A 60,948-nucleotide genomic window follows, 5' to 3' on the forward strand; every position below is an offset into this window, starting at 1 on the left:
ACAGTTCTTTAAAGTAGTATTGCCAAAAGGTAAAAATGCTCACAGTCCAATTAAAGGAGAGACTTTTTAAGACCATTTAAATTCTCTTTCATGTCGTCTTGCTTCAGTCCCCAACATCGAACTTTTCCCACAAAGAATTTACGAAACGGAACGGCTTAAAGGCACTGTCCTCAATCTTCTGCTATCCCGCAGAGATTAACACGAGAACAGTCAACGAATTCCTTCCGAATAAGGATTAGACAAGGTTGAACCTGTTTCACCATCGAAAATCGATTCTCCTCGATCTTTAACTCCCGAACTCCGATCTTCACTCTCCACTGATCCTCAACTAGCAGTATTGTAAAGAAACTGCTGGCAATGACCTTTTAAACTTTAGGCATTAGATAAAGACTTCATCCTTCAACTAAACTGCGTCATCACATTAAATCACGCAGTGGCATGAAGTCAACCTGGCAAATCCAGCCACGAACTGCCCCTCCTCACAGGGTGGGGTCTTCCTTTTATAACCTGTAAAAAAAAACCTGTCACATGATCTCTACTGGCGGGAAAATGACATCACTCCACCATCACAAGACCATTACTTCAACCCCAGTCACGTGACAAGGGTACCACTGTCATGTGTCAGGAGTACGTAACAGGTGTTTGCATTGGAATGCATTCTATATTGATTTGGAGTTTATTGCTAAGCAGGGAGGAATGTAGTGTATTCAATATTTCAGTAATATTTGAGTAATATGGTAAATATGTTGTTTGTTTAAGCATTCTTTGCTTACATATTTCATGAGGGTTATATGAATGAAGTACGAGAATGGCATATATCATTACGCTACCGCACCATATGTGACCTCCTTACTAAAGAAAAACTAAAATACTGAGAAACCATTTCCTGGTTCCTATTTTTTCTAGTCTATTTTTTAGTCTCTGGAGTTACAAAACATAAGAGCAGCGTCTCCACTTCCTGAGGACACTGAGGTGAGCACCCCCACTCCCGCCCACTATCTTAACTATTTTTCAAGGAGCACCATTAAGAGTGTCCTGTCCAGCTGCGTCACCGTCAGGTTCAGGAATTGCAAGATATCCGACCACAATCCCTACAAAGGATCACTAGGGTCTCTCTTCCACCTATCAGAGATTTTTATCAGAAGCTCTGTGTACGCAGTGCCCTTAACATTGCTAATGATCCCTCCCATCTGTACAACAATCTCTTTGGCCCCTACCATCAGGCAGAGGTACCACAGCATTAGGAGAAGAACTGTTGGGATAGGAAACAGAATGCAAGACTACTGATCTCCCTGACACCAGCCAGGTCTCATCACATGTGAGTGGGCAGTAGCATTATATGGTTACTTGTCAAGTTGTGTCGTATAAGCACCTTATTATTTGTTAGTTTATTTGTGCTAATATTACTTGATGTGTTACGTGGGTGTTATATGTGCTGCGTTGTGGACCTTGGTCCGGAGGAACATTATGTTGTTTGGCAGTATATATGTGTACAGTTGAATGACAATAAACTGAACTCAAACTTGAACTAGAAACTTCACATGGCAGCTGAGGTACTTAAATATGAATATTTAAATCTGGAATAAAAAGCTTGTATAGGAAAGCTGACCATGAATCAACTGAACTGTCACAAAAAACCCACAAGACTTAATAAAATCCTTCAGAGAAGGAAGGCTTACAGTCCCTATCCAGCCTAGCCTATACACATTTAAGTCCAACCAATTTAATTGAGTCCTGATGCCCTTATGGAACAACCATGAATGGAAAATAAATGTTGACCTTGCCAGTGGCAACCATGAGAAAATAAAACACATTTCCTTCTTTGTATTCAATCATCTGAATAATAAGTCTGCAACATATATTATTTCAATCCTGCACAATGAATAGCTTTCTATAATATTTCCAATTTAAATTTTTACCCCAAATCTGAATGGATCTTCAATAACTGAACCATTACCATGTGTTATTCTGGCCTTAATTCCCTGCCTAAATGAATGGTTAGTGGATTAACCTCCACCTTCTTCCCTCTCATGAGATATGTGTGTGTCTGAAGCTGCATAAATCACCCACTCATAGGTTTCCTGATAACTTATCTCTGTTGTACTAAAATGAAAAAGCACTGGTCAACACCATTAAGTGTAAATGGTGAACAGATTTATTACATAATCTGTGCGTTCACTTTTCTTGATTCTAAATTATATCTTCCTGTATTGCTGCTCAGAGAGTGTGCTGATATGTCAGAAAAAAATTGCAAATCAATAACAATATAAAAAAATGAATTCTTTCCATGACAATAGGACAGTTTTTTTCAGAAATCCTCAAAAATGAGGCATAAAATGCTCCAAACCATCATTTTCTTGTTATTTTCTTACATAGATGGCAAATCAAAGTCTAGTGTGCATATTCTCCCAATTTATCCCCATCTAACACACACAGGAGGACTGAAACACCAAACCCCGATTTGCTAAAGTGCAAGATGTACACTTGTCCTTCTGCACATCCGCCATTTTTTGCCTTCCTGGTCCCACATTATGTGTATTCCATCTTTTCATATAACCCATTGCTTTGACCATCTGCTCCAGGGCTCAGCATTCCATTTAAAATCTTACATGCTTGTGAGACTTCCAGAGATATTTCCCTACTGACCACTTAAGTGCAATCAAGCCATAACACCGGCTAGTTTTAAAAGGTGCGTCACTGGAAGGACAGTCAAATAACTTCTGAACATTCCCAACTCTGAGGCCTTAGTAACCCTCAACTGGCCCCATTGGACATGCCATGTCACTCACACGCTCGACATCAGCCTCTGAAAACAGATCTTCCATTCCAAGTTCTATCCTTGCCATCACATGCAACCCCCAGCACACTGTGGTTGTGTGTGCCGTCCAGAAAAATTATTCTGCCAACTTTTCAGTGGTTCAGAAAAACCCTTCCAAACCATGACCGCCACCTCTAAAAACTGGGGCTTCATAAGGCATTGTGAGCAACATTCAAAGTTCAAAGTAAATTTATTATCAAAGTGCATTTATAATCACCATATACAAGCCAGAAGTTCACTTTCTTGCAGACAGTCGCAGTTAATACAAGAAACACAGAAGAATCAATGAGGTCTGCATCCAATAGACAAACAGCCAATGTGCAAAACAACCCAGAAATAATAATAAATAAATACACTTGACCTCTCATCTAGGAAAGGATTAGCTGGCATTGGAGACGGTCCAGAGGAGGTTCACAAGAATGATCTTGGGAACAAAAGGGTTAATGTATGAGGACCATTTGATGGCTCTTGGCCTGTACTCATTGGGGTTTAGAAAAATGAGGGGTGGTCTCATTGAAACCTATCAAATATTGAAAGACTTAGAGTAGATGTGGAGAACGTGTTTCAATAGAGGTGGGTGTCTAGCACCAGAGGGCCCAGCCTCAGATTAAAAGGATGTTCCTTTAGTACAGAGGTAAGAAGGAATTTCATGAGCAAGAGGGCAGTGAATTTGTGTTATTCATTGCCACAGGCAGCTGTGGAGGGCAAGTAATTGAGTATATTCAAAGTGGAGGTTGATAGGCTCTTGATTACCAAGGAAATCATAAGTTATGGAGAGCAGGCAGGAAAATGGGGTTGAGAAGCAAAGCAGACTCAATGGGATAAACGGCCCATTTCTGCTCCTATGTCTTTTGATGTTAAAGTGGACAGAGGACAGGAAACAAGGACTGACTCCTGGGAAACCTGCCTCATTACTCAAGTAGAGAAGAAGCATTCAGGATGGCACTTCCAGTCCATGCATTGGAAACACACACTGTATGGACAGTAGGAAGGTTCCAGCTCACAAACTACCTACCCCATCAGAGACCCCCTTTGAAATCTACCACAGAATCTGCTCTTCCCAATTGTCCTCATCAGCCATACCAGATCCCAAAAGAGTAGAAATAAGTCATCCACAGTGCAGTTGGGCTGTCTAAGAGAAAAAGATTGGAATGTTAATATTTCTCTAACATTAAGACGTCATTACACTGGGATTTTAACTCAAAAGATAAAAACTGGAGGGCATTTTTATTCAGTTCTTGGGCAAATTGCTGATGGTAAATCATGGCAGCAACAGAGGTGGCCCTGAAAGATGCCTCAGGAAGGTAGCGTCCATCATCAAGGACCCCACCAGCCAGCTCATGACCTCTTCTCATTGTTACCATCGGGAAGGAGGTACAGGAGCCTTAAGGCACACGCTCAGCGTTTCAGCAACAGTTTCTTCCCCTCGGCCGTCCAATTTCTAAATGCAATAACCCCATGAACACTACCTCACTACTTTTTTAATTTGATTTCTGGTTTTACACTACTTACTTTAACTATTTAATATTCATATATATATATATACTTCCTGTAAATCAGTATTTTTTCTATAATTATCATGTATTACATTGTACGGCTGCCAAATAGTTAACAAATTTCACAACATAGGCCAGTGATTGTAATCCCGATTCTGATTCTGAAATCTTCAGCCACCTAATTTAAAACAATTTTCTGCACGTGTACTAGGAATTGTGAAGTGGAAATCATACTGCTAAAAATAAACTGCTAAAGATGATTTCTTATAATTCATTCGAGAGGTGTGGGTTTAGCCAGGCCGAGCCAGCTTTTAATTGTCCATCCCTGTCCACCCTTGGTGGGGAACGACTTCTTGAACCACTCCAGTCCTTGACGTGTATATCCACAATGAGTTCCAGGATTTGGACCCAGTGAAAGAAAGGTGAAACCTTCCCATCAGACAAACAAATGTCTGACTGACTTCTTCCCACCCAGCATGGGAGCCCTGGTAACCCACAGTTGGCTCCATTGTGAAAACAGACCCTCCATTCTGAGCTCTGTCATGGAAAGAGATTAGTGGCAGACAGAGGAAAAGATTAAAGGATAAACTCAAAGCCTCCTTGAAATAAGAGTACCATCCCCACTGACTGGATGGCATGTGACTGGGAGGGCAACTTCCTGCTGCTGTTGACCCCTTGCTCTCATTGCCCTCACCCCTCAAGCTGCTGGAAGTCATGGAGTTGGAAAATGCTGTCTGGATAATCTTGCTGAGTTGCTGTGGTGCAAACTATAGATGGCACAAAATGCTGCTGCTACTGCATGTAGGTGGCAGAATGAGGGAATGGTTGTGGATGGGGGTGCCTATCGTTCAGACTGCTGTACGGAGTCGAGGTTCGTGAAGCTGCACCTTTTCAGGCAACTGGGGACTTTTCCATCCTGCTCCTGGTTTGAACCTTGTAGCTTCTGGACAGGCTTTGAGGAGTGAGAAGGTGAGTTACTAGCTCTGTCCTGCTCTCATAGCCAAGTTGTGTATATGACTAGTCCGGTTCAGCTTCTGGTCAGGATATTGATAGTGGACAACTCGGGGATGATAATGTCATTGAATATTAGGGGGTGATAGCTGGATTTTCTCTTGTTGTGTAGCATCATTGTCCAGCACTTCTGTGGCATTAATAGTAGTTGCCCAAGCCTGCATTTTGTCAGTACTGAAACTCTAAAGTCAGAAGTGGAGAAGTAGCCTTACTTTATAAATCAGCTGGAGCTGAAAAGCAATTCACTTAAAATCTCATACTGTCTAACATGTACACTATTGAATATGGCTAGGATCCCAGGTGCATCGCAGTCAGCTTCCTCTCAGTTGTAAGTAATGCAGATCCTGAAGGAAGCTATGCTCCTTTGTGTTCAGGGATGGCAAATTTACATATTTTAACATAAGCATTTTGCTGCTTTGTTTAATTTGTATACAGGTAAAATCAGCTCTCCTAGAGTCAAAGGGAATGTTACTATTGCAGAAGGTTATGGCCTTAGAAAAGGGGAAATAACTAGCAATCTTTGACATTCAGAATTAAATTGTTTCGTTCAATCCCTCTCCAGCCAAAACAAAAACACTGCCTGACAACAGGCGGCAGTAAATTTCCCGTCAAAAATAAATCTACTTCATGTTGTTACTGGCCAGCATAATTATTGTCATTTACCTCCTACAAAGAATAGATTTTTTTCTCACATTTGATTCCACAAAATAAAGATGTCAGTCTACTTTCCTAGCTCGGAAAAAAATATTGGTTTACAGGTCTCCTATTTAAATAAGAGGACTTAAGTGACTGTACTCTGGCTGCAATACATCAGGATGATATAAAGCTATCATATAGTTTTTTCTTGCTTTCCAAATCTTGCAGATTGGTTTAAAAGAGATAAAAATATAGAATCATGTTATCTATGCAAAGGATTATGTCTGAGTATGACTGGGAGACTAAACACTGCCTTAGGGCAATGCCCAATAAAAACAATGAGTTGAGGCTTCTGCATAAGGAGCTGTTAAATCATGAAGTATTCCAGCTAAACAATGGCCTGCCCATTTCTGCAAGCTTTCAATCAGTCATTATCCTGAACTGAGACCTAGTCCTTGAACAATGATTTAACCAATTCAGAAAGGCTGCACAAGAAATTGAATCCAAGCAACCTTTACTAATAGCCTTAAATGTATTTCAACAATTATGGCTATCCAGCTGATTAATTTCACATTAGAGCTGAACTAACTCCAATCTTCCCCTCCCCCACATCAACTGGATTTGAACTCATGCTGGAATTCTAACGAGAACCACTCCAACAAGTTAATGAACCGCCCACCAGACATGCTTTAATATCTGAGTCTCTATTAAATACTATTCGTCCATTTCCTATCTGGAAAGCAAATGCACTAATCCAACCACAAAAAAACTCAATATTGAGAAATTGATGCACTCAATGATAAGACCGATTATAGCCTAAAAGAAGAAAGAATTACTGAAAGTTTGTTTCTCAGTCCCAGAGAAGTTTGATAGTTTATAATAGTGTCACTTACATCCAGTTCAGGAAAAAAATTCAAACAGTAAAACCATAATTAGGTGTATAAAATGACACTAGGCATTGATCGTGTGGATAGTCAGAGGCTTTTTCCCAGGGCTGAAATGGCTAGCATGAGAGGGCACAGTTTTAAGGTGCTTGAAAGTAGGTCCAGAGGAGATGTCAGGGGTATGCAGAGAGTGGTGAATGTGTGGAATGGGCTGCTGGCGATGGAGGTGGAGGCAGATACAATAGGGTCTTTAAGAGACTCTTGGATAGGTACATTGAGCTTAGAAAAATAGAGGGCTAAGGGTAACCCTAGGTAATTTCTAAAGTAAGTACATGTTTGGCACGGCATTTTCGGTCGAAGGGCCTGTATTGTTCTGTAGGTTTTCTATGTTTCTATAATTTAAATTGAATCAGATCTAATACAAAAATGCATTGTAATCAAAATTAATTGCAAATCCATTTTTAAAATGTTTGCAATTTAAACAATCAACGTTATAAAATAATTATTTGAAAGAGAATCCTACATAAAACATTACACTCATCAGTCACTTTATTAGGGACCTCCTGTACCTAATAAAGTGGTCATTTAGTGTAAGTTTGTGGCCAACTGCTGCTGTAACTCACCCACTTCAGGGTTCAATGTGTTGTGCCTTCAGAGATGCTCATCTGTTGTAACACATGGTTATTTGAGTTACTGTCGTCTTCTGGTCAGCTTGATCTAGTCTGACCATTCTTCTCTGACCTCTCTCATTAACAAGGCATTTTCAACCACAGAACTACCACCCACTGGAATTTTTTTCTGGTTTTTTGCACCATTCGCTGTATTCTGTAGAGAGGCTTTTGTGGGTGAAAATCCCAGGAGATCAGCATTTCCTGAGATACTCAAACCACCCTGTCATTCTACAGTGAAAGTCACTTAGCTCACATTTTGTCCGCATCCAAATGTTTGATTTGAACAGCAACTGAACCTCTTGACCATGCTTGCAGGCTTTTGTGCATTGAGTTGCTGCCACATGATTGGCTGATTACATACTGTATGAGCATGCAAGTGTACCTAATAAAGTGGCCACTGAATGTATGTGATTGTGATACACAAAAGCAAAATGTGCTTTATCCATTTATTGAGTAGAAAACCATCCATCAATTAATCTTGAGGTGCAAAGTGGATATTTTTCCAGTAAAATAGTTAGCGGATTTAATATATCAAGAGATAATTGTTAATGCATTGATTTGGGGAATCAGCCAAGGGTGTGATCAAGATCTCCAGTAAATAATAGCCAAACACAATCCAGTGTGCAACAAATTTCCCCACACCAAAGAGCAGAGGACAAAAATGAATATCAATTAGTGGTGAGAACTCCACCCAACTTTGTCATTTTGATTTGAATGATATGGATCATAATCATTGTTTTTACATCACTGCAAGCCAGAAAATGAATCCAGACGTTCCTTGTCTTTCTGATTGGATGCAATCTCTAGAGCGTTGTCACCCACCGCTATCAAAGAAAACCATTGTCATAATCTAATTAAGGAGCTGTTTTCAAAGGAAAGTAAGGCAATAATGTGACAGAAAAGTGATATCCTTTTGATAAAAAGGCCCAAAAACTGCATATTAGCATTTCTATTGAAAGCACCATGTTGAAATGAATTAACCACATCATGTGTGAGGGATAAAGCCTCATTCACACACTAGAAAAATAATAGCAACATTAAAGATGATTTGATAATATTCTATCAAGAGACAATTTAATGTAATTGGAACTGAGAGGTGTGCTTTAGATATCACTGTGGATGAGATCAATCTTCCCCTGTTGAGAAATGACACTGGAAAAACAAATTCCAATGATCACATGGTCCAGTTCACCAATGACACAACAGTGGTGGGGATCATCACCAACAACAATGAGACGGCTTACAGAGAGAAGGCAGAAAAGCTCAAAGCCCAGTGCCAGGCAAATAACCTCTCCCTAAATATCAACAAGACAAAGGAGTTGGTTATTGGCTTCTGAAGAAATCACACCACTGACACTCACCTTTATATAGGCCTTCCTTCTGCCACTGTGCAATTTAGGTACTGTGCAGGATTAGGGCTCTCATTAACATGTTAGGATTCTCCCTACTGCATATCTGTAGAAGGTTGTGAGTTTAGATGTGCATCAGCGGCACAGCAGAGGAAAATGCGAGCAGTTTCAAACTCCTGGGAGTGCACATCTCACACAACTTCTCATGGTCTCAGAATACATTCTACACAATCAGAAATGCTCACCAACACCTCTATTCTCTGAGGAGGCTGAAGAGAGCTGGACTATTCACATATATACTCACGATCTTCTACAGATGCTCTGTAGAGAGCATCGTAACATGTTGCATCACCGCACATTATAGAAACTGCACTGTAGTGGACAGGAAGGCTTTACAATGGGTAGACAAAACTGCCCAATGCATCACCAGCACCAGCCTATCTGCCATCAAGGACATATATACAGAAAGAAGCCATGGAAAGACCAGTAACATCATGAAGGATCCCATCCACCCTGTTCACAGGCTGTTTGTCCCATCCCATCACGGAGGAATCTACATAACATTCCTGTCAGGACCACCAAACTCAAAAACAATGACTTTCCCCAAGCAGTGATGCTGATCAGCAGCTCCACCCACTAACCCAACCCTCCACAACCTTCACCTCCACCCCTGCCCCACCACCACCACCACTACTTTATTATTCCTGTCAGTCACCTTACGTACAGACAATCCTGTACTTGGCATCAGTTTATGGACATACAATCAATCTATGTATATAAGCTATCTTATGTATTTATATTTATTGTGCTTTTTTGTGCTGCATAGGATCTGGAGTAACAATCATTGTCTTCTCCTTTACAGTTGTGTAATGAAAATGACATTAAACAATCTTGAATCTTAATGTGTTTAAACCCTAAAGGCATTTAAACATTGAAAGATCTATCATATTTGCCTTAAATTCCTTAGCATTGTTCTTTAACAAACATCAAGCTCTTTAAAGTGAAATATGTATGATCTCAATTAAAAAATAGATAAATAAATTTCATATTAGAACATCAATGCATGAAACAATATTATAAAACGTAATTTCTAACCAAAGTTTAGAAAGCATATTTGTATCATTTAAAACAAATATATCATGCAATATTCCATGTTTGGAAAGTAACTTATTTCTTCCGCCTGTCTGTTTAGCTTACTGTGATTTGAGTTTGTTTCCTAGATTTAAAGTTGCATCAGGGGATTAGCCAGTAAAATTGCAGTGAATGTAGTTCGTTTAAGTAAGATTTCATTTTTATTTTCTCCAAAAGAATATTCAAGGCTAGGTGGATTGTATTATAATTAAAGTCAAAAATTCCTTTTTTCCTGCTGACTGTATTGTAGTTTAATGAAGTTAGATTACATTCCTCATTCAGATAAAGCTGTATGTCCTTTACATCTGACTGATTTACCTGAGTTGACAGTTTAAATTCAATTTTAGGATCCGCATTATAATTGTTGAACTGTAAGAAGTAATTGCTAATCAGTCCAACATGGGAGTGAAAAAGGACAAGGCACCATGCTTCCCTTATCTTAGGTGCACAATAAGAGCTTTAATTTCAATTGGATCACCAGAGAATTCTGAATAATTTCTATGTTACAACTTATTCTTAGTACTTGTAAAACTCATTTTAGTAATACGGATTAAGAATATGGAAAGAAACCCAAAATTATAGAACAAACCTTAAAATGCAAATTAGCAATATGCATTGTAATTAAATATATCAAAACACAACTGTGAACCTCGCAGCAGAAGTTCACCTCCTTATAACAGGAGTAAATTTTGATAATGGAAAGACAGATGTAATAATAAAGAAAGGAACAACTTCAGCTAGCACTGAGAGGACAAAGCCTTGAATTTTCTTGAAGATTCTGTTTGATGCTCACAGTATTGAGTTTGGAAAATTCCTCTGAGAGCCAGCTCTCTCCAGGGAGGTCCTATCCCACTCCTTCCTCTCAATGTATCAACAATCCTCCTCCCCTGCCCAGTCCTTATTAAACTTTTACAAGGCTGGTGCCAAAAGGCAGAGCTAGCATGGTTTCTCTACAGAAGGAATTATGTAGGCTCTTGCTGCTTAATCTGGATACAGACTATCACAGGAATCAAATTTTGTACCAAATGAGGGACAGTGGGGTATCCACTACATCACTGAAGGAATTGGGATGAGTTATTTCTCAGCAAAAGGAAGGCACCACATTTTCTAACTACCTGAGAAAGGCATTTAAAGTCCAGCTGAGCCTACCTTGAGAGATTCTGACAGCCACAAGGGCATTACAATCATCAGCCTGACAATTAACACGCAGGATATTTGTCCATCTCATACCAGCATCAATATATCATACAAGGCGTTAAAATGAAGCATTACAACCCCCAGTGAGTGGAGTTGGTATAATTTACTTCTAAATAAGGTATAGCATTTGAGAAAGATAGAATATTCCTGAGCCAGAAATGTGCACTCTCTTACCCCGTTTTGCAATTGTTTAGAGTTATTTGAAAACCCCTGAGGCTTCATTTACTGACAAAAGAAAATCTGCAGATGCTGGAAATCCAGACAACACACATTCAGCAGGCCAGGCAGCATCTATGGAAAGGAGTAAGCAATCAATGTTTCAGGCCGAGACCCTTCATCAGGACTCTAGAAAAAAAAGATGAGGAGTCAGAGTAAGAAGACTATCCATCTATCCAGTCCTGATGAAGAGTCTCAGCTGAAAAGGTCAATTGTACTCTTCTGCATACATGCTGCCTGGCCTGTTGAGCTCCTCCAGTATTTTGTGTGTGTTGCTTTGGCTTCATTTGCTTTCTGTCAAGTGTTACATTCCTAAAGCTTTCTGCGATTTGAAGTCTTGATCTCGGCATTTGAACACAAGACACTAATTGTAGCAGAGAGCGGTTAAAGTTGAAACATATTTTCCCTTTCTCCAGTGACCTTAACAAATGAGTACAGGTCCTTGTCAGCATATGAACAGCTCACTGACATGAATCCCAGACTGAAGAGAAATGCTTGTGGACCTGTGGACTGGCTGCTGAGGAGCTGCATTGTCGTCACATTTCCAACTTGTGAACTGTTTGAGTTGCAAAACGTTCTCTGCAATGGAACCCTGTCATATCTAGGAAGAGTCTATTCTTAAAACAGAAAATAACATATTCTACCTGCCTCAGCCAGTAAAAGAGACATATACCTGCCAAGCACCTCCTTCTTCATCCTAACCAGGACTTCATTAACCCTTGAAAACCAAAGTTCCCTAAACCTTTTAGCCTTGCCTTTTATTCTAACAGGAACATGTAAACTCTGTAATTCCCCCCAGGCTCGACAAGAAGCTAAGTGACCTCGGCCTTCATCCTGCCTTGTGTAGTTGGATCCTGGACTTCTTGTCAGATCGCCTGCAGGTGGTAAAAGTGGGTTCCCTCACTTCTGTCCCTCTGACCCTCAACAGAGGTGCCTCTCCTTTACTCTCCTGTACTAAACCCCCTCCTTTACTCCATCGCCACTCACCACTCCAATCTGCTAATTAAATTTGCTGACGACACGACACTGATTGGCCTAATCTCAAATAATAATGAGGCAGCCTACAGAGAAGAAGTCATCACCCTGACAAAGTCGTGTCAAGAAAACAACCTCTCCTTCAATGTCGCAAAAACAAAGCAGCTGGTGGTGGACTACAGGAGGAATGGAGACAAGCTAACCCCTATAGACATCAATGGACTTAGAACTGAGAAGGCAAACAGCTTTAAGTTTCTCGGCAGAAACATCCCACCGAAGATCTCACATACATACTGGCTGTGTGGTAAAAAAGGTACAACAGCGCCTCTTTCACCTCAGGCAATTCAAGCAGTTTGATGTGGGCCCCCAAATCCAAAGAACTTTCTACAGGGGCACAATTGAGAGCATCCTGACTGACTGCATCACTGCCTGGTATAGGAACTGTGCTTCCCTCAATCACAGGACTCTGCAGAGAGTGGTGCAGAAAGCCCAGCGCATCTGTAGTTGTGAACTTCCCACTAGTCAGGACATTTACAAAGACAGGTGTGTAAAAAGGGCCCGAAGGATCACTGGGGTCCCGAGTCACCCCAATCACTAACTGTTCCAGCTGCTACCATCCGAGAAACGGTGCCACAACATAAAAGCCAGGACCAACAGGCTCCAGGACAGCTTCTTCCACCAGGCCATCAGACTGATTAACTCATGCTGACACTACTGTATTTCTATGTTATAATAACTATCCTGTTACACATTCTACTTATTATAAATTACTATACATTGCACATTTCACATTTAGACGGAGACATAAAGATTTTTACTCCTCATGTATGTGAAGGATGTAAGTAATAAAGTCAATTCAATTCAATTCTTCCCTTTTGAAGGCTCCCCACTTTCCTTTTTCATAAAACAACCTATCCCTATCCATTCACTTCATCTTTATTTTAATGAATCCTACCACTTAAATGATATCCTGAGTTAATTTTAGCTTCTTAGCAGCCAGAGTGACTATTATGAACATTCTAACCTGTGAGGCCTTGCAGTACTGTGGAAATTTCCAAACATCTAAACATTTTTGAAAAACTATGGGGTTAAGAGAAGTAGAAAGAGTAATTTTTTTGTGTCACATCAGTCTGCTTATGGGTTACAGCAAGCTCCTTCTCCAAGACCATCTGACCAGGAAACCTTTCGGAAAGTCAATGGGCAAACATCAAAGCAGCAGATCTTCACTGGATTGGATTTCATCTGATCCTAAGCTTGTGGGGTTGTTCTATTGTTTTATGTCAGGTGGGGAATACTCAGAATGTGATGAGGTGGTAAAATAACATTCATTCTGTCAAAGCTCTCAAAAAAAATTGATCACTAAAGTACATATTCGTATGTTACCATATACTGCCTGAAGATTCATTTTCTTCTAGGCATTTGCAGGAAAATGAAGAAACACAATATAATTTATGAAAGACTATACATAAACAAAGCCTGTCCAACAATGAATGTGCAAAAAGACAGTATGCAAATAAACACATAACATGAACATGAGTTGTAAAGACTCCTTGTGTCAGGGTCCGATCCGGTCCGTAATCTGCGTTCCGGGTCTCGATTCGGTCCGAGGGTTCCAGACTCTGGGTCCCGCAGTTGTCCCTCCCGTCACCCGTGATCTAGTTAGGACCCTCCTGGCTCAAGGAGACACACCTGTGACTCATTGAGCTGCAGGTGTTTATAAGGGGCCTTGGGACTGGGACCAGGCGGGTGGTCATTTTGTTCTGTTTCCTGTTCTCCACCAGCTCCGAACTCTTCTCTGCATTCTGTTATCCTGCCCGGGCTCAGATCTACTCCTCATCATGCTTCTCTGCCCCGTACCAGTACTGGCAGGTTGGTTCTCTCCCCCACCTTTCCTTCCATGCGCTGGTCCCGCTTCTCCGCTCGTATGTGTTGTTCGCGCAGTCATGCTGTCTGCCGGCCTTTCCCGATTTTCCTGTTATCATGACTGTTGTGTTGGTCACCCTGGACCTATGCCCATTCCTTCCCCTTGGTTCTGCCCGTTCCTATCCCTTGCCTCCGTCGGGCAGGCCCGGTCGGTCTGCTGCTGCCCAGCGGGGGTTCTGCCCCGTCCTCCTCTTCCACCCAAACCCTGGGATTGTGCCCCGCACCTGCCTAGCGGTCCGTGTCGTGCCTAGGCCTCCGGTGTTTCCGCCTGGAAGGCGACCCTACCCAGGACATATGCGGCCCACCCAGGGAGGGCTCTCCTCTGCCCCATCCTCCTTTTCCGCCTGAACCCTGGGATTGTGCCCCGCACCCGCCTAGGGGTCCGCATCGTGCCCAGGCCTCCGGTGTTTCCACCTGGGAGGCTGCCCTACCCGGGATATATCCGGCCCGCCCAGGGAGGGCTCTCCGCCAGCCTATCTAGCCACCTAGACCTGCCTGCCTGAACCCCGAGGACCTGTCTGCCTGCCTGAACCCCGGGAACCTGCCTGCCTGCCTGAACCCCGGGAACCTGTCTGCCTGCCTGAACCCCGAGGACCTGTCTGCCTGCCTGAACCCCGGGGACCTGTCTGCCTGCCTGAACCCCGAGGACCTGTCTGCCTGCCTGAACCCCGGGGACCTGTCTGCCTGCCTGAACCCCGGGAACCTGACTGCCTGCCTGAACCCCGGGAACCTGTCTGCCTGCCTGAACCCCGGGGACCTGTCTGCCTGCCTGAACCCGGGGACCTGTCTGCCTGACTGAACCCCGGGGACCTGTCTGCCTGCCTGAACCCCGGGGACCTGTCTGTCTGCCTGAACCCCGGGGACCTGACTGCCTGCCTGAACCCCGGGGACCTGTCTGTCTGCCTGAACCCCGGGGACCTGTCTGCCTGCCTGAACCCCGGGGACCTGTCTGTCTGCCTGAACCCCGGGGACCTGTCTGCCTGCCTGAACCCGGGGACCTGTCTGCCTGCCTGAACCCCGGGGACCTGTCTGCCTGCCTGAACCCCGGGGACCTGTCTGTCTGCCTGAACCCTGGGGACCTGACTGCCTGCCTGAACCCCGGGGACCTGTCTGTCTGCCTGAACCCCGGGGACCTATCTACCTGCCTGAACCCTGGGGACCTGTCTGTCTGCCTGAACCCCGGGGACCTGTCTGCCTGAACTCGAACTCCGGGAGCCCGCTCCGCTCTGCCTGCCTGAACTCCAGGAGCCCGCTCCGTTCTGCCTGCCCGAACTCCGGGATCCCACTCCGCTCTGCCTGCCTGACACTCTAACGACCTGAACCCCAGCTCTACCCTTAAATGCCATGGCATCCCCATCCTGTCCTACCCCTAGTACTTCAGTGTCTGCGTCCTGCATTTGGGTCCATCTGGCCGCGTTCCTGACGCCTTGAAATTGAGTCTGTAGTTTGTAGAATCAGTTCAGCATTTTGGATTTGAAGTTATCCACACTGGTTCAGGAACCTGATGGTTGTAGGGTAATAATTGTTTTTGAATCTGACACTGAGGGTCCTAAGGCTTTTGTACCTGCTGCCCAATGGTCATAGTGAGAGGTAATGGTAGTAATTCCCTGTAATTTTTTTTACAGCAGCATGGACCAACATTTCACTGACCAGGAATTTTTACATAACCTGAAAACTGTTTTACACAGCCTAAAACATCATACAAAAGAACATTCCAGATGTTCAACAACAAAGTCCGTGAGTGCGGGAGCATTTCTGTTACCGCGTGACCATATACCCATGCAGGTTAGATGGACTAGTGGAGAAGAGAGCATGGCCTGGATGGTGAGGTCCCTGACCATGGATTCTGCCTTCTTGTGGCAGTGCTCCATGTAAATATACTCAGTTGTGGAGAAGGCTTTGCCTGTAATAGACTGGGCTGTGTCCACCACTTCCTGTAGCCTTTTCCCTTCTTGGGTGTTGGTGTTTCCACACCAAGCACAAAATGTTATAAGAATGATTTTGATTCATTCTCCAACAAGCGTTCAACTCTTTGAGGAATGATGGTAGAATATTAGAGAATATGGAAGAAAAAGTAGGAAAAAATACAAAAATTTAAACAATAGTATTTAAAGAATGCAAGTCATCCAGCCAATTGAGTCCAAACCTTGCAAAAGAATATGTAAAATTTTCATTTGAAAATCCATTGAAAGAGATTAATCACACTGAAATATTCCAAGGAGAGTCGAACATTCTCCATGCTCCTTGAAAATACCTGCGATAAAGTTGCCGGTGACAGTTTTATATAATGATCTTGTATACAATGATACTGCCGTCAATCTTGATCATTGATGAATAAGGTGCCTTTACTTCTCATCCTGATGCCACAATGTAGAAAATTTACATTTATACTTATATGCATTCTTAACAAAATTTGTAATCAGATATTTGTATAATTTTGTCATTAAAGATAATCATGACATCCATACATCATTGATTCTTTTGAAGGTAGCTTTATTTGTCATATCCCAAAGACAAACTCAATTCAAATCTAGGAATTTCTAATCATTTCTTTATTAATTTTGTATCATGTCATAAATTACTTTCTCTTTTATAGTTCAACATATATCAGTAAAATAGTTCAATATATATCAGTAAGGCTCCTTAAGGTTGTTATAGCCAGGGGTGGTAATGGGGACATGCTGCCAATGGCGTGTGCCTCAAATAGCTTCTGACAACCGAGTCCAGCTCCTGGTCTTCATGTGTGGCTTAACTACTAAGCCTGGCAGAACCGTTCTACTGACTAGAGAAGGGGCAAAGGTGAGTAACTGGCACCTGAAATATATTCACTTCAGGCAGATAGGGCTCATCAGCCGTAGTTGGCAGCTCATGTAGGAGAAGGAAAGCTCTGATCGCCCTGCGGCTATACCCACTCATAGGGGAGGTTTTGGGTGCAAATCCTGAGGAAAAAAGCATTCCTACATCGAGTTCAACGCTGACTGGCAACTCCTGTGATGCAGCTGGTACCAAACTGTATTGGTCTCTGCCGCTTCTTTGGGTTCACCAGGTGTGTGGAGAGGAGGGGAAGCTTGCTACATGGGCAACAGCTTGCTCTCCATATTGACTGCCAAAACTTGAGTATCTAGGCAGCTAAGACACAATATCCATGGTCAACTCTGACAGGCAGAGGCCTTCCTCATATCAGTAAAGCATTTGAAAATGAAAGTGGAGACAAGAGACGTGAGACCACAGATGCTGCAATCTGAAGCAAGTAAAAGCTTGTGAAAGTAGTTCCTATTCTTCAAACTGTTCTGTTTGTTCAGGTCACAGAATGAGCAAGATCCTCAGCAGTGAGGGCCCCAGAAAAGCACTGTGTCATGCAGCACTGAAATTGACATTGTCAGTTTCAGTGCAATGTTCCCTATTGATGTGTTGCAAGTTTTCACAGTTCTCTGTATGCAACCCACGGCAGGTGTGATTCTTTCGCAGCCAGCTTATAGAGGCATAACACAATACAAGCAACACTTCCCAGCTACAGGGGATCCTTCATTGAAAGATAAGAAAAGAGTGCTTTTCCAAAGGATTTGAGAAATCTGGAGATTCAGGAGTTATTGAATCATGTGATAATTGAACCGATACTAATTGAAACGATCTTAATATAAATTGGCTCTTACGTAAATTGCAAGCGATCATCAGTTTGAAGTTAAAAGGACACTTTTACAAATTATCAGCACTATCTACAGAGCACAGGCTGCTCAAGAGATAAGTTTTGCAAAGTCAAATGACCATGAGATGTTCTTGTATGCATCAACCAAATGTAAAAGAATGTGGTTACGAGGGGTAATCGATGAGTACATGGCCTAAGGTAGAAGGAGTCAATTTTAGAAAACCTAGCACATTTATTTTTCAACATAGTCCCCTCCTACATTTACACACTTAGTCCAGCGGTCATGGAGCATACGGATCTTGGATCTCCAGAAAATGTCCACAGCAGGGGTGATTGATAAGTTCGTGGCCTAAGGGAGAAGAAGAGTTATTAACTTCAAACTTTCTGCATAATCACTCAAAGAGTTGACCCACATGTACATGTACTAAGAGCTGTATAACTCATTACCAATCTCTATATAAAAACAAACCTCTGACGTTCTCCTTACACTTTTTTCTAGTCACCTTAAAATTATGCTCCTTTGTGTTAGCCACTTCTTTGTAGGGAAAAAAAAGAGGTGCTGGCTGTCTGCTCTGTCTATGCCTCTTATTATCCTCTACCAAGTCACCTCTCACCCCCTTTGCTCCAAAGAGAAAAGCCCTAGCTTGCTCAACCTTTCCTCATAAGACATGCATTCTACTGCATACAGGATCTTGGTAATTCCCCTTTGCACCCACTCTAAACTTTCCACATCCTTCCTATACTGAAGCGAACAGAACTGAAAACAATACTCCAAATGTGATCTAACCAGAGTTTTATAAAGCTGCTACATTACTTCATGTCTCTTGAACTCACTCCCCCAACACACCATATATCTGCTTATCCACTCTATCAAGTTGTGCAGCAAATTTGAGGGACCTATGTCGATGGACCATAGATCCTACTGAACCTCCACACTGCTAAGAATCCTGCCAGTAGCCTTGTACTCTGACTTCACGCTCAACTTTCCAAAGTGTATCACTTCACACTTCTCTGAATTGAACTGCATCTGCCACTACTCAACCCAGCATTGCATTATGCCCTTCTTCCCATGTCCTTTTCTAGCTCTCCTAATTCCCTTCTTAAGCTCCCTCCTGGTTAAATTATAACTCTCTAGAGCCTTTCTGATCCTTGCTTCCCAAACCATAATTACGCTTTCTTCTTCTTCTTGACTAGGTGTATAATTTCCCCAGTCATCCATAGTTCTTTCACTCAACCATCTTTTCCCTGCTTCAATGGGACAAATGTATTCAGAACCCCATGCAAGTTCTCCGTAAGCAACCATCACTTTTCCATTACACACTTCCCTGAAACCATCCTAGTTACTGCCTCATGGCATCATAATTTGCCTTTCCCCAACTAAATACTTACCCACATCATCTGCTCCTATCCCTGCCCAAGGCAATGGTAAAAGTCAGGAAGTTGTGGTTATTATCTCAAAATGCTCACCCACCAAGAGATGTGACACCTGTCCAGGTTCATTGCCTAGTACCAGATCCAGTAAGGCCTCTCCTCTAATCGGCCTGTTCACATATTGTGTCAGGAATATTTCCCGGACACACTGAACAAATTCTGTCCCATCTAAACCTTTTGAACTAAGCAGGTGTCAATCAATATTAGAAAGTTAGTCAGTCATGCCAATAACCAGCTATTTTTGCACCTTTCCAAAATTGCTCCTCAGTTGTTATTGGGGGAGTGGGATGGCTAAAGATTGCTCTCAATAGAGTGATTGCTCCCTTCCTGTTTCTGACTTCCACTCACACTGACTCAGTATACAATCCCTCCACAAATTCCTCCCTTTCTGCAGCTGTGATACCTTCCCTGGGTAGCAATGCCACTCCACACCACCACCATCCCACCCACCTCTTTTACCTCCCTCCCTGTTCCTTGTGAAATTAAATCTCTGGAACATCCAACAGCCATTGCTGCCCTTGTGACAGCCAAGTCTCTGTAATAGCTACAGTGTCATAGTTGCATATACAGATTCGTGCTCTAGGTCCATTACCTTGTTCCTGATACTTAGCACATTAATGTTGACACCCTATCCACTGCCTATCATTCCTCACAGTCTCTCCACACTTTTTACCTACCTTTACACCAACTGCTCCATCATCTGACCTATCCCCCACCTTCTTAGTTTAAACCTTCTCCAACAGCTCTACAAGCTGTAATAACATCATGCTAACTGCTACACCGCCAAGTATCCTCCAAAAATTCCATCAGGCTTGTGAGGCATGATCTGACCCACACAAAGCCATGCTAGTTATTCCTAATCAGACTATGCTTCTCCAAATGCTCATAAATCTAGTCTCTAAGAAACTTCTCCAATTATTTCCCACCACTGAAGTAAGACTCACGAGACTATAGTTCCTAGGGTTACCCCTACTCATTTTCTTGAATGAAGGAATAAAATTTGCCACACTCTAATAATCTGTTTCTACTCCTGTGACCAGTGAGGAGGCAAAGATCATCACCAAAGCTGCTACAATTTCTTCCCTCATGTCCTGCAGTAACCTGGGGTATATCTCATCTAACCCTGGGGACTTATCCATCCTAGTGTTTTTCAAAGGTTCCAGCACTCATCATTCTTAATGTTGTCATATTTAAACATCTTAACATCAACTTCATTTAAGAATGAAGTAACAAAATTTGTGCTTAGAACAACAGAAATGAATATTGAAATTACTAAATATTTATTAAGTCTAAGTCATTGCCACAATGCCTGAAACCATCTCTTATCAGATTGGCATTGTATCTCATAAACACAAGAAAATCTGCAGATGCTGGAAATCCAAAGCAACACACACAAAATGCTGGAGGAACTCAGCTGGTCAGGTAGCATCTATGGAAAGGAATAAGCAGTCAACGTTTGGGGCTGAGACCCTTCATCAGGACTGGAAAGAAAGATGATGAAGTCAGAGAAGGAAAGGTGGGGAGGACAGGAGGAAAGAGTACAAGGTGGTAGGAGAGAGGCAAAGCCAGGAGAGGGGGAATAGGGTGAAATAAAGAGCTGGGAAGTTGATTGGTGAAAGAGATAAAGGTCTGGAGGAGGGGGAATCTGATATGAGAGGGTAGAAGACCATGGATGAAAGGGAAGGAGGAGCCCACCATGATGGGCAGGAAAGGAAAAAGGTGAGGGAGGGGAACAGAAATGGAGAATGGTGAAGGCATTGCACATCATTTAAATTAACCTTTAATCCCACATACATTACCAACACCAGAGCCTTTTACCGCTATAAAATGCCCAAACTCCACTTGCAATTTACCACACCTGCTGCTAAATCTCTGACGAATGCTTTTGTTATCTCAAAACTCAATGATTTCAGTGATCAGCAAACCAGCCTTCATCCTTTCTCCCAGCACAAGCATCATATCAATCCAAAGTCTGATCGCTGTACCCTAAATTGCATTGAATTTTGGTCACCACAATCCCTGGGTGCTCTGAGCAACACACAGAAAATGCCAGAGGAACTCAGGAACTCAGGGAGCATTTGTGGAGGGGAATAAACTGTTAATGTTTCAAGCTGAAAACCTTCCCAAATCATCAACTGTTCATTCCCGTCCATAGATGCAGCCTGACTCGCTGAGTTCCTCCAGCATTTTGTGTGTTGCTCAAGATTTCCTGCAGCTGCAGAGTCCCAGGGTTTGCTGAGCTGGACTGTGTTCTAACCTAGTAATGTTTTTATTTTGAAATTCCCACTCTCAATTTCAAACCCCCATATTGCTTAACTTGGTCCTAGTTCTTTAACCATCTAAAGTGATGCAACCATCTAGAACCATCTCTGTACTCCTCCTATTCTGACCTCTTGTACATGTCCAGTGACTGGCAGGCTTCCCTTTGACTGTCTGGACACGAAGATCTGGGGTTGGCTCCTTATAACTTTCCATCCACTTTGTTCCATCTTTAGTTGTCAGCAGATATTACATACACATCCTGGCTTTGGTGCCAGATTTAAGTACATAACCATTTACTTCTGAGACAAATGGTGCTATCAGCTAACATAACTCTCATTGGAAATAGAAATTAGAGCCCACAGATGTTGTAAACTGACATGAAACTACAAAATGCTGCTACTACACAGAACTGGCATCACCTTTCCCAGCTGGAACTCGCAATAGACGTTTTGCCAGAATTGGACATGTCAGATATTCTAATGAAATGCTGATGTTTAAAATGTAAAACTCTTCAGATTTTTTGGTATTAATAGATGTACCTTTCTAATAATTTTTGGTTCTCTACTAAAGCCACGTGATGATATATTAATGACATTATTTCATTAATTATTATTTCTTCTCCTTAGAAATTCTGATTACAAATCATTTGTGATATGATGGATTTGCATGGGAAGAGGAGCACGGGATTTTGTAGGGGTAATTCAAAGACCAGCTGTTGTTGCTGCCTGCTTTTGCTCATACTTGTTTGAAACGCTAGCATTTTCAACTACAGGTTGCTAGGAGTTTCCAGTTATGCTCTAGCTTGTTAGGTCAAATCAACATATGCTAAGAACAAAAACTGTAGCTGGTTTTCTGTCCTAGGCTCTCTTCGCGCTGATGGGTATTTGCTTCTAGCTGAGTGAACCAGGATCGGGAATTATATATTCAAATACTGGAAAGGGACTAAAAATACAGCAGGGTTTTAAGGGAATTCATCCACACTTAGTGCACCTCTGATGTAGCTGAACAATAATTTGATGTAATAAATTCATGTTTACTGGCAAATCAGACTACTGCATATCTCACTTTCCATTTAATGAAATAGGCAAGAATAAACAAAGATCAAGAGTTGGAATTAAAACTGAATTAAAATGTAAACATTAAATACAGAGGAAAAGCCAACAAGATTAATTGTTCCACCGCGATACAGTGAGGACAAGATACAACTAGGTTAAGTATTAGTTGTGTCGCATTACTTAATGTCACTTTGTTCTCTGATCATTATTACCCACCATAACAAGCTGTAATTTCTGGTTTTGCTTTGCCATTTTTAAAAGAACAGGCTCTTCCATAGATGAAGTGTATTTCTTTCAGAGCAGAACACCTTGAGGACGCCAGGGTTAAACTGAACTGCTCCACGGACACGTTGCAGTATACCTCGGTGTCGATATTGTTATAAATCCTAAACAATACGGTGAAACAAAGCGTTCGGGGTTTATATTTTTGAGTGCAGTTGAGAGCTTATTTACACGATAACTTACATTTAGATCAATCAGAAGATGTGGGAGAGCTGCCCCTTTTATTAGACTGTACATGCTCACTGTGATTTGTTTCCCCTCAGCTTGATCATTTCTACTTAAAGGAGAGGAGGGGGGGAAATCCTCCATTCTGAAAGCGCTGGTTGCCATGGATTTCAGTCAAACCTTCTCAATCACCGAGCACGTCCTCCGAGTGGCGTCAGAACAGTCTGTTGGAGGCGATGAGATTGCAGCCTGTTGGCTCTGATGCTCTTGTACTTTGCATACCATTTCCACTCGTTATACTTTATATGGGAAGACGCTGGTGTAAGGTGTAGTTGCAACGAGTTGTCGAGTAACAGCCCCGCAGTTACAAGTAACTTTAATCTCAGCTGGAGATCCGAAGAACTTTCTCCGCGTGGTATTAGATTAGCATAAGTGTAAGTGTTCACATATTAATTAGTTACGTTTTCATCCATGATGCGGTTATGTGTTTAAGGATGAACCGAGATGAGATCTTGTTGTTTCCTATGATTTAGTGTTGTAGTGGCAGCCACGGTGGCGATAATTCAAAGGAATCGATATTACAGGGTCAAAAACGGGAGCTCAACACGTTTTTGAAACTTTAAATTGGTCTTAGGACTGGGTGGTGACCAAGTGAAATATCTGAATTTTTGGTCCGTGCATTCGTTTTGCTTTTAGTTTTCTACTTCCAGTGAAATGCGTGTTTAATGTCCAGCGTGTGACTCCCTAAGCGATGTAACTCGATTAAACCATAATCATTTCGTTCAGTTTCCACTAAGTACAAACGCTCCACACCAGGAACTTGTCAGAACCACCGTTTTGTTGGCTGTTTTTGTTTAGTTGAGATACTGACTGTCCAGTTCATTTCACCCCTTTTCTCGAAGACGTTAAAGCTATTTACAGATTCTGCACAACCACAGCTTGTTCCTGATATGGTGGCGATGCTAATTAAGAATGTTGCGTGGCAGCTTGTAGTGGCAATGAATAGTGATTAATAACGAATCAATGCTTCGTAAAAAGACAAATGTATGCAACAGGTGAAAGTATGTATGTGTGTATATATCCGTGCTTTGTCTCGAATTATAAGGATAAGCATTGGAGGAGAATGTTCTTTAAAATCTAATTCAGATGCAGCAAAAGATGTTCAACCTGGATTGTATACGAGTTATATTTATTGATGCCATCATGGGATCACGCTGAGTTCAAAGGTCAATTTGACAAGATTATGTTGTCTTTAAAAAGTTTAAAGATGCCCAATATTGTCTTCTCGATATAACGGACGTGAGAATGTTTGTTTAGCGTGTAATTTAATCCACTGGCTGTCATTTGCATTGGACTGAAAATGTATGTTTAGCGGTAAATTCCGAGCATTCTAAGTTGGCCAGTTTGCAACTCCTTCTATGATTTGTGATTCAGTATTTTATTTCTGAAGTGGTCAGGCCCAGCGGAGTGTTGTATCCATTCATGGCACTGCAAGTCAATTTCTGCTATATTACCTGCTGACAGGGAGTAGGACCCGGTTCTGAACACGGAGTGGTTTCATCAAAACCTTCAGAAAGAAGCAGCTGCTCTGTAAAATATTAAAAAATACTCACCTCGAAGAAGTCTTACATAAAACAAATTCAGTTCTCTGGTTGTTTTAAACTGATTTGTTGTTCTGTTATTTTGTTTAAAGAAATGTTTACAATGCAGTTGAGATATAGTTGGAGGAGGGAACACCGCTCCTTTCCGCTGGCAGCAAGTAGATTATTGGCAGTGGGCAAAATTGAAAATATAATAACCTTTTACTGTAGTAAAGGCTGCCTTTGTCCAAGTCTTTTATTCAACATGAATAAATAAATGGTCAAGCAATGAGTCCTTCATTAATCTATTGTTCATTAATGGACCTTAATCATTGTGCCCAGATTTATTAGTTAGCCCCATAAATCAATACAATAATGCAATAAAATAAGTGTAAGAGTTAATCATTTCATGCTGTAGAAGATCAATCCAAGGGATGTACAGGTACGATGGATTGGATTTGTGTCATGATGTTGTGGACATGATCTTTTATTAACTTTTAAAGTGGTTAAAGTTAAAATATTGTTTCATATTTGGGAAATAACCTGTGTAGGTTGTGAATCCCAGGATAATCTTCAGCGGAGTAGAATTCATCTTTTCCACGGGTGATAATCATAACACAAATGATCAGTTAAGACCTGTTTGTGATATTTTTTAAGGTTAAAGGGCCACTTAGAGTTAACTTTCCACAGTTAATAATACCCTCCCATGGATTAATGTTCATGGTACTTTCACCCTCTTCTCTTTCTTATAGCTTGTGCCTGGTGATAGTGATGTGAGGAGATCCATCCAGGATGACTTTGCTGGCAGGTGACAGTTCGGACTATGATTACAGCGCCCTTAGCTGTGCTTCCGACTCCTCTTTTAATCAAGCAGTCTACAATGAAACACAAACTTTGAAAGGTGTTTTTTATAATAGAGCTCACCTCATTTCTCCTCAAGAAGACTTGTTTGGCAGTGCACTCCCAGGGGATCGCAAACATCATGTTGTAATAAATGTTGGGGGAATAAAATACTTATTACCATGGACCACACTGGATGACTTTCCTTTAACACGCCTAGGACAACTTCGATTTTGTCATACCTTTGATGAAATAATGAAAATTTGTGATGATTATGATGTGACATCCAATGAATATTTCTTCGATCGAAATCCAGGTGCCTTTAAAACAATACTGACTTTCTTAAGAGCTGGGAAGTTGAGACTTTTGAGGGAAATGTGTGCCCTTTCCTTCCAAGAAGAGTTGCTATATTGGGGCATCGAAGACGACAACCTGGAGTGGTGCTGCCGTCGCCGATACCTGCAAAAAATTGAGGAATTTGCAGAAATGAATGCTATTGAGGAAGATCTAGTAGAAGGTGAAAAGTTGGTTGATTTGGTAGAGTCATCGAAATGTAATCAATTCATGACAAAGCTCAGGGACATGGTGGAAAACCCCCAGTCAGGGCTTCCAGGAAAAATCTTTGCCTGTCTCTCTGTTATATTTGTGACGATTACTGTAGTTAATCTATCCATCAGTACCATGCCTGACCTCAGAGCAGAAGAGGATAAAGTAAGTTTGCTTTTATACATCATAGTGAATTAAATTTTAATAGTGTATGGTTAAACCACATTTATAAACAACTGTTAACTTCAAAATGCAAGACATAATTTAGCTTCAATGTTCAGTGGTATTATTCTAACCAATCATTTAAAAATAATGTATAGAAACTTAGCTCAGGCAAGCTTGTGGCAAAATAGTTATTGCATGTTCGTATATGGTGATAGCTTATTTTCTTAAAGTTCACTAATTATATAATAGCAAGTTTCATAAAGTCATGGACTGATGCAAATTAGGAAAAAGTCATTTGACCCATTGTTTGTGCTAGCTATTTAATTGTTAGTCCATTAACTCAGCTCCTCTACTTTTTCCCTATGGAGTTGTAACTTTCCTTTCAAATATTATCCAATTCCCCTGAACATTGTATTACATCTGCTTCCATTATGCTTTCAGACACTGCATTACAGATCACAAAAGAAACTAGGCAAGGAAATGTTAACTTTACATTAATTCTTTTGCCAGTCATCTCATATCTAGATCAACAAGTTCTAATGCTTCTGCCACTGAAAAATTTTTATTATATTATTTATATTCCCGTTATGTTTCATACTTCTGACCACTAAGAAAAAGATCTTTTGTGTTCAAAAGATAGTAACCCTAGCTGTTGAATCAATTTTATTGTCTTATGCGCAAGTGCATGCATGCTCAGGTACAATAAAAAGCTGACTGGCAGCACTATCACAGGTAAATAGCATCATATAAGCATTCACAAAAAAAAACATATAATATACACAAATTTTTACAAGGAAAGGGGTACAACAAAGTCCATTTTGGTGCAAAGTGATCAGAGTGGTCATAATGCTGAAGTGATGACTAGGGTTTTGGCAATTGGTTCAAGAACTGAATGGTTGAAGGGACATAAATGTTCTTGAACCTGGTGGTGTGGAATTCTCTTCCCTGATGGCAGCTACAAAAAGATGGCCATGAGTGGGATGGTGTGGATCTTTTATGGGGTCTGCCTTCTAGAGGCAGCAGCTTCTGTAGTTACTATCAATGGTGGGGAGAGATGTCCGCATGATGCATTGGACAGAGTATACTACGCTCTGCAGCTTCCTGCAGTGCATTTTACTGCACTCGAATTATCGTAATGCACTGGTAATGGTGCAATTAGTAAGGGCACTTTCAAAATCACCTCTGTCAAAGTTTGTTGGAGCTTTCAGTGACCAGCCAGACCTCTTAATCTCCTGCAAAAGTAAAGACACTGCTATCTTAATGAGAAGTGATTTCTCTATTTAAAAAAAACAAAAAATGAAGAGCATACAAATGTGTTCCTTCATTGTTAGTAGAGTTGTTTGATCATATTAACTATAACTGAGATTTTTAAAAACCTTACAAATGTACCTTTAAGTCCCGTTTAGAACCACAGAAATAAGCAGCAGAGTTGTAAACTTATTCAGCTCCATCATGGGCAGGATAGTATCCAGGATATCTTCAAGGAGTAATATCTCAAAAAGATGGCATCTATCACTAAGGACCCCCACCACCCAGGTCATTTAATTATTTAATATATATACTTAGTGTAATTCATGTTTCTTCTATTATTATGTGTTGGATTGTACTATTGTTGCAAAGACAACAAACTTCACGACATATGCCGATGATATTAAACCTGTCTCTGATTCTGAGATTGCTTACTTCCAAAACTAGTCCCATGTGAGCCTATCAATTAGCTTGATACTACTACAGCTCGGGATGTTCTGCAGTTTGGAGTTCAATTCTGGTACTGTTCTGTAAGGAGTCTCTGTACGTCCTCCCCATGGAATGCATGGGTTTTCTCTGGGTCCTCTGGTTTCCTCCCACAGTCTGAAGACATACTGGGCTGTTAAAATGATCATTGTAAGTTGTCCTGTGAGTAGGTCAGGGTTAATCAGGGTTGTGGGATTGCTGGGCAGCATGGCTCGGAGGGCTGGAAGGGCCTATTCAACACTATATCATTAAATAAAAGAACAACAATATAAACAATCATCACAAAACACTGGGGGGGGGGGTGGGGGGGGTGGTGAAGGCAAACATTCCAAAGAAACAGTGCATATTAGCACTCACTGAATTGACATTCAGATGATCAAAAACAGTGGTAACACTGGTCCTTTGGAAAACTCAGATGAGCTCTCACATAGAAATGGAAACTTACAAAATTACACATCAGGGATGAGGCATAAACAATATTTGGGACAGAGCATTTGTGATCACCACACATTCCATCACCAAATATTTTGTGCATGCACACATGAACGATGCCTTAAAAACATAAACATCAGAACCTAATTTGAGTTAGCTGTACTGTAATATAAAGCATTCCCATTTAAGTCATTTGAGATTCCAAGTTGGTTTTATTCCTTATACCTGCTCAAGGCTGACTCCAAAATTACACTTACTAATTTAAATATCAGTGCCAATATCTAGACAAATGATTCATATTTAAAAGTATGGAACTAGAATGCCTTCTGGTCTTCTCTTGCGTCTTCAAAAAGAGAAGTTGAGATTCAGACAAGTAACTGCACCCTGTAGAAAGAATATTACCCCATCCTGAGAGACAATCTAGAGTCAACTGATTCTGAGAAATTATATTTAATTGAGGCTATGTAGTTTAGATCAACATTATTTTTTTCTGTTTATAGCCTTCACACATTTCAAAGACATTTTAAGTGGGATCTGGGAATTACTGACAAGGCTTTATATTATTGCCTCTCTTTAAAAGCCCATGACAATAGGATGGTGGGCCACAGTCTTCAACCTCTACAGTCCTTATGGGAAAAGTTCTCCCACAATGCTGGTGGCCGGTTGATTTCAGAATTTAGACCCGACAATTGCTGTTGTGATTATCTCAAAATCAGGATGGTGTGCCTGTGGGAGGGGAAGCTGCAGATCTGGGTGCTCCCTGCTCTTGGTCCTGGTTGAGTACAGGCATTGCGGTAAAAACAAAAATTTCAAGTAGCACTCAGATCAGACAGCATCTATGGAGAAGAAAGTAAATGTAATATTTCAAGAAACCTATCAGGTCTTGAGAGTTCTTGGCAGGGTGGATAAGAAAAAAAAAGTTTTCTCTTATGGAAGAATATAGAACTGATGGAAAGAGTGCTAAAAAGATTTATAAGGCTGGTGCCAGGACTAGAGGGCCTGAGATACACGGAGGGGTTGGCCAATTTACTTCTTATGCCTTGGAATATCGGAAAATGAGGAATAACTTTATAGGAATGGTTTAAATCATGGAAGGTATAGATATGGTGGACAATAACAGTCCCCCCCCCCCCCAGGGTAAGGGAGTCGGTAACTAATGGGCGTAGTTTTAGGTTGAGAGGGGAAAGATTTAAAAGGCAACTTTTCATACACAGAGTAGTGAGGATCTGGAATGAACTGCAGATGAAGGTAGGCTTGTGGAGGGGCAGTGCTTTGAAGATATAGGCTGAATACAGAAAATTGGGTGGGTGGGCATGTGGTTGCCGTGAATGGGTTAAGCTGAAGAGACTGTATCTGCGCTGTATTGCTCTAGAAGTCACTGTTTAAAGATAACTGGTTACCCATTTAAGGCAGATGAGGAAAATGGAAGCAGAAACTTTTAATATTTTTAGGGTAGATATCTGACAGATCTTTGATAACCAATGAGTCATGGGTTATTAGGAGTATTGAGAATATGAAGCTGAGATCACAGTCAGATAAGACTATAAGTCCATAAGATATAGGAGCAGAACTTGGGCCCATTTGTCCTATTGAGTCTGCTCCACCATTTCATCATGGCTAATCCAGTTTTCCTCTCAGCCCCAATCTCTGTCCTTCTCCCGGCGTCCCTTCATCACCTGACGAGTCAAAAACCTGTCAACCTCTGCCTTAAATATACCAAATGACCTGGCTCCTCAGCCACCTGTGGCAACAAATTCCACAGATTCACTGCTCTTTGGCTCAATAAATTCCTCCTCATATCCATTCTAAAAGGATGCCCCTTTATCTGAGGTGTCTCCTCTGGTCCTAAGCTCCCCCACCATCAGAAGCATTCTCTCCACATCCACTCTATTGAGGCCTTCTAACATTCAACAGGTTTCATTTAGGTTACCCTCATACTTCTGAATTCCAATGAGTATAGGCCCAGAGCCATCCAATGCTCTTCGTATGATAATCCTTTCAATCATTTTTGTGAACCCCCTTTGAATCCTCTCCAATGTCAGCATATCCTTTCCTAGATAAGTGGCCCAAAACTGCTCATCCAAGTGAGGACTCACCAGTCTTTATAAAGCCTCAACATTGTTCTTATTGGATGGCATGAGGGGCTCACAGCTGCTCTAATGTGTATGTTTATATGCAAGGGAAAAGAGACCTGAAGCATAAGTGCTACTTTGTTAGTATTAAAAATGCTCACTTTGATCTAAGCACAACAAACACAGTTTTTTCCCCATAAGATGGGGGAGAATCTTCACTGGAGTATCATGGGAATACATTAACACCAAAGAGCCTGTTTCATCATGCTTTTAGATCATGGACGGCTTGTGCCTACAATCCTTTAACTAGCCTTTGTTTCATCTCTTTTGATACTTTTCATGCCTATTTAGGAAAAAGAGATTAAAATTTTAATCACCCCTTCTGTAATGAAAATCTCCTTCCTGATTTTCACATCTAATGCCCAAAGTTTAATTTTAAAGTTATTCACCCTTGTTTTGGGTTTCTTCAACAAAAGAAGAAATTTCTTGTTATTTAAGCCATAGAATCTATTTGGCATTTTAAGGACTAATTTCCCCAAACCTTCAAAATTCAAAGGAAAACAAAATATATTCTGTTGCTGTTCCTCAATTTAACACTTTGAATCATTCTGATAATTTTGTATTTATCTGATTGAAGGTTAAGTAACAAAGCACAAAACTGAAAAATGCATTGCAAATGGATTTGAGGTAAAGTGGTAAATAGAAGTATATACATTTTCTTCAGTTTTGTATTTTCATCCCCATTTATTAAAACTCAGCAGTTTATTAGACTAAATTTAGCTTTAACCTTGCTGTTTTGATCTTTGTGTGTAGACTACCAAATCGCTTAGTCACTAAGAACCTACTTTCACATTTCTTTCTTAGAATTAAAGCAAATAGATTCATAATTTCCCACAATAAGTCCTAAGTTTTGTAGTTATATCTATCAGTTAGTACAGTTATGTCACTTTGGAAACTCCACAGTCACTCATACAATTTACTCTACCTCCTTCCAGTGACATTTATGAATTTATGCATAGTATTCATTATTACTTCATCCTTGTCATAGATTACAGATTCTGATGAAGTGGATTGGAGGAAGATTTTATGGAAATATGAATATAGAGCGTGGAATATTTTAAATTTTATCAACTACTTCTAAAATATTACAAACCCATGTCACAAAGCACTTTGATTTCCATGCTCTTTCATTTTTGCTCATGAGGTTCGCCAACAGACAATATCCAATACCCTCTGGAAGGGTATGAAGTCAAAGTTCAGGAAACAACACAGCTTGGCTTGTCATGGGTAGTCATACATCTATGTTAATTCTTTCATTAGCTCATACTCTTTCAAGTGTTTGTTAATCTTTTTATTGCATACTTGATTTCAGTGTATTCTCTACAACTGATGAAAAAATGGAAGGTTTATTGTTTCTCTTTCCCTTCTGAAATAATGGAATGATATTTTTATCACAAAGGTACGATTCCTGAATTCAAAGAATTCTGAACAGTGAGTCCTAACAGAGCTGCAGTTCCCTAGCTATTTATTTGAATACTTGAGGCTAAAAACCATCAGATCATAGAGTATAATTGATCTTAAGTTCCTTTATTTCATCCATCACTTTTTTTAAATCCTGCTGTTTCGGTGGAAATAGGTTGGTAGAGGAACATAAGTTTATCCTTTGGTTTATACTTGAAATTAGACAGTAAGTTCAAAGCAATTTTTTTTGCCATCAGGGAAGTTCCAAGAATAGATTAGATGACACCCCATAAAGATACTGTGATCCAATTTTGCTTCAAATCATCAATTTTAATGATAACTTTGGGAGAGGCAAATACTGTAGATTAATGGTGGGATTTATAGATAGAAGCAAAAAAATTATTGAGGGGTACTGCTTTTGGGGAAAAGATACCTTTCATTAAATCTTGTCTGTTATGTATATAAATAATCTAGAACTGCATACTGTCCAGCCCTCGGAGTATTTTGAACCCAATATTTACATTTTGTTGGCTACAGTTATTTATACATTTTTACCCGCATCAAACTACTTCAGATACTTTTATGGCATTCCAGCTCCACTCCAGTTTATACTTCTTTTCTCACGACTACAGCTTTATTTGAATTTAACTATAATTGCCTCTCTACAGTATAAATTAAGGTAATTATTCATTTTGAAAAGATAAGACAACATTGTGTTGATTGAGCTGTGCCATGAGATGGATTTAAACAGGATCTGAATTCCCAATATCTCACTCATGCTGCCAGACTAGGTAAAAGTACAGAAGTACAGATTTAAAGTCTATTGATGAAAGCTTTAGTTTTAGGTAAAGTAACAGTGTAGACTGGATCAAATTTGAATTTTCTCAATTCATTCACACATTCAACCCTTTGCCAGAAATGTCTGCAGTTTATGCCAGGGCAGCTACAAAATAAATATGTCAAAAAAATAGAAGTAGATTTTATTGTTATTGTGTCTTTGAGCCCTTGAATCATTGAATGAAGCTTCTTGTCCTCAGTCTACGGCAGAGCTGCACTTGAGAACAGAAAAATTATTGATGAATAATTGTTGAACATCTCGACTGCTTGTTGTTTACTGCCAGCTTTTGGCCTACAGCAGATACCTGAGTCTCATGCACTCTTTCCAGTTGGGACCTCTTTATATTGCTTAAGGAAACTTTCCACAACACGTTTGACAAACTCTGTCCCCCCAGCGTTTTTACAGTACGGGAGTTCCATTTAATATGCGGGAAGTTAAAATCACCTACTATTGCATCCTTATTTTTCTTGAAGTCTTTCATGAGAGTCAGTCTCACTCAACATGGAAACGGGACACTCGATCCACAAAGTCTGCACTGACCATCAAGCTCTCATTTGCAATAATCATACAGTAATCTGATTTTACTTTCCTCACATCCCCTCAGATTCTACCAGTCACCCACCCACAAGGGATAATTTTCTAGTGGCCAGTTGAACTACTAACCCAAGTACCTTTAGGTTATGGAAGAAAATCAGAGCTCCTGGAATAATCTCAGAGAATCTCTGCAAACTCCTCACAAACAGCACTAGTTGTCTAAGCTAACCTGGGTCACTGGAATTATGAGGCAGCAGTTCTGCAGGCTGTACTACGTTTCTACATAAAGAAACCTGAAGCAAATTTTGCAGCTGGTGTATAAAAGTTAGTGTACTGTAGAAAATTGTATCCTTCCACTTTAGTTCCAAATTTCTTCATGTGATCAACTGAAAATACCATTTTAAAGCACCAATGAAATATCAATACACTTAGAAACAAAGCAAATTGCACCAGATTTTAACTCTATTCAGAATACAATAACCCTAAAATAAAGAACTGCATCTGTATCAATAAGAGTACTTATTGGTAGATTAAATACACAAACTTCCATTTTAATTCTCTGATTTGCACTACAAAGGAGTCCTCTGTTCTGAAAAAAATATTTTGTAATGTCAGGCTTAACCTTTCTTGCCAATTTTGATATGAATGCATTCTGGTCAATTATTGCCTATGGTGCATGATCTGAAGAAGGAAACATACTGAACCAGATATGCAGATATCATAAAAAGTGCCTACAGCTGTACTTAAAACAAAGCTAGTCCTTTTTAATTTGATGAAGTCCTATTTTATCCAATAAGGTGCTTAAAGTCTATACTACACATCTTTTACCAGATTTGTTTTCATTGATTCCATTTCTGACGTATGTGAGAAACCTACTAGGTGTAATCAGAAGCTGGACTGACTAGAAATGGGTTTGTACCCATTACTTGAAGGCCAGAGGCTGTAAAGCTTTGTAATATTGTGTGACCTTGCCAGTCTTCTCTATTTGGAGGATGCATGGTGATGCTGTAGTCTCCAGAGGCAGAAATCTGGAGCGGTAGTAGTTAGCATTAGGAGATTAATAGGCATAGAGGGTGAAGCAATGTCTAGAATTTGACATTGAGTTTAATGTAAAGCCAGGAGGAATGTTTCAGTATATGTGAAAGTCTCTTGATGGTACTGTGGAAATTGCAACATAGCATAGGCACATTGTCCAGTCTTTCTCTGTGTTAAAGCTCACCAAGACAGCAAGTCAGGATGATAAGCTGACAAAGTCACCCATTGTCCTTGAAAGCGTAACCTGAGTACAGCCTTTCTACTCAAGCCTGGGTACCAGAGTCACTGAGCAAGACAGGATGCAAACGAAGCATTCTAGAGTGACCCTCGGACAGTCATTTTACGGCTTCTCAAGTATTATTGGCCTTTAACATGTAGATCTAATTAACACAAATTATGTATTATGTTTAGACTCAAATATGCAAATTATGGGATTCAAAAGTGCACAATTTTTCCCTTGGATCCCTATTTGAATTCAACTAGTCAATTTCTGTATAAATCAGAATCATGTTTAATATCATCAGCATATGTCATGAAATTTGCTAACATACAGCAGCATTACAATGTAATATGTGATACATATAGGAAAAAAAACTGAATTACAGTAAGTGTGTGTGTGTGTATATATTTTTTTAAATAGTTAAGTAAGTAATGCAAAAAAAAGTAGAGAGTGAGACATTGTTCATGGTTTCAATGTCCATTTAGGAATTGGATGGCAGAGGGGAAAAAGCTGTTCATGAATCTCTGAGTGTGTGCCTTCAGGCTTCTGTACCTCCTAACTGATGGTAACAGTGAGAAGAGGGCATGTCCTGGGTGGTGGGGGTCCTTAATAATGGACACTGCCTTATTGAGGCAGTGCTCCATGAAGATGGCTTAGATACTACGGAGGCTAGTACTCATGATGGAGCTGCCTAATTTTACAACTCTCTGAAGCTCGCTTCGATCCTGTGCAGTAGTCCTCCCCCATACCATACGGTGATGCAGCCAGTCAGAAAATAGCATTTCTTCGTTCCAATTTCAGAGCAGTGTGGGTGCCACGCTGCTCTCCTTGTGCACTAGTAAATAAAATGTGATTGAGGAACGAGTGCAAGTTGTCAGAGTCAGGTTAATCAGTATCTACAGTAGCCCTGAAATGAATGTAGACTTGCATTTCAGTCTACAGTCTGCTTGCAGAATGGATTGGGCCTAATTCTGGGGTTATCAAAACTGAAGTCCACTCCCAAGGAAGCCTCTCTCCAGTGGACAGAATCTGCAACTTCAGTGTCTATATAAAACAGACATAATGCAACAACATAACTATTATTATCAGAGCTGCTGTAACTCCTCCACACCCCTCTGCGTTCATTCCAAAGTTTTATTTTAATTTCTTAAGAAACATTTAATTTTCCCATGATGCTGCCTGGCATGCAGAGTATTTCCAGCAATTTCTGTTTTGATATTATATTTTACGATGTTAACAGGTACTTTAATAATTGTTTTAATAACCCTGTCTATAACTGAGGTTAAACAGAACAACCTAATGACAGTTGATAGTTAACATAGACCAAAACCTTGTATTACACAAAAGATTAATGAAAGGCTGAAAGCTAGCTTTATGCAGCCACTTTATCATTTCAAAGGCAGTGATCCATGGATAATAAGTTAATTTAGCAACCATTTTAAAGAGAGGTATTTTACAAAAATAAATAGATGTTATCACTATGATATGATGAAAATATGTTTTACTTTAATTCAGATAGGAGCATAAATAGATTCCAATAATATCTGAAGTTTCTTTTCCCTTTGTTTTCTCAAGTTACGATTTCTGCATTATGTTTAATGGTTAAACATGAATTGAGGAGCTTCAATTCTGAGATGGAAGTAATGATATAAAACAATGATAGCAAGGTTTTATTCCTGTGTATGGTACATATTTGTGAGGTGAATCATGCCATTGCCAAATTGGGAATGTGCAGAGGACAGTCATGAGATGCTGAATTGGCATTGGTACTGCCATTTTGAAATTTACTGTTTCATCCAAAGCTATCTTTCTTAAATTTAATAGATAAAAATTTAACCCAAATTTAAAAGGATCTTCCACCACTTTCTGTGAACTTCTTTGACTCTATAGTGGTGGATGCTGAGTTGACTTCAACACTTAAGAAAAATTTAGATAGGCACAAGTGAGGGAGGGATATGCAGGGCTATGGTCCGGGTGGAGGTTGCTGGGTCTAGGCAGATTAATAATTTTGCAAGGACTGGAGGTGGTGTGTGTGCGTGTGTGTGTGTGTGTGTGTGTGTGTGTGTGAGAGAGAGAGAGAGAGAGAGAACTGTGAGTTCTCTTATTAAAGGGGAATTATACCATAGCTACGTATATTTCAAAGACTAGTTCACTTCCCTATTTATCCTCCATGGCAAGTTTAGCTGCCAATAACCACTATTTGAGTGGTGGGTCCCCTCTTCCTACCAAGGAGGAGATATTCCAGCTAATAAATTAGTTTAAACATATTTCATTTATTTTCCAAATTCAATCAAAATTCTTAAACATAATTAAAGCTCAAGAGTTTTTCTATCTTATAAAAATACTTCCAAATTCCAAGCTATTTCTAAAACACAAAGGATTTCCCAAACATGGATACAATTTCTATGAGCTAAAAAGACATGTCAACCGGTTTCAGACAAATAAATCATCCATCACAGAAATTGAAGGCAGAGGAATGCATTCTGCTCACCCTGTCTTTCAGTCATTCTTCTTGCTGTTCTGTGACTATTCCTAATAAGGCTGATTGCTCTCTTTCATTTATACTGATTTTTTGCCACATAGGTGACTTCACACTGGTGGTAGTTTTTTTCAGACACCATTTTACACAAATGGTCTAAAAGCTTCTGGAGACAACAATTCCCAGATTAATGCTGACTCACTGAGCACAAAAATAAAACTTCGAACTATTAACTTACCAGCCATTTAATGTGCTAAGTGATGGTATCAATTTGGTCTGCAAGCTTTCTTGATCTAAATAACTTAGATAACTTAGTTTGAAACAAACCAATTAGCATAACCCCATTAACCGCATCTCTAGAAAAGGCAGCCCTGGTGCCATGGGCCAACATCCATGAGTCTATGACAGTGCTGTTTGTTTGCAAAGCTGTCCTTTTAACTTCAGACGGATTATTGCTTGCCATTTACATTAAAAATTGAAGACTGGTTCCAGTTTACAAAAAGAAGCTGAATACAGAATATTGATTGGAAGTTTAACCTACTCAAAGCAACCTTTTGATCTCCACAAGTGTTAGCTGCTATGTTAGAACACTGCGCTTTGCAAATGAAGAAGGCCCCCTGGCCCTGGAGATGTGAATATCTATCATGTATTACAATTGTACAAATTACTTGTGTTTCTAATTTAACTCCATCTGCAACAAGCAGGATTGCCCAGTGGCCAAACATTTTAAGTCCAATTCTATTACCAGTCTGACATGTCAGTCAATAGCCTCCTCTACTGCTACGGTGAAGTCTCTCTTGGTTTGGAGGAGCAACTCTTCATATTCTGTCTGGGTAGCTTCCAACCTGAAGGCATGACATTGATTCCTCTAATTTCTGGTGATTTCTGCCCTCTTCCTCTTCTTTCTTCTTCCAATCCCTTTTCTGGCTTCCCTCTCACCTCTTCTCTTTTCCTCACCTGCCTGTCGCCTCCCTCTGATGCCCTTCCTCCTTCCATTTCACTCATGGTCCACTGTCCGATCAGATTCCTCCTTTATCAACCCTTTTCCTATTCCACATATCACCTCCCAGCTTCTCACTTCACACATCCTCCTCCTCACCTATCAACTTCTAACTTGTACTCTTCCCTTCCCATCCCCCAAACTTGTTTTATTCTGGCTCTGTCCTCCTTTCTTTCCAGCCCTAATGAAGGGCCTTGAACAATATTGTCAACTCTTTATTTCTGATGAATTCTTGCAGTATTCTGTCTGTGTTACTCTGCATTTCTAGCATCTATAAGGTATTTCCTGTTTGTATTTCCTCCAATTATTTCAAGTTTCAAAATTAGTTTCTTGGCAATCATGGTATAATCATGTTGTAACAATTGGTCGTACTAATTGTCTAAGCTGTTGCACACACCAGAGGATATATACTGGCCAACATCATGCACCTGCTGATGTCTCCCAGGAAACACGATACAGAAGAGCATCACATGGGTAAGATGAAAACCGAATCACACTATATTGGTAGCACAGACCACTGGCCTGTTACAAATTTCCTGCATTCAGCATTCTCTGGTGGTCTCAGTAAGCAGTGTTTTAACAGGCATGATGATATTATGTGTCATACGACTTGGCCAAATGAAGAATAGTATCTCATGCAGTGAGCAGGTAAGTGAAAAGAAAGAGAAAGCCTAACTTAAGCAAGTGGAATTGAGAAACCAAACTGAAGTGTTCTTTCCTGCTCAGGTTCCCATACCACCCCCCCCCCCCCAGAGAATTTGTTGGAGAAATGACAAGCTTGATTTCTGATTCACAAACTGTCCAGTACCATAGTCTGCCTCTATCACAAAGCCATCTGCCTGGACACAGTTCAATTTAATTTGAAAGTAGGAACCATCAAAAATAATTATTCCAGTGAATATTTAAGTTCTGCCAAATTGAGTCAGGCTGTGAGGGGACTTGGTGGAGGTGTGTAGTGAGAGGAGTTGGGGGTGAGTGGTGTCAGGGCAATAAGGGGTATGGGTGTCAGGAGGAATTATTGTCTGGGGAAACAATTTTCGTCTGGGGGGAGGCAAGTCAGGGAGGAAGTGAAAATGTTAACTCTTTGCTCTACTGCATTTCCAAGGTGCATATGGAATATAGAACATAGAAACCTACAGCACATTGCAAGCCGTTCGGCCCACAAGGGTTGTGCCGACCGTGTAACCTACTCTAGAAACTGCCTAGAACTTCCCTATTTTTCTAAGCTCCATGTACCTAAGAGTCTTTTAGAAGACCCTATTGTATCTGCCTCTACCACCTTCACTGGCAGTGCATTCCACACACCCACCACTCTCTGTGTGGAAAAACTTACCTCTGGCATCCCCCTTGTACCTATTTCCAAGCAACATTAAACTATAACTCCTCATGTTAGCCATTTCAGCCCTGGGAAAAACCCTCTGGCTATCCACACAATCAACGCCTCTCATAATCTTATATACCTCTATCAGGTCACCTCTCATCCACCATCCCTCCAAGGAGAAAAAAACCAAGTCCAATCAATCTATTGCATAAGACATGCTCTCCATTCCAGGCAACATCTTTGTAAATATCCTCTGCATGCTCTATTGTATTCATATCCTTCCTGTAGTGAGGTGACCAGAAATGAACACAGTACTCCAAGTGCGGTCTGGCCAAGGTCTTCTATATCTGTAATTTACCTCGAGGCTCTTGAACTCATTCCCACGGTTGATGAAGGCCAACACACCTTACACCTTCTTAACAACACTGACAACCTATGCAGCAGCTTTGAGTGTCCTATGGACATGGACCCAAAGATCTTTCAGATCCTCCACACTGCCAAGAGTCTTACCATTAATATTATATTCTGTCTTCAAATTTTACCTACTGAAATGAGCCTCTTCACACTTCATCTGCCACTTCTCAGCCCAGTTCTGCATCCTATTAATGTCCCACTGTAGCCTCTGACAATCCTCCAGACTATCCAAACACCCCCAACTTTTATGTCATCAGCAAACTTACTAACTCGCCCTTCTACCACTTTATCCAGGTCATTTATAAAATTCGCAAAGAGGAGGTGTCCCAAAACAGATCCCTGTGAAACATCACAGGTCAGTGGCCTCCATGCAGAATACGAACCATCTATAACCACCCTTTCCCTCTGTGGGCAAGCCAATTCTGGATCCACAAAGCTAGTCTTCCCTGGATCCAATGCCTCCTTAAGCTCTGAATGAACCTTGTATGAGAAACCTTATCAAAAGCCTTGCTAAAATCCATATACACTACATCCCTGCTCTACGTTAATCAATGTAGATAAGGCCATGCTGTCTATCCCTAGTCAGATTATGTCTCTCCAAATATTCATAAATCCTGCCTCTCAGGATCATCTCCAACAACTTGCCCAGGCTCATTGGTCTATAATTTCTTGTGTTATCTCTACACCCTTTCCTGAACAAGGGAACAATCCTCCAGTACTCCCATCCCCGTTGATGATACAAAGATCATCACCAGAGGCTCAGCAATCTCCTCCCTTGCTTCCCACAGTAGCCTGGGGTATATTCCATCCAATCCTGATGACCTATCTAACTTAATACTTTTCAAAAGCTCCAGCATATCCTCTTTCTTAATGTCTATATGCTCAAGTGTTACCATCCTTTCCCTGCCTCAATGGAACATAGGTATGCATACCTTTTCCCTGAACATTTGCCACATTACTGCCATGCATTTCCCTAAGAACATCTACTTCCAACTTATACTCCCAAGTTCCTGCCTAATAGCATCATTTTCCCCCCCACCCCAATTATACGTTTTCCAAAATAGTCTGCTCCTGTCCCTCTCCAGCACTATGGTTGAGGAGAAAGATTTTTGATTACTACTTCCAAAATGCTCTCCCACTGAGAGATCTGACATCTAACCAGGTTCATTTCCCAATACCAGATCAAGTACAGCCTCTCCTCTAGTTGGCTTATCTGCATATTGTGTCAAGAAACCTTCCTGAACACACCTAACAAACTCCACCCCATCTAAACACCTTGCTCTAGGAAGATGCCAGTCAACATCGGGAAAGTTAAAATCCCATCACAACAACCTTATTATTATTGCACCATTCCAGAATCTGCCTCCCTATCTGCTCCTCGACATCCCTGTTACTAATGGGGGGTCTATAAAAAAAAACACCTAGTAGAGTTATTGCCCCCTTCCTGTTTCTGACTTCCAGCCACACTGACTCAGTCGATAATCTCTCCATGACCGCTCCTTTTCTGCAGCCATGACACTATCACTGATTAGCAATGCCCCACCTCTTTTGCCTCTCTCCCTGTCCTTTTTGAAACATCTAAAGCCTGGCATACTCAGCAACCATTCTTGCCCCTGAGACATCCAAGTCTCTGTAATGGCCACAATGTCATAGTTCCATGTTCTGAGTTCATTCACCTTGTTTATGATATTCCTTGCATTAAACTAGACCATCAGGTTGAGTGCATCTTTGCTCTATCATCCATCTATCCTTCCTCAAGAACTCCCTACGAGCTGTCTCTACTTATGCACCAACCACCCCATCCTCTACCTCTTCACTTCGGTTCCCACCCCCCTGAAAATCTAGCTTAGACCCCCCCCCAATAGCATCCCATCAGGATGTTGGACCCCCCGGGATTCAAGAGACAACCCGTCCTTTTTGTACAGGTCACACCTGCCCCCAAAGAGGTTCCAATAATCCAGAAATCTGAATCACTGCCCCTGTTCCAATCCTTCAGCTACACATTTATCCGCCACCTCATTTTATTCCTTTACTCACTGTCACATGGCATAGGCAGTAATCCCAAGATTACTACCTTTGAGGTCCTGTTTCTTAGATTCCTTCCTAAATCCCTGTATTTTGGTTTCAGGACCTCCCCCCATTTTCTACCTGTCATTGGTACCAATGTGTACTACGACCTCTGGTTGCTCATCCTCCCATTTCAGGATATTGTCGACGCATTCAGAAACATTACTGCTGCCATCCTCTTCTGGTCCCTACCCATCTGAACCATAGGGCCAGACCCAGTGCCAGAGGCACAGCCACTCAAATTGGAGTACTTATTATTAAGGGGGCAGCCAGAAGGGTGCTTTCCATTTCCTGACCCTCTCCCTTCCCTCTCCTGACAGTCACCCACTTATCTGTCGCCTGTGACCTTGATGTGACTACTTGCCTGTAGCTCCTATCGATCACCTCCTCACTTTCCCTAACAAGCCAAAGGTCATCGAGCTGCAGCTCCAGTTCCCTAATCCGGTCTCTAAGGAGTTGTAGCTCAATGCACCTGGTGCAGATGTGGCCATCGGGGAGGCTAGAAGTCTCCTGGATATCCCACATCTGACACCCAGAGCAGAAAACTGGCCTTGCAATCATACCCACTATTCCTAAGTTAGAGTGAAAAAGAGATATGAAAGTACCTTGCCTCCTTACCTCGCCCAGGCCCATCCTTACCAAAGCCCTGATGAACCAAAGCCCTACTACTCTGACTCACGCAACTCCAACGACTGCTCCGCTAGGCAGTGTCTCCCTTTTGTCCTGGAATCTTCTCAGTGGCCTTGCACAATGACAAGCTACTACTTCTGCACACTTCTCACAATAGAATCTACCCTGTTGTCCTATGGTTGCAAGGTGGTAGCTCACCATCTGTGGAGGAACCAATAGATGGACCTGCCAAATGACCTTGTTTCACTACAATATAGTAGCACCACCAAAAATTATTGGTGATCTGACTCAGATGAAACATGTGAATTGCTGTGATAGACTACAAACCCCCTTTGCATGTTATAATCTTAAGCGATGTAAGTTTGAGGAACTTCGCTTTTAACATGCTGACATTAGGTGCCCACAGTTAACATTTAGCATTGACCTGGGTTTGGACAGGAGCATTCATTTTGGTGGTACCAACCTTTGAATTGTGATCAAGCATATTCTGTGTTTAGTAACACCAGAGGGATAGGCCACCATCATGATCAAATTCAATGATGTGTGAATAGAGTTGGCTCTGTATGCATGGACGGGTTCCCATCTTTGCACAAAACCCTGTGCCAAGTTGATGTTATGCTCTTCTGTGCTTATTGACACTGAACTCTGCTTTTCTGGTTGGTTTTACAATGTACCAGTACACATCATTCAACTTGCCAAATTCTTTCAAAGGGTCCTCCATTGTAGCCCTTACCTATATCCTCTGAGCATAATGCAGGTGGCTACTCTCCAGTAATCTTTTAGCTGTGCTACCTTTGATTTCTTTTCCCTCTGCACATCGCATGATGTACAATCACTACCCAAGTGCTGTCTTCTACATTGTGAATGATGTCAGAATCTGAGTGAGGAGCAGCAAATGTGAAATTGAGCATACCCTCATCTCTCACTGCTCCTGTATCACTTCATCATGTTTTATTGCTCAACTATCTAAAAGGAGAAAGACCCGAGGGCAAGAATCTGAATGGAAAGGGTTGGGATGTAGATGCTTGCATTATTGCCAGTTTGTGAAGCAAAAGAGATGCTGGGGCAAGGAGGAGATAAGACTGTAAGACATACTGGGATGTGAGGAGGAGGATTTAGTGTAGTATATTCTCTTGCTCAGTAATTACCAGCCATGTTGTTTCTGGCACCCAATCACTTAGACAGAGAGGTATGTTAGCAAATGTCACACATTCTGGGCACACACTTGAAAAACTAGCAGTGGGTGCAAGCTGTGAGATACAGTAAGGGTGAGAGTAAAGCAGAAGTCTGAAATGCTGGGAACCTGAAATTAAGTGAGAATCTTTTGGAAATGCTCAGTCTGTTAAGTCGGAATGGTTAATTTTACAGTCAGTGACCTTTCATCAGTACTGGGAAAAGTTAAAGAAAAGAAGTCAATTCGCTTTAATTTAATGAGGAGGAGAAAACAGAAGGAAATGTCTGTGATAGTATAAATTATAGGAGAGTTTGAATGATAGAAGAGATAAGAGATGATAGGGAGTGACAGTGACCAAGAAAAGGAACAAAAGCAAATGGACACAGATGAGATTCTTGCAGCTCAGTAGTGAATCAATCAGCACCCAAAACTAATGGTGCAGTTGGCAGCATATAGAAATTGAAGATGCATTCAGTTACAATTCAAAGTCATGCAACTTCATGTGGCATTACTTTTTGGTTCTTGAAGTTGGACTCATAACATTGATCTCCAAACCTATTGGATTTGCCTCCATGCCAGTGCCTTCTGAGCCCAGCATTCTGCACTTGTAGCCTTTATTCCTCCTTAACCAGGGACCCAAGTGTTCAGAAAATTTGGAGCACACTCTTTTCAATAATATGTCACTTTCCGTTGTTTCGAGGTAGCCACTTATTGTGTCCCTGCTGATGCACCTAACCCATCACCAATGTGATATGCCATGAATGCATATCAAAATTATTCAGATCAGAGGGCAGCACGAAGTTTTGTACAACAGGTTCAGATTAATTGGTGAACATAATCACTGTACACATTTTGAAGGGTGTCAGCTTCAGTCGTTCATGAGTTTCCACTGCTCCTTCATCCACACTAACATATTCTACTGAGACATCTGTTGCCTTGGAAATCATTCCCTAAAGCTCCAAACCTGCTATATATTGGTGTCAGTGCATTGGAATGGATTGCAGAAGCAGTACTAAAAACTTTACAACCAGGGTTACATTTCTAGGCATCTGACTTCTCTCAGTACCATCCTCAATTTACTTGTTTTTCTTCAACATCTGTCTCCTGACATGTTTAGGGTCTGGTCATTCTACAAAATAGCACTTTAGTGCAATTTATAATTCTAAATCACTCTTATTTCCTGCTCATCTTATTTTGCACTCCATGTTGATTGTCTTGTCTTTTTCTCATAGTTTGTATTGGAATATGGAATGCCATGTCCCAGCTATACATTGAAATTAGTAATGCATACATTTGCTGGATTGTTTTGTATGACATCATCTGATTTATGATAATAATTACATCACTATGTCCTGTCAGGATCCAGAGAAGTTGTTGAGAGAATTAATTAATTCTGCAATTAATTAACCATGTCAATCAAAATCATAAGATAACTTTTTTCAAATCACAACCAAGATACTTAGTATTTGGAAACAAGTAGTAGATGAAATTAAATAATTCAGAAACTACAAAGTTATTTCAGACACTTGGAAATTTGATATTTTAGAGCTGAAACCAGTACCAGTCTTTGATATGAAAAAGTAAGGTTGGAATATGCTAGTGACAAGAGAGGTATCCCATCCCTTATTACTTCAATCCAGGCATGAATTGGCTGTGCATGAGGACCAAAGAAAATTACTCTCTGGGCTTCATCAGATCAAATCAACCGAAATGTATGGCACCTGGGAGTCGTCCAGAAATGGGGGAGGTGATTAAGGAGGGTGACTCAGCCTGGGGCTGCTGCCCAGCTCTCTAATCTTGTCTGCCAGGTAAACTGCCTTAGTTTGAATTGACAATTGCAACACCAGAATTTTTATTTATCTTTTGAGCCCTACAGCAAAGAAACAGGTCCTGTGGTCCCACTGCTGAATGCCAATGAAGGTCCCCATCAGGCCAATCCCATTTGCTCACTTTTGGCACATATCCCTCAAAACTTTTTGAAACTATGTACTTCTCCAAGTAACTTTTAAGTGTTTGGATGTATCTGTCTCTAGCGCTTCCTCTGGGAGCTCATTCCACGTACTGACCACTGTCTGGGTGAAAATATTGCCCTTTAGATTTCTATTAAATGTCTTTCCTCTTACCTTGAACTTATAACCTGTAGTTCATGGTTCTCCAGTCCTGTGTATGTTCACCCTGTACAGTACATGCCCCTCATAATTTTTATACATCTTTTAAAAATTACCCTTGATTTTCCCACGATCCTGTGAGAAAAGACCCAGCCTGCCCAGCCTCTCTCCATAACTCCATCCCTCAAATCCCAGCAATATCCTTGTAAATCTGCTCTGCACACTTTCCAGCTTAATGGCATCTTTCCTAGAGCAGCAGGTGTAGTATGTGTTTTTTTTGTTAGATTTTTTTTCTTTGATTCTTTTATACTCCTAGAGGTGATTCACTTGGCAGTTTGTAGTAATTTAAAATACAGCTCCCTGTATTCTTATGTGATCGTGAGGCCTCTCTATCATTGGCATCTTCCTGCGTGTTTTGTTTTCCACTAGAGTCTGCAGTTGTATACCTGGACACAGCAGTATTTGCATATTACTGTTAAATTTCAAAATCTGCTTTCACTGAAATTGTGGCAAGTTTCAGAAGTGAGATGTAAAGCTTGCTTGGAATATTAAATCTGAGACCAACTTCAACTACCTAATGTCAAAAATCACAGGAGATTGTATAGTGCAATAAAATCTCTTATGACCTCTCATGGTAATATATTTCCAGTTACAATTTAATAATGTTTCTGTGCCTTTAATAATAGTTGAGTTAGATTTCATTCAATGCATTACCATATCTCAAATTAACAGTGTAATATCTACAACCTACTACACATTTTTTCGTCACTAGCACACAATGCTTTTGTTTTCACTGCTATCTTTAGCGGCCTCAGCCTCTCTGCAGAAAAGAGGAAACTTCTTGGTACTATCATAAAGAATGTGAAGGTGACTGTTTATCACTTAATTTTTCATGACAGACTATCAATTGCTTGCTGTACATCTACATTCACGGACAGATTAATAGGTTAGAAAAACTATGTTTCCAGTTCTCTGAATTTATTCTGGTTGAAATTTTGAATGATGATCTTAAAGAATTTTCAAAGATATCAGACTTAACTGTAAATCTGGCTGGAATTTCATCATAATTTCAGCGACAGGTTTATGTCTCATCAATTTGTTTGGTTTTCTCTACTAAGTAGTATATATGGTACCTCTATATGATTTGTAATTACAATTTCAGAAATGTTCAGAAATGATCATAACTTGATGCATTCTCATACTAAAATAATGCAATTTGTACTGCCTATCAGTTTAAACAAATGAGTCACTATAATAAAATCCTATTAGACGGAACTGCGAAAAAATAAAGGATCAATCCTATTGTTCGGAGCATATTACCGTACCTCACTGGGAATAAATCTGATAATGAAATTTGTGAACAATGTAGAGCACCATACATTAAGCTAGATTGAGTCTGTTAAAAGCGATACTGTTTGTTGAGATATAAAAATAGTGGAAATTTACTCACAGATTTATTTAATATTTTTTTATCTCCAGGGTATATGCTCCCAGAAGTGTTACAACATTTTCATCGTGGAGACTGTATGTGTAGGTTGGTTTTCTCTAGAGTTTGTGTTACGTTTCATTCAGGCCCGCAGCAAATTTGTTTTCCTAAGGACTCCTCTGAATATCATTGACATTGTAGCTATCTTACCCTATTACATTACGCTTCTGGTGGACACCACTTCGATGGAGAATGGAAAACCTGGAGGAGGAGGCAGTTACCTTGACAAGGTGGGGCTGGTTTTGCGAGTCCTCCGTGCCTTAAGAATTTTGTACGTCATGCGCCTTGCCAGGCACTCCTTGGGACTACAGACTCTGGGACTAACAGCTCGCAGATGCACTCGTGAATTTGGTCTGCTCCTTTTATTCTTGTGTGTGGCCATTGCGCTTTTTGCTCCATTGCTGTACCTTATTGAAAATGAAATGGCTCGCTCTCAGGAGTTCACAAGTATACCGGCATGTTACTGGTGGGCAGTAATCACCATGACAACTGTGGGCTATGGAGACATGGTGCCACGAAGTATCCCAGGTCAAGTGGTGGCTCTAAGCAGCATTTTAAGTGGCATTCTTCTCATGGCCTTCCCTGTAACCTCCATATTTCACACTTTCTCTCGCTCATATGTAGAGTTAAAGCAAGAACAGCAAAGAGATCAAAGGAGATTACACATCATGGTTAAATCTAAACCACAAGTGAATAACATATGATGATGAACTGAAAGTATATTTCTTAAGTCACTCTTGAGATCCCAGATAAGTTATTGTTTAGAGTTGAGCAGCAGATATTAGAGACAATCTTCATTTCTAAAACATTGCGTAATTGTGTTTTTCATAGAAAAAGCAGTTTGACAGAGAAGTAGCTTTCAGACTGTGATTATTTTTTTGAAAATCTGGATACTACAAATATTTAAATGTGCATTATAACTATACATTATTGTACCCAATAGAGGCTAGTTGGAGTTATCAGCAACATAATGTGGTATATGGTCAACTGAAATCTTGAATTTCAGTAAATTTTGAGTGAAAGTGATAGTTATTTTTTTTACAGCACAAGACGTTACACTGAGCCAACTCAAGGTTTATTATGGTTAGCTATACAGTCGATAATAAAAAAAAACTACTGGAAACACTCAGCAGGTCAGGCAGCATCAGATGAAAGAAAGAGTTTCAGGCGTGCAAGGAAAGAAAGAAAGTTATAATTTGCAGAGTTGGTAAGAGAGATTGACATGACAAAGACAATATCAAGGAGAGTTTGTCATGAGAATGAATTGTTGAAGTCATCTGATCAATTGGGTTAATTTGGTCATATAGAGAAATAAACATAGAACAAAAGCTATGAAATGGGGGGGATGGTAGGATATGAGAGCCCAGACAAAGGATGTTCAAAGTGAAATACTAAATCTGTTTCTTGTTCTGTTGATGCTGCTGTACTTCCTGAGCTTTTCCAGCACTTCATTTCTCTTTCAGAGTTACAGCACTAGCAGTTTTTTTAATAATAGAGTAAGTGTAATATTCTTAAACAAGTCACATGAAATCCCATCAAAATAAACAAGCAACCATCTACAACTATCCTACATAAATATGCTATCTATAAGAACTGTTTTCCATTTGACCTCCCATTAGAAGATTTCTTTTAAACTTTAAAAATCTTTATCTTCCTAAGCACGTTTTCTGTCATGTAACTGGTAAAAGTTATTACATAATTATTATATTTAATTTATTATATAATAAATTAAAATGAAACTCAAATATTAACAGAAAATGCCAGAAATACTTGAGTTAATATTTTAGATTGATTACCCTTCAATAAAACAAGAAAAGGTTAGAAATGAAATATGTTTTAATTTTTAGTGTAGAGGAGGGGTTGGGAGTATTAAGTGAACCTCTGTGATCAGTTTGAACATAAGAAATTGGTTGTGGTCCTGTTAGAGCTATGAAGGCAAAGCTGAATGGGGAGAGGTACAGCAAAATGAAGTAAAAGAACTGAGGAGAGAGGAAGCAAAGACAGTGCTGGGATTGTGAGAAACAAAATACAGCAATGACTGGAAATCTGAAATTTAATAAAAATGTTTGAAGTATGCAGCAGGTTAGGAGAAAGAAGCCCCACTTTATTAATACAGGCTAACAGCTTTTTGTTCCGACACAATTTGGAAAGGTTCATTATATACAGTTCTGTGGAAAAGTCTTAGGTATATATATTAGCTAGGCTCTCTCAAACTTTTGTATGGTATTATATAGTGGTTAAAATAAAGAGGAGGTTGGGAAACAAATGAGAATTCTTAACTTTGTATTAGCTTAGCAGTATTAAATGTTATTTGGTAAGTAGAGAGACATAATATACAGTACTGTTCAAAAGTCTTTGGCATTCTAGCTATATACAGTATATATGTCTGAGTCTTTTGCATAGTTCTGAAAAAGTCTTGAATTCAGTGTTCAATCATGAGAGCTGTAAATGTGCCTAGGCAGAGAATCAGATCTTATTCCTTGAACCTGCACTGGGCTTTCATGGACCGGCATGAGAAATCAAAGCCAGAGAACAGAGTGGCAAGTAGCTGGAAGCCTAGAGTCACCCTTGCAGACTAAATACTGGTATTCTGAGAAGTGGTCACTAAATTTGTCATTGTTCTCTCCAGTGTGAAGCAAATGTGATATACTAAATTGTAAGAAATTCTAGTGACTCATTCATTTCCTGGGCGCAATGTTTAAATCACTGGTGGGTGACAGGGAAAGAGATAAAAGAGCAGCTGTTGCATCTCCTGTGGTTGCTTAGGAAGATGCCATCTTGAGAAGGGTGATGGGTTTAGTGAAAATGGAAGAAGGAACCAGGGAGTCACACTGAGAATGGTTCCTTCAGAATAATGAAAGGGGAAGGGAGGGTATCACAATGAAGATTCAGGAAATTATTCTTTGAATTCTTTGAATGTATAGGCCAGGAAGCTTTTAGGTGCTCCTTGTTGTGATTGGTTGGAGATGGGTTAAAAGCAGATAGCTGACAAACTATAGTGCAATATTTTAAATGGCAAACACCTTGCTTTTGGCCCTGGGAGCATTTTTGAGATACTTATCTAATTGTAATGGACCCCTGGGAATATCTTCAGATTGAGCCATTTACTTTCTGTAAGCATGATTGTTTTTGCTGAACTGCATTGAAATAAATAAAAGTATGGCTGGAGAACTGTTCATTGCAGATTGTTGCCCTGATTCAAATGAGTACTGAGTTGACTCGTCCTCTAAATGTTAGTGTTTTGTGGTACATTTGATATTTACAGAAAGTCTGGAAGAGCCAAAGGCTCCATTGAGATTACAACAAAACCCAGTATGGTAAAGATCTCTGGATGGATTCCCCAGGGCACTAGTTCCACTCTTCATAGGGAGTTGGTATTATTAAAATCACTTGTGAATTTGCACCTAATGCTACTAAATTCAACAGTGTGACAATTATTAGAATCCAAATTTGTTTCAATAACAAAGTCCTGATGAATCCTCATAACACTATCGAGACTCTAAATCAGTAGTTATATCTCATTAAATGACCTATTCAAAAGTCTATTAATGTTGATTGTTAAAAAATTATTTATGTTTTGTTTCTTGGGATGATAATGACATTCATGCTTTCCAACCTGATTTTAATGTCAAGCTCACTATTGCAGTTGAAAGATAAAAGTTTAAGGCAAATTTGACCATCCTTTTGCTATAACAATTGTGCTTGGGATTTAGCTCTGGCAAGGAATTTTGCTGTAAATATGACATACCTGCAGCATTTAAGTTGTCTCCCCTGCAAACTCTGTCAGTATACCCTCTATATACTACCAGAGAGAAGGCAATTCTAGATTTAGTGTTGTGCAATGAACCGGATTTGATCAGGGACCTCGAGATAAAGGAACCATTAGGAGGTAGTGACCATAATATGATATGTTTTAACCTACAATTTGAAAAGGAGAAGGGAAAATTGGATGTGTCAGTATTACAGTTGAACAAAGGGAACTATGGAGCTATGAGGGAGGAGCTGGCCAAAGTTCAATGGAACAATACCCTCGCAGGGAAGACAGTGGAACAAAAATGGCAGGTATTTCTGGGAATAATGCAAAAGGTGCAGGATCGGTTCATTCCAAAGAGGAAGAAAGATCTTAAGGGGAGTAAGGGGTGGCCATGGCTGATGAGGGAAGTAAAGGGCAGTATAAAAATAAAAGAGAAGAAGTATAACGTAGCAAAGATGAGTGGGAAACCGGAGGACTGGGAAGCTTTTAAAGAGCAACAGAAGATAACAAAAAAGGCAATACGCCAAGAAAAAAAATGAGGTACAAAGGTAAACTAGTCAAGGATATAAAGGAGGATAGTAAAAGCTGCTTTAGGTATGTGAATAGCAAAAAAATAGTTAAGACCAAAATTGGGCCATTGAAGACAGAAACGGGTGAATTTATTATGGGGAACAAGGAAATGGCAGATTAGTTGAACAAGTACTTTGGATCTGTCTTCACTAGGGAAGACACAATCAATCTCCCAGATGTAATAGTGGTCAAAGGAACTAGGGTAAAGGATGAACTGAAGGAAATTTATATTAGGCAAGAAATGGTGTTGGATAGATGGAGTCTGAAGGCTGATAAGTCCCCGGGACCTGATGGTCTGCATCCCAGGGTACTTAAAGAGGTGGCTATAGAAATCGTGGATGCATTAGTAGTCATTTTCTAATGTTCTATAGATTCAGGAACAGTTCCTGCTGATTGGAGGGTGGCTAATGTTGTCCCACTTTTCAAGAAAGGAGGGAGAGAGAAAACAGGGAAATATAAACTGGTTAGCCTGATGTCAGTGGTGGGAAAGATGCTGGAGTCAATTATAAAAGAGGAAATTACGACACATTTGGATAGCAGTAGAAGGATCAAATTACGACACATTTGGATAGCAGTAGAAGGATCAGTCCGAGTCAGCATGGATTTATGAAGGGAAAATGCTTGACTCATCTTCTGGAGTTTTTTGAGGATGTAAATATGAAAATGGACAAGGGAGAGCCAGTGGATGTAGTGTACCTGGACTTCCAGAAAGCTTTTGATAAAGTCCTACATAGGAGATTAATGAGCAAAATTAGGGCACATGGTATTGGGGGCAGAGTACTGACATGGATTGAAAATTGGCTGGCTGACAGGAAACAAAGAGTAGTGATTAACAGGTCCCTTTCAGAATGGCAGGCTGTGACCAGTGGGGTACCGCAAGGTTCAGTGCTGGGACCGCAGCTGTTTACAATATACATTAATGATTCAGATGAAGGGATTAAAAGTAACATCAGCAAATTTGCTGATGACACAAAGCTGGGTGGCAGTGTGAAATGTCAGGAGAATGTTATGAGAATGCAGGGTGACTTGGACAGGTTGGGTGAGTGGGCAAATGTATGGCAGATGCAGTTTAATGTGGATAAATGTGAGGTTATCCACTTTGGTGGCAAGAACAGGAAGGCAGATTACTATCTAAATGGAGTCAAGTTAGGAAAAGGGGAAGTACAATGAGATCTAGGTGTTCTTGTACATCAGTCAATGAAAGCAAGCTTGCAGGTATAGCAGGCAATGAAGAAAGCTAATGGCATGCTGACTTTTATAACAAGAAGAATTGAGTATAGGAGTAAAGAGGTCCTTCTGCAGCTGTACAGGGCCCTGGTGAGACCGCACCTGGAGTATTGTGTGCAGTTTTGGTCTCCAAATTTGAGGAAGGACGTTCTTGCTATTGAGGGAGTGCAGCGTAGGTTCTCAAGGTTAATTCCCGGAATGGCAGGACTGTCACATGTTGAAAGATTGGAGCGACTGGGCTTGTATACACTAGAATTTAGAAGGATGAGAGGGGATCTGATTGAAACATATAAGATTGGACACGCTGGAGTCAGGAAGCATGCTCCCGCTGATGGGTGAGTCCAGAACTAAAGGCCACAGTTTAAGAATAAGGGGTAGCCCATTTAGAACAGAGATGCGGAAAAACTTTTTCACCCAGAGAGTGGTGGATATGTGGAATGCTCTGCCCCAGAAGGCAGTGGAGGCCAAGTCTCTGGTTCCATTCAAGAGAGAGTTAGATAGAGCTCTTATAGATAGCGGGGTCAAGGGATATGGGGAGAGGGCAGGAACTGGGTACCGATTGTGTATGATCAGCCATGATCACAGTGAATGGTGGTGCTGGCTAGAAGGGCCAATTGGCCTACTCCTGCACCTACTGTCTATTGTCTATATCTGTCTTCATGTACTTATCTAGGTTCCCTTGAATACTTTTCTGATGTTTAAATCAACTACTCCTTATAAAAAGGTATTATAAATTTTAACCATTGCTTAAGTAAAGCTGTTAGACTTGAATTTTTATCATACTCCTAATAATGGCTTCTCCAAGACGGAACTGCTTTCTCTGCATGTGCCGCATGAGATCCATCCACAATCTCAAACACTCCATGAGGTCATTGTTCAGCCTTTTCTATCTTGGAGAAAAGTACTTCAATTTGGTGTTTTTCCCTGATTGATATTACTTCTCTATCTGGCATTGGCTTGTAAATGAATATTAAATCTATTTAATCCAATCTGCTGTAGCATTGATACGAAGGCAGTGGAATGCACAATCAGTTATGAAAAGAATCTGTGATGAAATAATGCTTTGTACCGAGTGCTGCATGAAAATGACACTAGCTTTGCAAATTGCATTTGAACATTGATGCTGTATTGTGCAATGCTATATATAACCTGGAATCTGTTTGAGTGTGCACTCATTGCTGCAGGTTTCCCAGAGAGACACTCCAAACTAGGAGAACATGCTCTGGGTTTCATTTTGGAACATGATGTTGGGAACTGAAATTAAATTAGACACAATACAGAATAACGACAGCTCACGTTATGAAAAGGTAATACAATGCAACATTGTGCAATAAAAGAAGTTATTGTCAAAGGGTTATCTATGTTATATTTAGTACCATAGAAGACATTTGCATTAAATGAACACACTATCTGTGCTATCACATATACCAACGTAATCCATGCTTAAAAAGAATATTCCTCTTTTTTGACTCTATTTATGACAACTTTAGGTTGAAAATAACTTTCAACTATCTCTCCAGACAGTAATTAGCCTCAAATGAAAATCCTTACTAAATTTTCTCTGGCTTTCTCGATTCCATTGAAGATACTATTAGCAGCTCAGTAGTTTCATTCTACTTATAATTTCCTGTCCTTGGAACGACTGAGGTGAATCTAGACTATATACACATTGAATTACATATCCTTTATTTAATGGATTTCCAATCTGAGGTCAGAACCTATTATGGAATTTTACTTTTCTTTCATTTTTATGTTGTGGTTCAGTTCAAGGATATTTCCATTTTCATTGGAGTTTGGTGAAATTGATATTATTCCTTATTTTAGAAAGTTCATGCAACTGAAACTCAAATATTTTGTACCTGTGAAATCCAACCAGATTCACATTTGTAATAATAAGTGGTGAAGGTGAGCACACATTTCACCTTAAATGCATCTTCAAAATATGGTTTAATTTATGATATCACATACCTTATGTATTGTTTAATTGCCACTATTAATTTTCCAACTTTCCAACAAACAAGTATATCCCACAAACAGACGAGATCATTCAGTATCTACTGTATGCGGGCATTTGGAAAGTCACATGCAGCGTTGCTAACCAAAATGAATGAACTTAATTTTCATGATCAACAATGATCATATTTTCAATGTTTTCTTGAAAGAAAAATTTAAAATTCCAACTTTCAGATTTCTCAATTAAAACTGAAAAATTCAAGTGCTGTTAGCTTATCTATGTATTTGAATGATAGATAGGTACTTTATTTATCCCAAAGGAAATTACTGTGCCACCGTAGCATTACAGGTTTACAGATGTACAAATATTAGAAGTGAAGTACAAAATAATAAAAAATAACTTACCACAAACAGTCTATCAGAGGGGAGTCATCACTTCCCCGGCTACAGGTTGACTCATTATCGAGCCTAATGGCTGAGGGTTAAAATGACCTCATATCACACCCTTTGAAGCAGCGCAATTGTCTTAGTCTATTACTGGAAGTGGTCCTCTGTTCAGATAAAAGTGGCATGCAGAGGGTGAGAAACATTGCCCAGAATTGCCAAGATTTTCTGTAGGGTCCTTTGTTCTACCACAGCCTCCAATCTGTCCAGTTTGACTCCTATTACAGAGGCAGCCTTTCTAATCAGTTTATAGAGCCTGTTGGCATCACCCATGTTGAAGCCATTGCCCCAGCCCACCATCACATAGAAGATTGTACTGGCAACAATAGACTGGTAGAACGTATCAATTCAAGTCACTTTTATTGTTACTTCAACCATAACTGCTGGTACAGTACACAGTAAAAATGAGACAATGTTTCTCAGGACCATGGTGTTACATGATACAGTACAAAAACTAGACTGAACTATGTAATTAAAAAAAAAACAACAAAGGGAAAGCTATGCTAGACTACAGACCTACACTGGACTGCATAAAGTGCACAAAAACAGTGCAGACATTACAATAAATAATAAACAAGACAATAGGGTAAGGTGTCAGTCCAGGCTTCGGGTATTGAGGAGTCTGATAGCTTGGGGGAAGAAACTGTTACATAGTCTGGTCATGAGAGCCCGAATACTTCGGAGCCTTTTCCCAGACGGCAGGAGGGAGGAGAGTTTGTATGAGGAGTCCATGGGGCCCTTCATAATGCTGTTTTCTTTGCGGATGCAGCTTGTAGTGTAAATGTCCGTGATGGTGGGAAGAGAGACCCCGATGATCTTCTCAGCTGATCTCACTATCTGCTGCAGGGTCTTGCAATCCAAGATGGTGCAATTTCTGAACCAGGCAGTGATGCAGCTGCTCAGGATGCTCTCAATACAACCCCTGTAGAATGTGATGAGGATGGTGGGTGGGGGGAGCATGGACCTTCCTCAGCCTTCGCAGAAAGTAGAGACACTGCTGGGCTTTCTTTGCTATGGAGCTGGTGTTGAGGGACCAGGTGCTATTCTCTGTCAGGTGAACACTAAGAAATTTGGTGCTCTTTACAATCTCTACCGAGGAGCCGTCGATGTTCAGCGGGGAGTTGTCGCTCCGTGCCCTCCTGAAGTCAACAACCATCTCTTTGGTTCACATTCAGAGACAGGTTGTTGGCTCTGCATCAGTCCGTTAGCTGCTTCACCTCCTCTCTGTAAGCTGACTTGTCGTTCTTACTGATGAGACCCACCGCGGTCGTGTCATCGGCGAACTTGATGATGTGGTTCGAGCTGTGTGTTGCAGCACAGTCATGGATCAGCAGAGTGAACAGCAGGGGACTGAGCTCACAGCCCTGGGGAGCCCCCGTGCTCAGTGTGATGGTGTTGGAGATGCTGCTCCCGATCTGGACTGACTGAGATCTCCCAGTCAGGAAGTCTAGGATCCAGTTGCAGAGGGAGGTGTTCAGGCCCAGTAGGCTCAGCTTTCCAATCAGTTTCTGATGGATGATTGTGTTGAATGCTGAACTGAAGTCTATGAACAGCATCTGAACATATGTGTCTTTTTTTGTCCAGGTGTGTTAGGGCCAGGTGGAGGGTGGTGGCAATGGTGTCATCTGTTGAGCGGTTGGGATGGTACGCAAACTGCAGGGGGTCCAGTGAGGGGGGGCAGCAGGGTCTTGATATGCCTCATGACGAGCCTCTCGAAACACTTCATGATGATGGATGTAAGTGCAATGGGACGGTAGTCATTTAGGCAGGACACTGAAGACTTCTTTGGCAGGGGGACGATGGTGGCGGCCTTGAAGCACATTGGAATAGTGGCGCTGCTCAGGGAGATGTTGAAGATGTCAGTGAGAACATCTGCTAGCTGGTCTGCACATCCTCTGAGCACTCTACCAGGGATGTTGTCTGGTCCAGCAGCCTTCCGTGGGTTGACCCTGCACAGGGTTCTTCTCACGTTGGCCGCGGTGAGACACAGCACCTGGTCATTTGTAGGAGGAGGTCATTTGAAGGAGATGCCTGCATACTCCAAAGGACCTCAGTCTCCTCAGGAAGTAGAGAGGACTCTGAATATGTGGATTGATTTAATGATAGGATAGTGGGATGTCTACATAAGTCTTATGTAGCAGCTTTGCCTATCATCCTGTTTTGACTCTGATAAATTATTCTAGTTCTTTAGTTTTTGATTCCCTGGACTGGAAAGCATCCTTTCAATATTTACCCTTTCAAATTCCTTAAGAATTTTGTTTTGCTGAGATTATCTCTCAACCTGCCAATCTCCAAGGGAAATATAAAGTTACTCTTCTTCAGGAAATATAAAGTTACTCTTCTTCAGGAAATATAAAGTTACTCTTCTTCAGGAAATACCAGCAAATTTGCAATTTTTTTCAGTAGGCATCTTTATTCTAAAAAAATTGTGCATAATATTCCGGATTTGGTCTCATCGAGACACACTATAATTGCAGCAGAAATTCTGAACCTAAAAATTCATCTCTGGTCAGTTGAATTTATAGCCAGAATTTATATATTTTTTCCTGTTGTTACTTCCACTTAAATCTGTTTTTAACCTTCCCTGTATTCTCAAACTTCACTGCAGACAGAACCACCAACCTTTCTTTCTCACCACCTACCTTGCCCTTCACCTGATTAAGAATATTGCCCTATTGTGTGATTCGGCATGACATCTGTTGGAGCCCATCTGAATGGAACTGACAGAAGAAAAACTGCTGATTCAGGAAATATGATCTAAAAATAATGAACCCTGGAAGTATTCAGCATGTCTTACAGTATCTGTGGAAAGGAATCAGACTTGACATTTCAAGTCAATGACCCTCCATAACAGTTCACTTTTTCTTCAGAGCTCTGGCTTCTAAACATCACTATCTTGGCATGTGGCTCGTGTAAAGATGCAATAAATACAGTATCAACTCAGGTTTTCCTTTTATTTTTAACATCGGATCTTCAAGTTCTCTCAGCAGTTTCGCATCTGTTGCTCTTTCCCATGTAAGCTGCAGCAACTGGATCCACACCCTACCACACCAAGTTTAGGAGAAGACAGCCTTTATTGTGAACCTGGACAGATAACACCGTTTGTAATTCCCAGCTATGTTCAATGGTGGAGAATACTGAAGGTGTGAATGAATGAAATTGTTCAGTCGGTTATGCCAGTTAGTAGTTTCAACATGACATGCACCCTGGGAGATTTTGTGAAACTCTAAGCCCTCAGTGTGTAACATGTATATATAAATTGAAATGAAATGAAGCATTTTCCAGGTACATGAGGCTTACTTTACAAATCTACAATACAGTCACTTACTCCATTTTCACAACATAAAGTTGTTAAGTTAACCTAGCTTCAGTACTTTTTCAGCTTCCAGCTGAGGATTTAACCTGAACTAAATTGTTCCTCAGATACAATGCCTAGAGTTAATGTTGTTGTTCTGTAATGTTGTAGGTAACATAACATTGATAACAAAATCCTGCTGGTTCATTTATGGAAGACCAAATCTGAATCTTACAATATTGCTTTTTTTAAAAAATATATGTAGTTCTCACATTCAAGAAATAGAAAATGGCAGTCAATTATTTTCTGTTCTTTGTCTGTAACATGTTTAGGTCAAGAGATCTAAACCATTTTATTTTGTCAGCAAAAAAGATGTAGTCTCTTTAATCAGCTTTGATAGTGCTAGAGTAAAGGTTCTTGAGCTGAAGAATATATCTGCGGAGCAACCATTGCATTTGCACATTGTGTATGCTTGAAAGTAAACAAGTAATTTAAAACACAAAAGCTTTAATCTTAATTATCAGTTTATATTTTGTGAGCACTTAAATATCTACATTTCTTGTAGGTACAGTAGGTAACCAGCAACATACTAGATCACACAAATGCTAAACTTATTTTTTATGTGAACAATGAATCAAGTACATATCATTCAAGATTGACTGAAGAATTGTAAAGTTAATATTCAAAGGTGAAGTGTATAGTTTGTGCGCACAATTTTTTTATTTGCCAATGGATAATCTGTTGCAGTGCTGTAAATGATGCATGCAAAAGAGTAAGCTGCATTCCTATTCTACATGATTTGTTCTTGTAATTGTGCCACTGGAACTTAAAATAAACCCAATGAAAATGAATGATCTTCTAGTATTAAGCTATCCACATACTTTCTAAGAATGGCTGTATATTGCAGAATATCATTTCTGGTAAAACAGAGCAAACTTTGGCAACATTTATGATTATAGATTAGAAATTATTGGCAATTTTCAAAAATTGTGCTTGGGTAAAACACACTCCTAAGGAACAAAAGGTCAAGAGTGGGAGTCAATTAATTGCTGGACTCTTTTTACATTAAATAATGTTGCAATTGTATGTGAGTAGCTCCAGCTGAAGTACCCTACAATTTCAGTGGAAAGCTGTGGATGCTGGCTCCTCCTCCAAGCTGACTCATGCATCAAGCAGCAGTTTATCCTTGAAACAAAGTGGAATAAATATCTAATGCCGGTATCGGTATAACTTCAACACTAAGTTGTTATGCTCAGCAAGTACAATTGTTTTGCATTACTGCAGATTGCCAGCAGTTGTAAGGTGAATATTTAATTTCTAATTTAGTTCTTATATATTTTTGCCATTATCAAAGCTAATTTTCAGAAGCTGATTTGAAAGCTTTAAGCTTACAAATCTCTGAAGGGATCGCTGAGGTGCGATCAGATCAAAATGATTATTGAGCCTGAAGAGGAGACATGGATCTTGCACAGGGAGAGAGGCCAGGTGTGAACAGTAAGGATTTCATCCATGGACGAGATGAAGGAGTTAAGGTGTTAGTGGGAAGATGCTCACAAGGCCAGTGTAGAATTATGTGGTGACAGAGGATATAAACAGGAAAATTAGAATGTTAGAAGCTACATAAAGGGACAACACAGTATTGAAGTGAAGATGATATGGTACTTCCACTCTCAATCAAACTTTGTGACTGCACTGATCTTAGGGATATTTGTATAATACTGTTTATATAAAATGTTTGCTGTGCTTTTTCCTCTCTGCTCGATGTTTTCTGAGATAATTAACCTAGTTTTCAGCAGAAGGGACTACTTGATCTGAATTGTATGCCCTTTCCCATTGCCAATTCACCTGACTGATGGTGTCAATAAGGATTCTGTGAATCTTTAAATGAACTAATTCAGGAAAGAGATCTAAACTTAAGAAGACAATATCTGACCTTTTGAAACCTCCAGCAGTAATTAAACTTGGAAGGAGTGTAACTCCATGTTTGCAATCATTTTAAATTTCAAGAAGATTGATTTACCAGTTTAAGTGTTTTAAAATAAGCTGCTAGATTTTAGGACAAATCTGACAATTGAATACAAAATGATGAGGCAATTAGAGAACTGGCTAATGGCTGAGGGACACAACTTTTGGGTACAATTCCCTGCCTGAAATCGCTGTATAATTTTCATATAATTAAAAGCCAATACAATATCACTGTTGTTGACAGCAAATCATGAGTTCAGTCTTCCCAAGTGGAGAAAATTGCAGTTCATCCAAGATTAGATTTTGGTTAATCAGTCTGACAATCTCAATGCAACAGAGGACTAAAAAGAGATGAAGAAGATGGGATTATTGATGCTTTCAGTGTGTGTGGAAGTTGAGCTCCAACTCTATGAATGATGATTTCGATGAAGCAGGACCAACTCAAAATCAATGAAA

At 40.3% G+C, this 60,948-nt stretch overlaps 1 protein-coding gene across 1 annotated transcript; it reads left to right on the top strand.

Moving 5' to 3' along the window:
* The first annotated feature begins 23,391 nt into the window (after window positions 1-23,391).
* On the top strand, window positions 23,392-54,362 carry LOC132399764 (potassium voltage-gated channel subfamily G member 1-like). Its single transcript, XM_059980488.1, has 3 exons — window positions 23,392-23,582; window positions 25,481-26,279; window positions 47,278-54,362. The coding sequence occupies exons 2-3, from the start codon at window positions 25,521-25,523 to the stop codon at window positions 47,986-47,988; spliced, it is 1,470 nt and encodes a 489-aa protein (XP_059836471.1). The 5' UTR covers window positions 23,392-23,582; window positions 25,481-25,520; the 3' UTR covers window positions 47,989-54,362.
* The last annotated feature ends 6,586 nt before the right edge of the window (window positions 54,363-60,948 follow it).

The sequence above is a fragment of the Hypanus sabinus genome, chromosome 9 (assembly GCF_030144855.1).
Source record: "Hypanus sabinus isolate sHypSab1 chromosome 9, sHypSab1.hap1, whole genome shotgun sequence".
NCBI lineage: Eukaryota > Metazoa > Chordata > Chondrichthyes > Myliobatiformes > Dasyatidae > Hypanus > Hypanus sabinus.

What these genes read in the sequence shown, in the direction of transcription:
- LOC132399764 (XM_059980488.1), top strand. Translation starts at nt 25,521, where the DNA reads ATGACTTTGCTGGCAGGTGACAGTTCGGACTATGATTACAGCGCCCTT. An exon ending in TCAGAGCAGAAGAGGATAAA is followed by an intron (nt 26,280 to 47,277) that starts GTAAGTTTGCTT and finishes TTTTATCTCCAG; the next exon opens with GGTATATGCTCCCAGAAGTG.